At 43.6% G+C, this 58,142-nt stretch overlaps 2 protein-coding genes across 3 annotated transcripts; both read left to right on the forward strand.

Annotated features, from left to right (window-relative positions):
• Positions 1–4,670: 4,670 nt before the first annotated feature.
• LOC120050950 (guanine nucleotide-binding protein G(q) subunit alpha) lies at positions 4,671–20,902 on the forward strand. Of its 2 annotated transcripts, none has more exons than XM_038997532.1 (7): positions 4,671–5,529; positions 12,345–12,529; positions 13,716–13,885; positions 14,173–14,301; positions 17,368–17,497; positions 19,279–19,432; positions 19,574–20,902. In XM_038997532.1, the coding sequence occupies exons 1-7, from the start codon at positions 5,394–5,396 to the stop codon at positions 19,762–19,764; spliced, it is 1,095 nt and encodes a 364-aa protein (XP_038853460.1). In that variant the 5' UTR covers positions 4,671–5,393; the 3' UTR covers positions 19,765–20,902. The 2 variants fall into 2 exon arrangements, with proteins under 2 accessions (XP_038853460.1, XP_038853545.1); XM_038997617.1 differs by having other exon boundaries at positions 13,731–13,885.
• Positions 20,903–29,578: 8,676 nt separating this feature from the next.
• LOC120054078 (guanine nucleotide-binding protein subunit alpha-14-like) lies at positions 29,579–50,519 on the forward strand. The gene is made up of 7 exons (XM_039001455.1): positions 29,579–29,705; positions 48,096–48,280; positions 48,460–48,614; positions 49,088–49,216; positions 49,333–49,459; positions 49,909–50,062; positions 50,332–50,519. Exons 1-7 carry the CDS (start codon positions 29,582–29,584, stop codon positions 50,517–50,519), a joined length of 1,062 nt encoding a protein of 353 aa, XP_038857383.1. The 5' UTR covers positions 29,579–29,581.
• Positions 50,520–58,142: the final 7,623 nt, after the last annotated feature.

Here is a 58,142-nt window from a genome sequence, read left to right on the forward strand (position 1 = left end):
GAGGAAATAATGTTTTTAATTCATTTTAGAATAAGGCTGTAAATTAACAAAACGTGGAAAAAGTCAAGGTGTCTGAATTATTTCCGAATGCTCTGTATATACAAAAGTATGTGGACATACTTTTTCCCTTCAAGTTAGTGGATTCAGCTATTTCAGCCACACCCATTGCTGACAGGTGTATAAAATCAAGCACACAGCCATGCAATCTCTATAGACAAATATTGGCAGTAGAATGGCCTTATTGAAGAGCTCAGTTACTTTCAATGTGTCACCGTCATATGGTGCCACCATTCCAATAAGTCAGTTCGTCATATTTCTGCACTGTTAGAGCTACCCCGGTCAACTGTAACTGCTGTTATTGTGAAGTGGAAATGTCTAGCAGCAACAACGGCTCAGCCGCGAAGTGTTCAGCACGTTACAGTCGTCTGTCCTCGGTTGCAACACTCACGACCAAATTCCAAACTGCCTCTGGAAGCAACGTCAGCACAAGAACTGTTCGTTGGGAGCTTCATGAAATTGTTTTCCATGGCAGAGCAGCTGCACACAAGCCGCTATTGGACTCTGGAGCAGTGGAAACAAGTTCTCTGGAATGATGAATCACGCTTCAAATCAACCTTCTTCACCACACTGTTTGTGTGGGTGGACCATTTCAGTTTGTCAGTGATGTGTACGCCGACGAACTTGAAGCTTTACACCTTCTAACTGTGGTCACGTTGATGTGGATAGGGGGGTACTCCCTCTGCTGTTTCCTGAAGTCCACAATCATCTCCTTAGTTTTGTTGACGTTGAGTGAGAGGTTATTTTCCTGGCACCACACTCCCAGAGCCCTCACCTCCTCCCTGTAGACTGTTTCGTCCTGGTTGGTAATCAAGCCTACTACTGTTGTGTCGTCTGCAAACTTGATGATTGAGTTGGATGCGTGCGTGGCCACACAGTCATGGGTGAACAGGGAGTACAGGAGGGGGCTGAGCATGCACCCTTGTGGGGCCCCTGTGTTGAGGATCAGCAAAGTGGAGGTGTTGTTTCCTACCTTCACCACCTGGGGGCGGCCCGTCAGGAAGTCCAGGACCCAGTTGCACAGGGCGGGGTTCAGACTCAGGGCCTCAAGCTTAATGATGAGCTTAGAGGGTACTATGGTGTTGAATGCTGAGCTATCGTCAATGAACAGCATTCTTACATAGATATTCCTCTTGTGTAGATGGGATAGGGCAGTGTGCAGTGCGATGGCGATTGCATCGTCTGTGGATCTATTGGGGCGGTAAGCAAATTGAAGTAGGTCTAGGGTGTCAGGTAAGGTAGAGGTGATATGATCCTTGACTAGTCTCTCAAAGCACTTCAACATGACAGAAGTGAGTGCTACGGGGCGATAGTCATTTAGTTCAGTTACCTTTACTTATTGGGTACAGAAACAATGGTGGACATGTGGGGACAGCAGACTGGGATAGGGAGAGATTGAATATGTCCGTAAACACACCAGCCAGCTGGTCTGCGCATGCTCTGAGGACGAGGCTAGGGATGCCATCTGGCCTGGCAGCCTTGCGAGGGTTAACACACTTAAAAGTCTTACTCATGTTGGCTACGGAGAAGGAGAGCCCACAGTCCTTGGTAGCGGGCCTCATCGGTGGCACTGTGTTATCCTCAAAGCGGGCGAAGAAGGTTTTAGTTTGTCTGGAAGCAAGCCGTCAGTGTCCGTGAGGCTGGTTTTCCTTTTGTAGTCCGTGATTGTCTGTCGACCCTGCCACATACGTCTTGTTGAATTGCGACTACACTTTGTCTCTATACTGATGTTTTGCCTGTTTGATCGCCTTATGGAGGGAATAACTACACTGTTTGTATTCTGACATATTCCGTCACCTCGCCTCGGTTAAATGTGATGGTTTGCGCTTTCAGTTTTGCACGAATGCTGCCATCTATCCACGGTTTCTGGTTATCGTAGGTTATAATAGTCACAGTGGGTACAACATCTCCTATTCCTGATAAACTGTATTCCTATTCACCGTATCAGTATATTCATCAATGTTATTCTCAGAGGCTACATGGAATATATCCTAGCATGATCAAAACAATCTTGAAGCGTGGAATCCAATTGGTCAAACCAGTGTTGAATAGTCCTTAGCACGGGCACTTCCTGTTTGAGTTTCTGCCTATAGGAAGGGAGGAGAAAAATGGAGTCGTGATCAGATTTGCCAAAGGGAGGCCGGAGGAGGGCCTTGTAGGCATCCCGGAAGTTGGAGAAGCAGTGGTCGAGTGTTTTAGCAGAGCGAGTACTGCAGTCAATATGGAGAAGGTGTAAAGTTTTAAGTTCCTCAGCATTCACATCACGGACAAACTGAAATGGTCCACCCACACAGTGTGGTGAAGAAGGCGCAACAGCGCCTCTTCAACCTCAGAAGGCTGAAGAAATTTGGCTTGGCACCTAAAACCCTCACAAACTTTTACAGATGCACAACTGAGAATATCCTAACGGGCTGCTAGTTGCTTGTCGCAGTTGCTGGTACAGCACCGCCCACAACTGCAAGGCTCTCCAGAGGATGATGCGGTCTGCACAACGCATCACCGGAGGCAAACTACCTGCCCTCCAGGACACCTACAACACCCGATGTCACAGGAAGGCCAAAAGGATCATCAAGGACAACAACCACCCGAGCCACTGACTGTTCACCCCGCTACCATCCAAAAGGCGAGGTCAGTACAAGTGTATCAAAGCTGGGACCGAGAGACTGAAAAACAGTTCTATCTCAAGGCCATCAGACTGTTAAACAGCCATCACTAACACAGAGGCTGCTGCCTACATACAGACTTGAAATCATTGGCTACTTTAATAAATGGATCACTAGTCACTTTAATAATGCCACTTTAATAAGGTTTACATATCTTGCATTACTCATCTCATATGTATATACTGTATTTTATACCATCTATTGCATCTTGCCTATGCCGCTCTATGCCGCTCTGCCATATACATATATTTATATGTATATATTCTTATTCCATTCCTTTACTTATTTTTGTGTGTATTAGGTAGTGTTTGGGGAATTGTTAGATTACATGTTAGATATTGCTGCACTGTCGGAACTAGAAGCACAAGCATTTCACTACACTCGCAATAACATCTGCTAACCATGTGTATGTGACAAATAAAATTTTATTTTATTTGATATGTTGATAGAACTTCGGTAGCGTTTTCCTCAAATTTACATAAAATCCCAACCTACAATACATGCGGCCTCAGGATATGTGGTTTCCAGTTTGCATAAAGTCCAGTGAAGTTCTTTGAGGGCCGTCGTGGTATCGGCTTGATGGGGAATATACACGGCTGTGACTATAACCAAAGATAATTCTCTTGGGAGGTAATACGGTCGGCATGTGATTGTGAGGTATTCTAGGTTGGGTGAACAAAAGGACTTGAGTTCCTGTATGTTATCACAATCACACCATGAATAGTAATCAGATTGTCAACTTTATTATCCAGAGACTGAACTTTAGCGAGTAATATACTTGGAAGCGGTGGGTGGTGTGCATGCCTCCTGAGTTGGACTAGAAGTCCACTCCTTGTACCTCTTAAGCCGGCGAATCAGTTCAATTTCCCTGCGGGGTACGAACAAAGGTTCCGATTCGGGAAAGTCGTATTTCTGGTTGTAATGCTGGTAATGCCGGCTGTGTGTAATAACACCAAAACAATTCTGCCCTAATAAAGTAAGAAATAACACGTAAAAAAAACGAAATACTGCAAAGTTGCCTAGGGGCTAGAAACTCGGCTGCCCTCTCTATCGGCGCCATTTTGCCTAGTGGCTAGAAGCTCGGCTGCCCTCTCTATCGGCGCAATTTTGCCTAGGGGCTAGAACCTCGGCTGCCCTCTCGATCTGTGCCCCTTTTCACCATCTGGCAGTCTGAAGGACTAATCTGTATTTGGCGGATGCCAGGAGAATGCTACCTGCCTGAATGCATAGTGCCAACTGTAAAGTTTGGTGGAGGAGAAATAATGGTTTGGGGCTGTTTTTCATTGTTTGGGCTAGGCTCCTTAGTTCCAGTGAAGGGAAATCTTAACACTACAGCATACAATTACATTCTAGACGATTCTGTTTCCCTCTTTCTGACAACAGTTTGCAAAAGGCTCTTTCCTGTTTCAGCATGACAATTACCCCCGTGCACAAAGCGAGGTCCATACATTAATGGTTTGTCGAGATCTGTGTGGAAGAACTTGACTGACCTGCACAGAGCCCTGACCTCAACTCCATCGAACACCTTTGGGATGAATTGGAACGCCGACTGCGAGCCAGGCCTAATCGCCCAACATCAGTGTCCGACCTCACTAATGCTCTTGTGGCTGAATGGAAGCAAGTCCCCGCAGCAATGTTCTAACATCTAATGGAAAGCCTTCCCAGAAGAGTGGAGGCTGTTATAGCAGCAAAGTGGAGACAAACACCATATTAATGCCCATGATGTTGGAATGAGATGTTCGACGAGCAGGTGTCCACATACTTTTGGTCATGTAGTGTATGTATCATTCATTTAATAGCTTTTGGGTAATAAGAGCAGGTAGCGGTATCCCACCAACCGCTTGTCTATTCGGTTGGTGGCATACTTTGGAGTCGCTTTTCTTCTGAGGACACTCCCTGCTACCACTGTCCGACGTCACCGGCTAGGAGTGGATGTCTCTGTTATAAAAACACATGGAGAATTGAGGACAGGGGAAGGCTGAACGAAAAACGTATTTTTTTCAAACTTTATTATAGGCAAACGTATAGCAGAATAATTTAAATTTCCCTGTTTTTGAAAGCACACGGATGACGCGTTTTTCCGTTTTGGGAAGTAGGCTAACATGAGATTGGTGCGTTTTTTCTTGTGTTTTTCTTTCGTCGGAGGGAAATAACAGTATTCCTGCCTAGCGGATTGGAGTGTAAATCCGCCATATTCGGCCTTACCACGCCCGGGAGTCGTTTATTCATGTATTTTCTCATCGTAATGGATTATGTGACTATTAGGATACGAAGACATGCTTTAAAAAAATATTTGAAGAGGATGACTGGGCAAGAATGAGAATGCTTATCACATAGAACATTACGTATGATTGTTTTAAACGGTTCTGATGATCATATTTAGGAGGAAAATCAGACTACCCAATTAGAATTTCTGACATTTAGTTAACTCCCCGAGCCACTGTTTGCTGACTGACAGTCCATCAGAAAGCGAAACGAAACGGGGGAGGGGGGGCAACAATTTCTCAAATAGCCTATACGTTTTCCTCTCTCCCCAGGCTATGCCACATTATAACACGTCCATGTTTTTTTTGCAGCTGTAATGGCGTGATTTGATATCCGTTAATTGTTATCATTTATCGCAACTGGAATCTGCGTAGTGCATAAAGAAGAAGGAAAGGTGATTTTAAAAGAATGACCCTAGACGCCATAATGGCGTGTTGCCTAAGCGAGGAGGCGAAAGAATCCAGGCGGATCAACGACGAGATCGAAAGACAGCTCCGCCGGGATAAGAGGGATGCTCGCCGGGAATTGAAGCTGTTGCTTCTCGGTAAGCTAGTGGTGATGATGAGTGATGCAAATAAAGGCGAAAATTCATTTTGGGTGGTGCTGCGCGAGCTACTCCTGAAAACCAGACTAACTTTGTAGCCAGCCACACATGCCAAATTGTAGCAGTTCTATCAATCTCAAGTGTTCCAAAGCAATTTTATTTGAATATTGCTACCATTTATCATTTTTTTTTAAATCGCACGAACCATCCAACTATTAATTTCAATACGTAGTAACTAGGATGGTAGACTTGTGGTTTCTGTCTGTTTACGGACGAGGCCAAAGTCTAGGCGTTTTATTGGTAGCAATTACAGGGTCGAGAAATCCTGAGCTAAACGAGTTCTTGAATGTTTCGAGTCGGAAAGTTTGGCCCAACAATCTGTGCACGCGACTCTCCCACGTCTCCGAATAAGACAGCCTTTTTTTTAAAGGTACACTGGGATACGGCTTTCTGTTCAATGGTCATTTCAATTCCTGACATTTAACCTACCCATTGACTCATGAAGAATATAATTTATGAATGCCTAATGCTTAGCACAACTGTCCTTTTCTATCACACCCCCAAAATATAAAGGTTTATTCGTGTTTACAAACATGAAGACCTTAAGCAAGAAATAGGCTAATAGCTTTAAACATATTTTGAAGGTATCATGTGGATGTCATGGATTGTCAGTTCTTGCATCTAGAGCTATGTCTATGAATTTGAGAGGGGTTACATTTCCCCAGCTCCATCCCTCAGCTTCTGTATAGGCCTATATCAGGAAAAGTGGCAGGGAAAACGTTTTGTTAATTTTTTTATCCTAGAATGTAGGTTTAATGGACCATCTTTTACTAAGTTACTATTCATTATTCAAGTCTGTCTGTTATGATCAGTTTTGGATATAGGCCTGGCATACTGTATGATGAAAGTTACTTATGTAAAAAGGCTGGGTTGTAAATGGACTTGGTTTGAAAGGGGCAGATGTAATCAAATCAACTCCTAGCTGCCTGAACTGAAAGCCAGCTCATAGGACATGGATCAGTAAACTGGATTTTCCTCACACTTTCTGCACGGCAGCAGCCGCAACAATTCTTTGAAATGCAGTATTGGTAATTCACAGAAGAAACGGGTCATTACTAACTAGAGGTCGACCGATTATGATTTTTCAACACCGATACCGATTATTGGAGGACCAAAAAAAGCCGATACCGATTAATCGGCCGATTTAAAAAATATATTTTTTTATTTGTAATAATGACAATTACAACAATACTGAATGAACACTTATTTTAACTTAATATAATACATCAATAAAATCAATTTAGGCGCAAATAAATAATGAAACATGTTCAATTTGGTTTAAATAATGCAAAAACAAAGTGTTGGAGAAGAAAGCAAAAGTGCAATATGTGCCATGTAAGAAAGCTACGTTTAACTTCCTTGCTCAGAACATGAGAACATATGAAAGCTGGTGGTTCCTTTTAACATGAGTCTTCAATATTCCCAGGTAAGAAGTTTTAGATTGTAGTTATTATAGGAATTATAGGACTATTTCTCTCTATACGATTTGTATTTCATATACCTTTGACTATTGGATGTTCTTATAGGCACTTTAGTATTGCCAGTGTAACAGTCTAGCTTCCATCCCTCTCCTCGCCGCTACCTGGGCTCGAACCAGGAACACATCGACAACAGCCACCCTCGAAGCAGCGTTACCCATGCAGAGCAAGGGGAACAACTACTCCAAGTCTCAGAGCGAGTGACGTTTGAAACGCTATTAGCGCGCACCCCGCTAACTAGCTAACCATTTCACATCGGTTACACCAGCCTAATCTCGGGAGTTGATAGGCTTGAAGTCATAAACAGCTCAATGCTTGAAGCATTGCGAAGAGCTGCTGGAAAAACACACGAAAGTGCTGTTTGAATGAATGCTTACGAGCCTGCAGGTGCCTTCCATCGCTCAGTCAGACTGCTCTATCAAATCATAGACTTAATTATAACATAATAACACACAGAAATACGAGCCGTAGGTCATTAATATGGTCGAATCCGGAAACTATCATCTCGAAAACAAAAGCGTTTATTCTTTCAGTGAAATACGGAACCGTTCCGTATTTTATCTAACGGGTGGCATCCATAAGTCTAAATATTCCTGTTACATTGCACAACCTTCAATGTTATGTCATAATTACGTAAAATTCTGGCAAATTAGTTCACATTGATGTTTATGGTTAGGTACATGTTGGAGCAACGACAGTCCTTTTTCACGAATGCGCACTGCATCGATTATATGCAACGCAGGACACGCTAGATAAACTAGTAATATCATCAACCATGTGTAGTTATAACTAGTGATTATGATTGATTGATTGTTTTTTATAAGATAAGTTTAATGCTAGCTAGCAACTTACCTTGGCTTCTTACAGCATTCGCGTAACAGGCGGGCTCCTCGTGAGGCAGGTGGTTAGAGCGTTGGACTAGTTAACCGTAAGGTTGAAAGATTGAATCCCTGAGCTGACAAGGTAAAAATCTGTTGTTCTGCCCCTGAACAAGGCAGTTAACCCACCGTTCCTTGGCTGTCATTGAAAATAAGAATGTGTTCTTAACTGACTTGCCTAGTTAAATAAAGGTGTTAAAAAAAAAAAAAATTAAACGGCAAAATCGGTGTCCAAAATTACCGATTTCCGATTGTTACGAAAACTTGAAATCGGCCCTAATTAATCGGCCATTCCGATTAATCGGTCGACCTCTATTACTAACACGCTAACAGTGATCGTTCACTTTAGTTTTATGGGTGTATTGAAGAAGTCCAACAGTTGTTAAACGACTGTCCCCAAATGAGTTTGGGGAGTGCATATACAGTGAACTTTAGCATTGTTGACCTTTTTGCTTCATTGACATTCTTTAAGAAGAATGTAGCTCAGTTAGCCAGGATAGCAATAGTGTGCAATTGCAGCTCACAATTCAGGGCGTTCCTGCATGTGGGCATTCCTTGCTAGCTAGCGGGAGCGACACCGGTAGACAGTGTCCTTTGCTCCTGCCTGCCAAACACCTGGCCTCACCGTAGTTAACAGAATTGCAGGAAAACAGTGCTCGATTGGCGGGAGCGAAGGACACTGTCTATCGGTCGCCTCCCACTTGCACAGCACGGGGAGGCTGGGGCGACACTGTGTGTTAGCTAGCTTGATAGTTAGCGACACCGTGTGCTTGCTAGTTAACTAGCAGACGGTGTTGCCCTCGCCTCCTGCTTGCTGTTTGCCAGAGTCCTCCTTAGGACTAGCTGGCTAAGCTAGCACATAGTGTCCTTCGCTCCCGCCTGTCGAAAACTTGCCTTCACAGTCGATAACAGAACTGCATGAAGGACACTGGCTACCCATGTACGGCTAGCTAGCTACCGTTGTCGGTCCCGCCCCTTCTTCTGGCATCCAACATTATTGTGCAATAACACCACCTACCGTACTGGAGAGCTTCCACCTGTCCAAACTTAACATGTACCAATAGAAGTATAAAAAGGGGTTCCTGCAGATGCAGGAATGCCCACATGCAGGAACGCCCTGAATTGTGGAACACAATTGCATCCTTCTCCAGAATAGTGGGTTCCTAAGTCGCTGTAAGTCGCTTTGGATAAACCCGTCTGCTAAATGGCGTAATTGTATTATTATTATATTGTAACTATACTAGAGCATTGGCCATGTGTCAGTTTCCTTACTTGAATGCAACCCCTCATACACCACTCAGAATACAGGGGGTCTCTAGAACCAGGCAAACCCTATAGAGTTCTGACACTCCACGTTGAGTGCAAACAGGTGGAGCCTCAGTCTGCTCATTGGCTCTTTGTCATCACAGAAGAAGTTTAAAAACGTAATTTGTGTAAAAATGTAATTTGTGTTAACTTCCTGAATTGACTGCCTTTAATTGGAATTGAGCCAAACCTTGCCTTAAAAGCGTCCACATGCTTCCCAGCCAAAACAGTTCAGAAGAGTTTGTGCATATACTATGAGGACGTTTTGGACTTTGGTGAGGGTTTTTTCGGCTGACCAGGCACACCATTTTTTTTCTAGAGGCAAGCCGAAGTTCGGCGTTGAAGTCTACGCCCGTTCGTTGGTGATTGGTTAACAGTATGGATTCTTCAATAAAGTCGTTGTGGTCATTCAACGAGAGACTACTCCTTTTTATGCACGTTTTCATTGGGAAATACTGCACCAAACATCTTAGTTAGATGTAAAATTGCATGACTAAGATCTCCTCTGCAAAATGATGACAGATTAATGACCGATTCTTAAATTATCTTAGATTAATTCAGACTATTTTGAGGAACTGTATACTGGCTACGGCATCTCAAAATGGACAAACAATACTATTGTGTTTTTTATGGTTTTCAAGCGAAGGTCTTTTAAGAGAGTATGCCAGCACACTTGTTCGGTTCACCTAGCCGACTTTGACTAACCGCCAGCCGAACTGAAGAATGCTGACGCCTTACCTAAAGTATCTTGATGGGACCACCCCTAAAGCAGTCTGTTTGTGAATTCAGGTGGGATCCTGGGTAACATGTATTCTATCACATACCATTGGACTGTCTGGTGCAAGTGTATAGGATACTTCAGATGCATAATATAAGAACATCAATATTATAATAGAAAGCACTATAAATTAAATGTATTATGTTAGGCTACTTTATTATTGTATTTATCCTTGACCATCATTTTTGTTGTCTACAGCTACACGTCCTCATAGAAAGTAGATGCACAATTCACAGTAAAAAAAAAATACAAGCAGTCTGTCTATGATGTAATATTTCCAAAATTGCGTTAGTTCCCTAAAAAATGACTTGTGTCAATGTTATGATGTAATCCATGTGAAAGAAGCTGGTAGAGTGATGGGGGAAGACTGCTGCCTTGATACAGGCCAGCCTTATTCTGTGTTCGTAACCAAGTGGGAATTTACCACATACGACTAGGAAAAATCCACTTGAACGACCCTCCAACTGGTAATTATTAGTGGGAAACTCGTCGATCATCCCTGAGCTCCGATTTCTCCCACATGCGGAAAAACGTCACCTGCTAAGGAAATGATCTCAAACAGCATTTTCGGCAGTTAAACGTAACAAAACAGTATTTATAAAAAGCAAACTATAAATGTGTTTTTTTAAACTCTTTAAATTGCTTACAAGCTTGATCGCTGTACATTTAGGTTATGGTTTACGCATCTTGTTGGCCATTAGTCAATCAGCATTTATCAACGACTTCAAAGCACGTGAATGCATCCAACTGGTATTTACAACTTCACAACTGGTAAATCCCACCTCCCACTTGTTTACAAACGGAGCATTAGAACACATTAGTACTGGTTTCTATGGTTTAGGCCTGATTTACCTGCTGCTCTGTTTGTAACAATCACATCAATGCTCTATAGACAGTGGTGTTAAGTACTTAAGTACTAAAAATATAAGTACTACTTAAGTTGTTTTTTGGGGTATCTGTACTTTAAATATTTATATTTTTGACAACTTATTTTTAACACTACATTCCTAAAGAAAATAATGTACTTATTATTCCATAAATTTTCCCTGACACTCAAAAGTACTCGTTATTTGAATGCTTAGCAGGACAGGGAAATGGTCCAATTCACACACGTATCAAGAGAACATCCCTGGTCATCCCAACTGATGATCTGGTGGACTCACTAAACACGCATGCTTTGTTTGTTAATTTTGTTTGGGTATTGGAGTGTGCCCCTATCTATCCGTAAATGTAAAAAAACAAGAAAATGGTTCCGTCTGGTTAGCTTAATATAAGGAATTTGAAATGATTTATACTTTTACGTTTGATGCTTAAGTATATTTGAGAATTTACTTTTGATAATTTAGTATATTTAAAACCAAATACTTTTACTCAAGTAGTATTTTACTGGGTGACTTTCACTTGAGTCATTTTCTATTAAGGTATCTTTACTTTTACTCAAGTATGACTACTGGTGTAACGGCTTTCTTCCTGGGATGAAGGAGAGGACCAAAATGCAGCGCGGTTATTGTTCAACATGTTTAATAAGACGATAAACGATGAACATTAACAAATACCAAAATAACAAACGTGAAAGCCGAGACAGTCCTATCTGGTGCAGAACACAAACACAGAGACAGGAAACAACCACCCACAATCCCCAACACAAAACAAGCCACCTATATATGATTCTCAATCAGGGACAACGATTGACAGCTGTCTCTGATTGAGAACCATATTAGGCTGGACACAGAAACAGACAAACTAGACACACAACATAGAATGCCCACCCCAACTCACGCCCTGACCATACTAAACAAATACAAAAACAAGGGAAAACAGGTCAGGAACGTGACAACTGGGTACTTTTTCCACCACTGTATAGACCAGTGGTTCCCAAACTGTGGGTCGGTACTCACTTGTGGGTCCCGGCAGGGCATTTCAAAAACAAATATATTTTGTTATTTAAAAATATATATACATTTACATTTAAGTGTGAACTTAAATGACTAAAATCAAATAAAGTATGTAGAAAAGATAAGGGACTTATATATTTTTCTATATTTTTGAGAACTTACATGATTTTGTTATAATGTTCGAGCATATGAACACAGCATTAGCCATATCAAAATGCATAGAATTTGCTTAAACTGCAAAATTCTCTCAGCTCCATGTGGAAACCAGTGGAATGTGAATAGGGCTGTAATAGGTGATTATGGATTTTGGTTTGTTTGTCCAGATGCTATCCTTGTCTGGATATAGTGCCTCGCACTTCTTCAATTACCCATGTATTCCTTCCTTCCCCATCCTCACCTCAACCCTCTCCCCTTTTACCAGGTACTGGAGAGAGTGGGAAGAGCACCTTCATTAAACAGATGAGAATCATCCATGGTGCCGGCTACTCAGACGAGGACAAGCGAGGCTTCACCAAGCTGGTGTACCAGAACATCTTCACTGCCATGCAGTCCATGATCCGCGCCACAGAGACCCTAAGGATCCCTTACAAATATGAGCACAACAAGGTAAGGAGGGAAAGAGGGAATGGAAGTGTGTGTGTGTGTGACAGTGAGAATGAGAGAGATGTGTTACTGAGAGTAATCTCCTCCTTTATGCTATCTTTCATGGAACAGTCGTCCACAATCACATCCTGTCTATTTTGGCACTTCCTGTGTCTTCCTGTCATGCTCATCCAACCCCCTCCATGTCATCCAGCCAAGGGTTTGTGTGTGAGTGAGAGGAAAGTCATCTGATGTACTAAACCTAATTCTGCTTATTCGTTTGACCAAATAGTGGTGCTATTCCCTTCCGGTTACAAAAAGTTGGGTCTGCAGAAAATAAAGTTCTCAAGTCACATTTAGAACTGCAAGTAATTCCACATGAAACTGGCCAATAGAGGAACTGAGACCTATCTGTTATCGACTGGCCATGTCTCATTTGAATCCCTAGGCCTGGTGTGACATCTGACCATGTAGTCTCATGTTGTTATTTGAGGATAGGATGGTTCCCTTATGTATGTTCAGTGGTTTATCTGTTGTTCGTTAGTGTTCATATAGTCTTATTGATTAAATCACAAGTGGCCTGTATTGTATATGAAGCCTGTGGTATTTTCCTGTTGTGCTGGCTTAATGATTGGATACCTTCAACAGGGGGCAGTAGCATGTCATTCCCAGGTTGTCACCAGGAAAAAACAATCACTTCCTTTTGGGGTTTTGGTAACAAGGTACAGTAGAAATAAGTCATGAGGTGAGGCCAGATAAGGAAGTGAAGACAGTCATGTGACATAGGGGAATTCATTTTCCTTTTTGTAAGTAACATTAGAACATGATACTTCTGGAGTTGGGCTGTGTGGTAGCTTCATATTAGGCCCTAAGAGTCATCTGTGGAACGGCATAGTGAAAGAAAAAGGTCGCGTTTTAGGTTATTTTTTTGCAGGCTGTGCATCTCAGAAGATTCCTATATGATATTATTGGACTTCCTGAGATGTTAATTAAACACCTCTCCAGGAGTCATGGGATCTGATCATCTGTGCACTACAAAACAGACCACCTGGAACGCGGCCATACTCATCAACCGTCAAGATTGCCTGCCTCTGCCTGGGTTATGCTTTAGTCCCATTTCAGACATATAGAACCTTGAATTGATGTCCTTTAATTGATATGTTTGTTTCTGTCGACTGAAAGTCTAACCTGGAGGTTAGACCTTAATCAGTTTTTTTCCTCTCAGGGCAACGCTAACGTGGTCCGAGAGGTGGATGTGGAGAAAGTCAGCACGTTGGCAAACCCCTACATAGACGCCATCAAGTGTTTATGGAACGATCCAGGCATCCAGGAAGCTTACGATAGGAGACGGGAGTACCAGCTGTCGGACTCTACCAAATAGTGAGTAAATGAGATCTCTAACTCTACTTATGAAGGCCATTCCTGCGAGTTGCTGACTTCAATCCCCACGATGTTATAAATACTGTACTTTATCTATGGTCAAATAGTTAGTAAATAGTTAGTAAATACTATATTTCATGGTCGAATGTTCCCTAGGCTGCCAACTTAAAATATCCAGCCATGTCTTTGGTCATTTTTTTCTATACTTTCATATATTATCATCACCTGTCAGTGGGCACTCACACTGTCAGTGAGCACCACTCACAATACTTTTTTTGTCTCCGTAGTTACATGAATGCGCTGGACCGGATCTCAGAGGCCTCTTACCTTCCCACTCAGCAGGATGTGCTGAGAGTTAGGGTCCCCACTACGGGCATCATCGAGTACCCCTTTGACCTCCAGAGTGTCATCTTCAGGTATGCCAACCATCAAGCTCACTGGGCTATTCTATTCTAACAAAGCAACAATGGAATAGAATGACACCCTGAGATGAAGGATTGTCTCAGTTCTCACACTAGCCACTGATTATATGTACTATTCCACTTCCATATTGATGTAGTGGGGAGAACAGACCAAATCAAATTTATTTATATAGCCCTTCTTACATCAGCTGATATATCAAAGTGCCGTACAGAAACCCAGCCTAAAACCCTAAACAGCAAGCACTGCAGGTGTAGAAGCACGGTGGCTAGGAAAATCTCCCTAGAAAGGCCAAAACCAAGGAAGAAACCTAGAGAGGAACCAGGCTATGAGGGGTGGCCAGTCCTCTTCTGGCTGTGCCGGGTGGAGATTATAACAGAACATGGCCAAGATGTTCAAATGTTCATAAATGACCAGCATGGTCAAATAATAATAATCACAGTAGTTGTGGAGGGTGCAACAAGTCAGCACCTCAGGAGTAAATGTCAGTTGGCTTTTCATAGCCGATCATTGAGAGTATCTCTACCACTCCTGCTGTCTCTAGAGAGTTGAAAACAGCAGGTCTGGGACAGGTAGCACGTCCAGTGAACAGGTCAGGGTTCCATAGCCGCAGGCAGAACAGTTGAAACTGGAGCAGCAGCACGGCCAGGTGGACTGGGGACAGCAAGGAGTCATCATGCCAGGTAGTCCTGAGGCATGGTCCTAGGGCTCAGGTCCTCCGAGAGAGAATTAGAGAGAACATCCTTAAATTCACACAGGACACTGGATAAACAGGAGAAATACTCCAGATATAACAGACTGACCCTAGCCCCCCGACACATAAACAACTGCAGCATAAATACTGGAGGCTGAGACAGGAGGGGTCAGGAGACACTGTGGCCCCATCTGATGATACCCCCGGACAGGGCCAAACAGGCAGGATATAGCTCTATCAATTGATGTTATATTCTTGGGGCATCTACACTCAGTGGCCAGTTTATTAGGTACACCCATCTAGTACCAGGTTGGACCCTACCTTTTCCTCCAGAACAGCCAGAGTTCTTCAGGGGATTGAAATGTTGCTCAATTGGTATGAAGGGACCTAATGTGTGCCAGGAAAACATTCCCTTCACCATTACACCAGGCAGGATGGGGCAATGGACCCATGCTGCTTATGCCAAATCCCGACTCTGCCATCAGCATGATGTAACAGGAACCGGGATTTGTCAGACCAGGTGATGTTTTTCCACTCCTCCATTGTCCAGTGTGGGTGATCACACGCCCACTGGAGCCGCTTCTTCTTGTTTCTAGCTGATAGGATTGGAACCCATCCGTGACAAGGACCGGCCAGTTGGTCATTCCGAGATACTGTTCTAGACACCACTGTTGTAGTGTGCTGTTATTTGCACAATTCTCGCCGTTCTCCTTCAACCTCTCATTAACGAGATGTTTTCGACCACAGGACTGCCGCTGACTGGACGTTTTTTTGTTTGTCGCAGCATTCTCTGTAAACTGTAGACACTGTTGTGCATGAAAAGCCCAGGAGACAGACCGTTTCTGAGATACTGGAACCAGCGTGCCTAGCACTGACGACCATTCCACGCTCAGTCGCTTAGGTCACTCGTTTTGCCCATTCTAATGTTCAATTGAACAGTAAGTGAATGCTTCGATGCCAGTCGGTCTGCTTTTATATAGCATCCCAAGGCCACGTGAACACTGTCTGTAGGAGTGAACCATTTTGGCAATGGGGTGGTGTACCTAATAAATAGTGTGTAGTACCAGCTTGGAAGTTCACGAAAACAATGATCATGTAGCGAACACGAATAGGACCTACAGTATATTTCCATGCCAACTCTAGTGGTACTCAAGTTTAGAGGTCGACCGATTAATCAGAATGGCCGATTAATTAGGGCCGATTTCAAGTTATCATAACAATCGGAAATCGGTATTTTTGGGCGCCGATTTAAAAAAACAAACATTTTTTTTTAAATATTTTTACACCTTTATTTAATCTTTATTTAACTAGGCGAGACAGTTAAGAACACATTCTTACTTTCAATGACGGCCTAGGAACGGGCAGAACGACAGATTTTTAACCTTGTCAGCTCGGGGGATCCAATCTTGCAACCTTACAGTTAACTAGTCCAATGCTCTAACACCTGATTACATTGCACTCCACGAGGAGCCTGCCTGTTACGCGAATGCAGTAAGCTAAGGTAAGCTGCTAGCTAGCATTAAACTTATAAAAAACAATCAATCAATGACTGTCATTGCTCCAATGTGTACTTAACCATAAGTTATATTTAGCTAAAAGAAATCCAGGTTAGCAGGCAATATTAACCAGGTGAAATTGTGTCATTTCTCTTGCGTTCATTGCACGCAGAGTCAGGGTATATGCAACAGTTTGGGCCGCCTGGCTCTTTGCGAACTAATTTGCCAGAATTTTACGTAATTATGACATAACATTGAAGGTTGTGCAATGTAACAGGAATATTTAGACTCATGGATGCCACCCGTTAGATAAAATACAGAACGGAATAAAGTCAAAGGTATATGGTTTAGAGAGAAATAGTCGACGCGTTATAATTCCTGTAATAACTTGCGGCTGAACTTCATTATTTTACCGTTCATGTCTTCCATAGAGAATGTGTTGATCTACTTCAAATAAGGTCTGTGTTTCGCGGAGGAGCAGACTGACAGGGGACCATGCAGACAAGCTCTGCGTTCTGCACTACAACCTAAAACTTCTTAACTGGGAATATTGAAGACCCATGAAAGCTGGTGGTTCGTTTTAACATATGTTCTCATGTTATTTGAGACTAAATTGATTTTATTTATGTATTATATTAAGTTAAAATAAAAGTGTTCATTGTTCATTCAGTATTGTTGCAATTGTCATTATTACAAAAGTGTGTGTATGATATATATATATAAATACATTTTTTATATAATTTTTTTTTTTTTTTAATCGGCATCGGCTTTTTTTGTCCTCCAATAATCGGTATCGGCGTTGAAAAATCATAATCGGTCGACCTCTACTCAAGTCATCTGCACTTAACGTTGCTCCTCTGTTCCAATGACAGGATGGTGGACGTGGGGGGTCAGAGGTCAGAGAGGAGGAAGTGGATACACTGCTTTGAGAACGTCACATCCATCATGTTTCTGGTGGCACTAAGCGAGTATGACCAGGTGCTCGTAGAATCTGATAATGAGGTGAGAGTTGTTGTTAACTGTTTTGTATGTCTATTTAACACACACACACTCAACAGGGCCGGCGTTATGGGTGGGGCTTAGGGGTTCTGCCCTACCGTACTTCCTTGCCTGTCCAAATAAAATATTTAAATATTTATCATTTTTTACTGAGACGAGCAATGACAGACTCAATCTCAGAGAAAGCATTAAAGCGAGCTAAACAGCGCCCCTCTGTCTCAGTATGTGTAGCCCATGTATCTGATTCTGTCTGGCCAAAAAGGGTTATGGCATGTCATACTCTTTTTGGCCATAAAGCATCAGGTACATGGGATATTTTATTTTTATTTAACTAGGCAAGTCAGTTAAGAACAAATTCTTATTTTCAATTACAGCCTAGGGTTAACTGCCATGATCAGGGGCAGAATGACAGGTTTTTACCTTGTCAGCTCGGGGATTCGATCTAGAAACCGTTCGGTTACTGGCCCAACGCTCTTACCACTAGGCTACCTGCCACCCCGGATATATATAGTAAGACAGAGGGGCGCTGTATCGCTCGCTCAGATGCTTTCTCCAGTGAGTTTCAGCTCCTTGCGAATTAAAGGAAAGTTGGCGGGTGCACAGTATGCTGTTCAGATGCTGGAATGATTTTGGACGAACGTGCGAAAGTAACCTACTTTTTGAAGTGATTTGTTTGACAATCAGATGAAAAAAATGTACTGGTTGTGTTAATGCCACATTTGAAAAGGTAATACATTTTTACAGTTAAATGACATGTCTTTTACTCTTAAACCCATTAAAAAAACAGGCGGTCCCGTGAAGAAATAAAAACAAAAAAAAACCTTACCCACCTATGGAAATCAAATGCCCGTCCAAATGATTAGTTCTGGCGCCGGCCCTGACACACCAACAAAGTACACCTATTTGACTATTTAGTTAGCAGCACTTTGCATGAAGTTACATCATTTGACAATAGGACTCCCAATAATATCCAACAAAGCAAGTTAAATACAGGTCTCTGAAACGTTGTACAACTCTGTCACTCAAATTACATTATTACAATGGACAACAATGTGAATATCTGTGGCTATGGTCTTCTCTCTCAACTATGGTGTACAATAGACACGTGTATTAGAGGCACACCTCTGCGCTTTTGAAGGTGAAAGGCTTTTCCTTATTTAAAATAATGAAGATAAGACTGCTTTTTTCAGCTAGACTTCCCTTCCACTTGGAAAGCAGTTGTAAATTACTCCTACAGCTGTTTTGAATACAGCCTCGGGGCGACAGAACTTTCTCGAAGGCACACCATCTGTTTGTTCCCAGCAGTTTCCAGCATGCTCTTGGCTTTTTCACTGTCTGTGTCCTTGGGGGAAAAAACAATGTTTATGGTGACGATACAATAGAAACAGCATAAGACCAGTTGGTTGGATGTAAAGCTGTGAAATTTGATCGTTTTGTCACCTGTACTTCAAACCTCCATGCAAATCTGAGAATAATGAGACCTGAAAGATTGCTTGTGGAGCACCGCACACAAATGAGCAGAGATTTGTGACAACACTCTTGTCTAAATGGATATGGCATCATAGAATGGACTTTGTGGATCACTTGAGGTGCGGTGTGTGTCTAGCAGTGAATGTAAAGATTAAAAGTAAATAGCAGCCCAGTGATGAAATGAAAAGGCATCTGGAGGCCATCTCTCTCTCCGATGTTAAAACCTGTACTTAACGGGATAGTGTAGCTGAACTATCCCTTTTAATGAAAGCAGCTGTACTTAAACTGTTCTTCTACTCTCGTTTCTCTCTCAGAACCGAATGGAGGAGAGTAAAGCCTTGTTCAGGACCATCATCACATATCCCTGGTTCCAGAACTCTTCCGTTATCCTCTTCCTCAACAAGAAAGACCTCTTGGAGGAGAAGATCATGTACTCCCACCTGGTCGACTACTTCCCAGAGTTTGACGGTGAGTGGCCTCTGGGGAAAAATATATTTCCCTTTTACTTAAAGCCCACGGGTATAATGGTTTATGATTTGTTAAAAGCATTCATGAGCCTTTTTATAATGTGTAATAACAAGGCTTATAATATGTTTGTCTCTAACATAGGTCCCCAGAGAGATGCCCAGGCTGGCCGCGAGTTCATCCTGAAGATGTTTGTGGACCTGAACCCAGACAGCGACAAGATCATCTACTCCCACTTCACCTGCGCCACAGACACGGAGAACATCCGCTTTGTGTTCGCCGCCGTCAAAGACACCATCCTGCAGCTCAACCTGAAGGAGTACAACCTGGTGTGAAACCATAGAGTTCGAATATTAGAAGGAACTTCAGCATGAGCACAGCAAGGCTGGGGCCCAGAGACCCTTCAACTTATTCACTGTCAAATCTGTGAAGAAAAAAAATAATGGTTGCATAATATTAATTTATTGCCTTTGGTGACCCTTTTATTTTTTTCTATTTAAAAGAGAACATGATTGAAGGGTTTAGGGCGTTTGAAGGTCAATGTTGGATATGTAAAGCACAATTCCTCCAATTATTCTAATTGTTTTTAGCGTTATTTTTTTTAAAGACACTCAATGTGGCTGCTGGGTTCTGTCCAATGCCTCTGAACTTGATTCCAAGGTGCTCCCGCCATTTAGTTTTTGATTCGATCTAATCGGTCCATTCCAGTGCCAGTCTGTGGCGTCCACTCTCCTGCTTGTCAACTAAGACCTCTGGAGTTCTAATTCATGAATGAACACATTTTTTCCCCCTGAAAGGGTGAGAAGTGTTGACACTGATTTCTTGAAATTATTGTTTTGATTATTGCATCCACTTTAGTACCGTTTGACGTGTACAATCAGCCACACAGTAGGGTCAGAGGTCAGTCATTTAACTGGGCTGTATAGTGAGGGGGCATCATGATGCTCATCACCCATCGCAGTCCCTAGGGTCAGGAGTCAGTTATTTTGGAATCAAGTTGTGCTGTACCAGGCTTTTTAAGGTCCTATTTATCGGCGATGCCAAAAGGATGTAGCGTTAACTCGAGGCTCCCTTTCACGCTGTTAACTAGAAAGAGTATTGGAGGCAAGACAGGACACAGCCTTTTGAAGGATCCAAGAGTTTACCGTGCGCACGTGTGACCTTTTTAAAGTGTTTCACCACGTTTTTGGTTAGACTTTTCTCCCCCATCTTGTATTAATTGTTGAATGCCAAAACCACTTGTTTGAGTCAGAAAGCCAAGCCTGACAAAACACTCATTCACTGGAGTCCATAGGGTCGTTGTTGTTAATGCCAATCGTAGTGGCCAATTGTTTTGCGGCCATTGTGAGGATATGATAATACTATTGACAGTAGAAGCTGAACTCCGCTAGTGACCGGTTGTGAGTATGTGGACGGTTGTAACCATAAGCCCCTTTTTTATTAATTAAAGGCTTGAGTTTGGTAATCCTTAAAGTATGAAATGGTTATTTTCTTTTGCCCAGACAGAGGCAGGGACTGGCGGATGGAGGACCTTGCTCTACTGATGGGTGACAGTCAGATGTGAGAATCTGCCTTTGAAAGAGGTTATTCTCTCATAGAGGGGCTGCTAGTCTTCTCTCACTGCCTGGACTGAGCTGGGCCACCGCAAATGCAGCTATGGTAGCCAGTCATAGCTCCGAGGTCTCACGTAGACTGAGCGAACACAATGCAGCTGTGTCCTTTTGATTGTCCAATCACAGCACAGCTGTCCGACTGTTTTAGTTTGTTAGCAGTGGAGATGATTAGTTGTTTCCCACGTTAAAGGGGGCGGAGCATTGAGCACAATTTGTACCAAAGTAATCCCTCACTTCTGATTGGCTCCAGTGGCTCTGACCCCCAGTTATTTATCCGAGTATATCCGTTTTTTGTAACAATGCCCTAAACATAAGCCTGTAATTGACATTGAGGCATAGTGCAATTATGAATGCTATAATCATTGTACATCTCTCAATTATTTATATATACAGTTGAAGTTGGAAGTTTACATACACTTAGGTTGGAGTCATTAAAACTCGTTTTTCAGCCACTCCACAAACTTCTTGTTAACGAACTATGGTTTTGGCAAGTCAGTTAGGACATCTACTTTGTGCATGACACAAGTAATTTTTCCAACAATTGCTTACAGATAGATTATGTCACTTATAATTCACTGTATCACAATTCCAGTGGGTCAGAAGTTTAAATACACTAAGTTGACTGTGGTTTTAAACAGCTTGGAAAATTCCAGAAAATGTTATGGCTTTAGAAGCTTCTGATAGGCTAATTGACATAATTTCAGTCAATTGGAGGTCTACCTGTGGATGTATTTTAAGGCCTACCTTCAAACTCTGTGCCTCTTTGCTTGACATCATGGGAAAATCAGCCAAGACCTCAGAAAAAAAAATTGTAGACCTCCACAAGTCTGGTTCATCCGTGGGAGCAATTTCTAAACACCTGAAGGTACCACATTCATCTGTACAAACAATAGTACACAAGTATAAACACCATGGGACCACGCATCCGTCATACCGCTCAAAGGACACGCGCTCTGTCTCCTAGAGATGAACGTACTTTGGTGCGAAAAGTGCAAATCAATCCCAGAACAACAGCAAAGGACCTTGTGAAGATGCTGGAGGAAACAGGTACAAAAGTATCTATATCCACAGTAAAACAAGTCCTATATCGACATAACCTGAAAGGCCACTCAGCAAGAAGGAAGCCACTGCTCCAAAACTGCCATAAAAAATCTAGACTACGGTTTGCAACTGCACATGGGGACAAAGATTGTACTTTTTGGAGAAATGTCCTCTGGTTTGATTAAACAAAAATAGAACTGTTTGGCCATAATGACCATCGTTATGTTTGCAAGCCGAAGAACTCCATTCCAACCGTGAAGCACAGGGGTGGCAGCATCATGTTGTGGGGGTGCTTTGCTGCAGGAGGTACTGGTGCACTTCACAAAATAGATGACATGAGGGAAGAAAATTATGTGGATATATTGAAGCAACATTTCAAGACATCAGTCAGGAAGTTAAAGCTTGGTCGCAAATGGGTCTTCCAAATGGACAATGACCCCAAGCATACTTCCAAAGTTGTGGCAAAATGGCTTGAGGACAACAAAGTCAGGGTATTGGGAGTGGCCATCAGAAAGCCCTGACCTCAATCAACCCTATAGAAAATTTGTGGACAGAACTGAAAATGCGTGTGCGAGCAAGGAGGCCTACAAACCTGACTCAGTTACACCAGCTCTGTCAGGAGGAATGGGCCAAAATTCACCCATTTTATTGTGGGAAGCTTGTGGAAGGATACCCAAAACATTTGACCCAAGTTAAACAATTTAAAAGCAATGCTACCAAGTACTAATGGAGTGTATGTAAACTTCTGACCCACTGGGAATGTGATGAAAAATAAAAGCTGAAATAAATCATTCTCTATTATTCTGACATTTCACATTCTTAAAATAAAGTGGTGATCCTAACCGACCTAAGACAGGGAATTTTTACTATGATTAAATGTCAGGAATTGTGAAAAACTGAGTTTAAATGTATTTGGCCAAGGTGTATGTAAACTTCCTACTTCAACTGTATGGCAGCATCCATGTTGGCTTTGTAATCATTACTTTTTTGCCAGATTGAATGTGCAGTATTGAAAATATGTATGTCTAATATATGGCTAATTCATTTGGGAAAAAACATGTTTTTAAGAGGATAATGTATACATTTTTTTGCCAGTTAATTTTTCAACAAGAAACCAAGTGAAGTTTTAGATCTGCATAATGAGCAATCAATATGATCTAACGGAACGGTATGCCAGAAGCTGCAAAAGACTGCAGACTCCAATTACAGGGCTAATTCCATTGGTTTAGACCGAAATACTGGCTTCAGGAAATGAGCACTTGTCCTAAGTATTACTAGATGAGGGCCCTTTTTAAAAACACTTAATTTCTTCCTTTCCTCATTGGAGTAGTCACTGATCTAGCATGATTGGATATGTTAAAGCAAGAATCCCACTAGTCACAGGATGTCAGTTCAACGTCTAGTTTAGATTTTTCATTTGTTTGAATGTGAAATCAACAAAAAACATGTCATTGGATTTAGGTTAAAAGTTAGTGAAAAAAATACATTCTCTTACGATGACTTTTTTTTCAAGTCCAATCAGTTTTCCAAGTAGATTTTCCAAGTTTTAGTTGAAATGACTAAAACAACATTGATTTAATCAGTTTTTGTCCACTGGGATCCTACTGCCAGATTAGTGATTTCTCCAAGGAAGGGAGGCAGGAAGGATGTATGAAAGTATTCAAACAGGGCTTTGGTTTCCCCTAGTCCTCCCCACACTGGGACTACTGTGTTCCGTTGGGGCTTATTGTTCAGGGGCCATTTAACGTAATGCTGCACCCCCTGATGTTTCTTATGTTCACGTTTAAGACTGAGCTGTGACCAAGCAACGGTTCCGTTGCCCAGTAAGAGCAAGCTGTTAGCCTCTCAAAAACACCTTCCAGTGTCTTTTTGCTGTCGAGGGTCCACGAAAACAACCCTAGATTAGAACCATCCCGAGTTCCTACATACTTGAACCTATCCTGGGTTGTATTCATTAGGCATGCAACGGAAAATGTTTTCGAAAAATAGAGTTTTTTTATTGGACAAGGCCAGGTTTCAGTCAGTTTTATTCTATTTGGTGCCTAATGAGCACGACCCAGTTCCTTCAGATCTGTAACATTGAAGGAGTAGGGGGCAGGGGCTAGGGAATGGGACGTGGGGGTGTCTTTTTACAGGCACCTGATTACCAGAGTGGGTCATGGGTTAGAATGCAGGTAGGGGATCAAATGTGGAACTTTCCATAATGGCATGTGCACCACGCTCACAATATGCTAGGCACACACATTTGTTTGAATAGATTTCAAATCCAGTTGAGGAATGTACATTAATAGAAGCTTTTGCACTTAAGTGCATAGATATAATGTTGTAGAATCACAACTAAAGTGGCCAAATAACTTCTTAAAATTAAGCACATTAATCTGCTTTACAACTGGTGTAGAGCCTAACTGGCATACATAATCAGTGTGTGAATTTCAAGTCTGGGGAAGATAACTTCAACATAAAAATGCACCTTTATAAAAAAAAGCATTACATGTATAATCGCATTTGTGGTGACTTTTGAGAATGGTGTTTTCCCATTAATGCAACATTTGCGCTTATAGCCTACTGCCATGTGGGCATTGCTGCGCTTATAATGTGAAGAAATAGCCTAATAGTTTATCAACATTTTGACGTTCTGATCTGTTGCGTCTGCCTCATTGCTTAATTTTTTTGTTGTTGATGCTAGTGGTTGTATTAATTTGGGATCTATCGCATCCAACATCTGTCCCAGACTAGGTTTGGAATATTTCTTTCTCGCACAGAATAGGTCAACTTTTGCACCATGGGGGATAGTAGATTGACATAGGCTAGTGCTTTTGCTGTTTGTTAGGCCTACTCATCTTGTTGGCTGACGAAAAGTAAATGTGGAAAGTTCTTCCAATATCTTCAATATGCGCCTCGGAATTGGATAAGAACACGCGTTGCGTCCAGTTGCGTCCCGAATGTGTTTGTCTTCACTGGTCACATGACGGAGAGCCATGTGAGTGAGAGGGCCTTCGGAGCATGCACCCGGGAGAAGGGAATTATAATTATTATATTCAGTCCAAGGGCACAACGGACCACTGGCCGTAAAAGGCATGGATTTTTTTTTAGGAGGCATTATGATCACACAAAGGGGATGCCACCGGGAAACTCGAGGCATTATCAAGTGCTTGTCGAATTGTGAATGAGAGACTGATGAAGTGCATATAGCCTGCGCAAAAAACTAAGCAGAGCTCATGCCTCGTGACTTTTTTCAAATCAACATTAGAGTCGCATCATGCAGACTTAGAATGTATTAAAAATCAAACCATATAGCCCAACGTTGGTATCATTTATTAATGTAACTTAAGTTCTCTAAATTAAGCATATAGGAGTATGTTTCTTTGTTAACTGCTCAACACAGAATAGCCGCATGTGCGTACTACCTCAAATTGTTTTGAGAAAATATTGTTTCTATTTTCAATTGTATTCTTTATACTATAAAATAATGCCACCGAATTCTTAAGCAAATATTGTCTGCTAAATGAACTAATGTAACCCACAGCCATATGGCATAGCCAGATCACGGCCTCACATAACGACAACTCTGTCACGGTTGTCGTAAGAACGGGACCAAGGCGCAGCGGATGTTGAGTTCCACATATTTAAGAGAAACTTAAACAAAATATATCAATAAACGAACAACTAACCGTGACTACGTGGTGCACAAATGTAACAGTATAACTTTAGTACAGTGGTGGGCCGTCAGGGCCTGCAAGGCCTTCTCTGCTGGCCTAAACATCATCAGAATATAATTTTTTTTAAAATATATTTTCCCACAAATATTTATTAAATTATTCCCCAGAGTAAGAGTTATACTCTTCATTTCATAGCTTTCCTCTTGGTTGCACTGCTTCCAGTCCCCGGTTGAGATTTTGAGGGCTGGTCTTTATGTTAGATCTTTTATCCAATCATATTCAGCCATCATGTGTTGCCAGGGGTCTAAAATCTGCCCTCAGGCCTTCAGAATCAACAGTGCGGGCGCTTGTAGCTTATAGTGAATGGAAATGAAAATTTAGTGTCAACCAATCAGCTTTAGAGTTGGCTATTGTACGCCTTCTGGCTGGCTCCAGTGTTACACAGGAGCCAGCTAGCAGGTGTAGTGCGTGCAAGTCTTTTGATTGGATTACCAAAATTGAGAAGCAGGTCCTATGGAGATCTAGGAAACTGAATTTGATAAACGAATTAATTCGCGTACTAAGCTGTTTTTCCAACCCACAATGGCGGAAGGAGGAGAAGATATCGATTTGGTCGAGGATATAATTATAACGCCATTCTCAAGACGAACTTTTCAAGAAAAGTTAGACATTGTAAGGAGAGGTCGCCCGACGCCACAAAGCCTGTCACAGGCGGGAAAGTGCTTCGTTCGCTCGCCACTTTCAAAGTTTCAACTACGAGCGCTGTCAATGGCTCACAGGCTCCTTGGCTCCGAGAAGCACTGCAAACTGTACTGCTGGGAATGCCTATTATTTGCAAGTGATCGATTTGTTTGGAGCCACACTGGCTTTGCAAACTTGAGTTGTCTAACCAAGGCAGCAACGAGACACCAAAGTACGGCTGGGCACTAACAAGCAATGGTGCTTTTGAAAACTTTTGGGGACACCGGAGTGGATCGACAGCTCAAAGAACAAACGCGCAGGGCAACGGAGCTGCACAATGAAAAGGTGAAGGGAAATATTGAAAAGACTCATTGATTGTGTCATGTTTTTGGGTAAACACTGTTTACCCAAAAATGTCAATTTGTCAATTTCAAGGTGACGCAACGCCTGGTTATACTGCGTTTCTGTCTAAATGTATAGTTTCTAGAGCCATGGCATCATAATGAGGTGGATTAATTCGGGTGGGACTGTGTAGTACCTCACTGAAGGCCCAGGCCCACGGCACGCCACTGCTTTAGTACGTCCCCTCGCACCGACCTCGGGCGCGAACCAGGGACCCTCTGCACACATCAACAACAGTCACCCACGAAGCGTCGTTACCCATCGCTCCACAAAAGCCACGGCCCTTGCAGAGCAAGGGGCAACACTACTAATAGGTTTCAGAGCAAGTGACGTAACTGATTGAAACGCTACTAGCGCGTACCCGCTAACTAGCTAGCCATTTCACATCCGTTACACAAACACAAAACAATATCCCACAAACACAGGTGGGAAAAATAGCTACTTAAATATGATCCCCAATTAGAGACAACTATTACCAGCTGCCTCTAATTGGGAATCATACAAAACACCAACCTAGAAAATATAAACTAGAACACAACATAGAAATTATAAACTAGAATACCCCCTAGTCACACCCTGACCTACTACACCATAGAGAAACAAGGGCTCTCTATGTTTAGGGCGTGACAAACTCAAAGTATGCTATTCTGTTCTTATGAAATAGACTACATTTTCTTAATATCATGTTTCTTTAAACCTGTCTAAAATAATATTGGAATTATTGTGATGGTACATTTATTAAATGTAGATGTTCCAAAGGTCTGCCTCAGTGGCTTGTAGGCTATGCCTGGAAGGCAGCAGAAGCTAAATGTGTTCATGTTAATTAACGGTCAATTACTATGAGACTGGCAGTTATTTGCTTTACAATCACAGGCTGACAAAATTTCATGACCATCATAGCCCTACTCACAACCGCAGACCACGTGTACCCACGCCATCCCAGGATTTCCACATCTGGCTTATTCACCTGTGAGATCATCTGAGAACGGCCACCTGGACAGCTGATGAAATTGAGGAGTATTTCTGTCTGTAATAAAGCCCTTTTGTGGGGAAAAACTCATTCTGATTGGCTGGGCCTGTCTCCCCAGTGGGTGGGCCTGTCTCCCAAGTGGGTGGGCCTGTCTCCCAAGTGGGTATGCCTATTCCCTCCCAGGCACACCCATGGCCATGCCCCTTCCCAGTCGTGAAATCCATTGATTAGGGACTAATTTATTTATTTCAGTTGACTGATTTCCTCGTGTAACTCAGTAAAATCAATGAAATTGTTGCATGTTGCATTTATATTTTTTGTTCAGTATTATTAGCCAAAATAGATAATTAAACTAATCTATTTCTAAAGCAGGAAGACTCTAAATTGGAAGTCTTGATTTAGTGTTACTTTTGTCATATGAGCCTAGGTATTATAGAAACATAGCAGTGCCTTAATCTCCTTGTAACTACAGGTAACTGCCAAAATATTGGAAACACCAACATAAAGTGTCTTAATAGGGCGTTGGGCCACCACGAGCCGCCGAAACAGCTTCAATGCGCCTTGGCATAGTGTCTGGAACTCTACTGGAGGGATGTGACATCATTCTTCCATGACAAATTCAATCTTTAAAAAAAAATGTTTTAATGGTGGTGGATAACAGTGTCTGAGGCGCAGCTCCAGAATCTGTTAAATTGGGTTAAGATCTGGTGACACACACACACATACCCTTTAAACCCCCTATGCTCCTCTGAGATCTCTTCTAGACATGGTAGCCAAAATAATGGGCAACTGGGCATTTTTATACATGACCCTAAGCATGATGGGATGTTTTAATTGCTTAAATAACTCAGGAACCACACCTGTGTGAAAGCACCTGCTTTCAATTTACTCAACCTGGTCTCAGGGATAGACATAACATATTGTAGAAAATGTAAATCCTGGACACTCCAATTAGTATGATATGTTATGTTTCATATGGTATGTATTAATTTGTGGATGTCCATCATCCATATCGTATGATACGTTACGAATTACAATTCGTATGATATGTTATGAATTGCAATTCATGCAATATGTTACGAATTTTCAGAACACATGATATTAAACAAATTCCAATTTGTTGTGGCTAACATTAGCTAGGTGGCTAACATTAGCGAGGCTTGGAGTCAGGGGTAAGGTAAGGGTTAGTAGTTAGGTTACTAAGTAGTTGCAAAGTTGCTAATTAGCTAAAATGCTAAAGTTTTCCTTGATGAGATTTGAAAACACAACCTTTGGGTTACTAGATGTTCGCTAGGAGTTAGGGTAAGGGGTTATTAAGGTTAGGAGTTAGGGGAAGGGTTAGCTAACATGCTAAGTAGCTAAAATGGTCCATGATAGGATTTGAACATGCAACCTTTGGGTTGCTAGATGTTGGCAGTATACTCCCAACCATCCACCCCACTTTCACTTTAGTTTTTGCCATAAGTAACCTTCTGTCTTATGTAACCATACCAAAAATAACATAACATACTAATTTGAGTGTCCTGGATTTACCTTTACTATATTAGGTCTAGTCTATGAGACCAGGCTGATACACTTTGTATCCCTCATTTACTCAAGTGTTACCTGTATGTAACTATTCAGTCGGGCATCTACTGTGTGTAAGGCGCGTCCGTCCCCGCCACGCCCCCGTGGAGATGCGTCCTCCTACGACCGTGGAGTTCAGGATGTACCAGAGCGCCATGTAATAGTGACTGCTTCAATGATAATCATTGCTCGTTAATTTTACGCCTGCAAAGTTTGGTTAATGATGGCTGGATGTTGTATGTCAGCGGAGGAGAAGGATAATCACAGAATCAATCAGGAGATTGACAGGCAGCTGCGACAGGACAAGAAAGACTCGGGCAGTGAACTCAAACTGCTGCTATTAGGTGAGAGCTGTCACATCTGTCAAGAATTGCACACTGCTTAGTGCATAGCCTAGGGTCCTAGGCTACTTAGGTAAAGCCTGGACCACACCTGTAAAATCAGGTGAAGAAGGGAGCAGTAGGCTATCAGAGTGTTGTAGACGTACCAATTTAAAGTTATAATAATAGTAATATATGTAGTAATATAATGTCAATAGTGTGCAGACATGGGAGCGCATTAGTTTTAATATTATTTTACTTTAATTTGGTGTGTCGTCATAGCGGTCTCTGATTTTATGCTCAGATTAGCTCAGGTGCAACAAATTTGCGCCTTTTTTCAATGTTGAATTTAAAGAAATTGATGGCCTCACTTTCACTGTCGACAAAGACTAATACTATCTGGGAAGCTTTTAATTACGAGATTCTGGTGGCTTGCGTTGGGCCTTGGCCACAACGAAGTGTTTGTAGTCGCAGGTAACTGGTGTACCCGAGTTATGCTCTCATGCAAAACCATGCAAATACAGCCGCGAGTCTCATCAGTTTTGCCTGATCAACTCTCCTCGAAAGTGTGCTCTAAACTCAAACACAAAAGGCAAGCATGAAAAAAGAAGGCTTGCAATGCACATGCCCATGATAACTCGTATTAAAATGTCATAAACACTGGATATTTTATGTTTCTATTCCCATAAGGGGATTCCTATGTCTTCACCAGTTAAACACAAAAAACGTTATAAAGCCATATATTATCGTTAAGAATACATCCGAATCGATCATGTTTATAACTTTAATATCTTTGTTTGCCATATAGCCAACAAGCATAGGCCTAGTTATGCTTTAAGTGAATACCTTGTTCTGTGCTCTCCTGTCCTGTGTGTGCGTGAGAGGCATCGAAGTGTGAGTCACTACAGTTGAAGTCAGAAGTTTACATACACCTTAGCCAAATATTTTTAGTCAGTTAACAATTCCTGACATTTAGTCCTAGTAAAAATTCCCTGTCATAGGTCAGTTAGGATCACCACTTTATTTTAAGAATGTGAAATGTCAGAATAATAGTAGAGAATGATTTATTTCAGCTTCTGCCCACACATTTTCTATAGGATTGAGGTCAGGGCTTTGTGATGGTCACTCCAATACCTTGACTTTGTTGTCCTGAAGCCATTTGGCCACAACTTTGGAAGTCTGCTTGGGGTCATTGTCTATTTGGAAGACCCATTTGCGACCAAGATTTAACTTCCTGACCAATGTCTTGAAATGTTGCTTCAATATATCCACAGAATTTTCTTCCCTCATGATGCCATCTATTTTGTGAAGTGCACCAGTCCCTCCTGCAGCAAAGCACAGCTACAACGTGATGCTGCCACCCCTGTGTTTCACAGTCGGGATCGTGTTCTTCAGCTTGCAAGCCTCCCCCTTTTTCTCCAAACATAACGATGGTCATTATGGCCAAACAGTTCTATTTTTGTTTCATCAGACCAGAGGACATTTCTCCAAAAAGTACAATCTTTGTCCCCATGTGCAGTTGCAAACCATAGTCTGGCTTTTTTATGGCGGTTCTGGAGCAGTGGCTTCTTCCTTGCTGAGCGTGTCTATATAGGACTCATTTTACTGTGGATATAGATACTTTTGTACCCGTTTCCTCCAGCATCTTCACAAGGTCCTTTGCTGTTGTTCTGGGATTGATTTGCACTTTTCGCACCAAAGTACGTTCATCTCTAGGAGACAGAATGCGTCTCCTTCCTGAGCGGTATGACGGCTGCGGGGTCCCATGGTGTTTTGCTCCCACGGATGAACCAGACTTATTGAGGTCTACAATTTTTTTTCTGAGGTCTTGGCTGATTTCTTTTGATTTTCCCATGATGTCAAGAAAAGAGGCACTGAGTTTGAAGGTAGGCCTTGAAATACATCTGTCACGTTCGTCATAAGGAGTAGACCAAGATACAGCGTGGTATGTTTCCATCCTTTATTTTGGAATAGAAAACTTCAAAGAACAAAACAAACAAACGAAACGTGACGCTAGAATAATGCTCACAGGCAACTATACATAGACAAGATCCCACAAAGCACAATGGGAAAATGGCTACCTAAATATGATCCCCAATCAGAGACAACGATAAACAGCTGACTCTGATTGGGAACCATACTAGGCCAACATAGAAATATAATTCACCTAGATAACCCACCCTTAATCACACCCGACCTACCCAACATAGAGTATAAAAGCTCTCTATGGTCAGGGCGTGACAGTACCCCCCCCCCCCCAAAGGTGCGGACTCCGGCCGCAAAACCCGACACAATAGGGGAGGGTCCGGGGGGGCATCTACCGTCGAGGGCGGCTCCGGTGCGGGGCGAAGTACCCACTCCGCTCGTGGACACGTCATCGGAGGAACCGGACCGTGAATCATCGCCGGATGCTCCGGACCGTGGATCGTCGCCGGAGGAACCGGACCGTGGATTGTCGCCGGAGACTCCGGACCGTGGATTGTCGCTGGAGGAACCGGACCGTAGATCGTCGCCGGGGACTCCGGACCGTAGATCGTCGCCGGGAACTCCGGACCGTAGATCGTCGCCGGAGGCTCCGGACTGGGAACCCTCGCAGGAGGCTCCGGACTGAGAACCCCCGCTGGAGGCTTCGGACCGCAGACCGTCGCTGGAGGCTCCGGACCGCGGACCGTCGCTGGAGGCTCCGGACCGCGGACCGTCGCTGGAGGCTCCGGACCGCGGATCGTCTCAGGAGGCTCCGGACCGCGGACCGTCTCAGGAGGTTCCGGACCGCGGACCGTCTCAGGAGGTTCCGGACCGCGGACCGTCTCAGGAGGTTCCGGACCGCGGACCGTCGTAGGAGGTTCCGGACCGCGGACCGTCGTAGGAGGTTCCGGACCGCGGACCGTCGTAGGAGGTTCCGGACCGCGGACCGTCGTAGGAGGTTCCGGACCGCGGACCGTCGTAGGAGGTTCCGGACTGGGACCTGTTGCCGGAAGCTCTGGACTGGGAACTGTAGCCGGAAGCTCTGGACTGGGAACTGTCGCCGGAGGCTCTGGATTGGGAACTGTCGCCGGAAGCTCTGGACTGGGAACTGTCGCCAGAAGTTCTGGACTGCACTACTCTGAGCTTCACGTTTCGTTTGTTCGCTTTATTGTTTTTTTTGTTCTTTTAGTTTCTCTTCCAAATAAAAGGATGGAAACATACCACGCTGCATCTTGGTCCACTCCTTATGACGAACGTGACAGAAGATCCCACCACAAACAGACCAAGCAGCGTGGCCAGGAGGAGAAGACATCCTGGACTTGGGAGAAGATAATGGCAGGAGACGAAAGCCTTCCATGGAAGCAGACGCAGGAGGATCAACGGCGACTCCGAAGTTCACGACCACGACGGAAGCCTGAGAGGCAGCCCCCAAAACATTTTTTGGGGGGAGGCACACGGGGTGGTTGGCGAAGCCGAGGGGCGAGTCTGAGAGCAAAGAGGAATATTGGTATAGACTGAGCGAGGAGTATTGTGAGATAGTTGAGGGGAGTGATGAGGTAGAGTGGATGTTTTGGTGTCTGGAGCAAGACAGTCGCCGTGAGGAGGTTACCCTATGAGCTGAACATAACAGTATGCCAGTGGTAGCAGGTGACCCAACTGTGGTTTGTCTATTATGATTTCCCATTTTAGCCAATTCAATTTCACTAATTCCATTACAGATTTTGGGGTAATTGGTAATGGGTTTTAATCACTTAGTAATTTATAAACAAAGGTCTACCATTACTTGTTACTTCTGTGAACGTTCATTATCCTCCCTCCTCATGTATTTGATTTGATGAGGGAGAGAAATTAGAACATACACTACATGACCAAAAGCATGTGCCCGTTGACACCTGCCCGTTGAACATTCCAAAATCATTTCCATTAATATGGAGTTGGTCCCCCCTTTGCTGCTATAACAGCCTCCACTCTTCTCGGAAAGATTTGCACTAGATTGTTGGAACATTGCTGTGAGGTCAGGCACTCGCAGTCGGCGTTCCAATTCATCCCAAAGGTGTTCGATGGGGTTGAAGTCAGGGCTCTGTGCAGGCCAGTCAAGTTCTTCCACACTGATCTCAACAAACCATTTCTGTATGGACCTTGCTTTGTGCATGGGGTCATTGTTATGCGGAAACAGGAAAGGGTCTTCCCCAAACTGTTGCCACAAAGTCGGAAGCATAGAATCGCCTAGAATGTCATTGTATGCTGTAGCGTTAAGATTTCCCTTTGTGGGGGCCTAGACCGAACCATGAAAAACAGCCCCAGACCATTAGTGTTCTCCTGGTGTCCGCCAAACCCAGATTTGTCCGTCGGACTGCCAGATGGTGAAGTGTGATTCATCACTCCAGAGAATGTTTCCACTGCCCCAAAGTACAATGGCGGCGAGCTTTACACCACTCCAACCGACGCTTGGCATTGTGCATGGGGATCTTAGGCTTGTGTGCAGCTCCTCGGCCATGGAAACCAATTTCATGAAGCTCCCGACAAACAGTTATTGTGCTGACATTGCTTCCAGAGGTAGTTTGGAACTCGGTAGTGAGTGTTGCAACCGAAGACAGACGATTTTTACGCGCAACGCGCTTCAGCACTCTCTGATCCCGTTCTGTGAGCTTGTGTGGCCGACCACTTTGCGGCTGAGCCGTTGTTGCTCCTAGACATTTCCACTTCACAATAATAGCACTTACAATTGACTAGGGCACCTCTAACAGGGCAGAAATTTGACAAACTGACAAACTGGAAAGGTGGCATCCTATGATGGTGCCACGTTGAAAGCCACTGAGCTCATCAGTAAGGCCATTCTACTGCTAGTGTTTGTCTATGGAGATTGCATGGCGGTGTTCTCAATTTTATACACTTGTCAACAACGGGTGTGGCTGAAATAGCCGAATCCACTATTTTGAAAGGGTGTCCATAGGGTTGCACATTTTGGGGAATATTCAGAGGTTGAAACTTTCTGTGGGAATTGACAGGAATATATGGGAATTAACATAAATATGTAAATTAATATTAATACCATTTAAATGTAGATGTTTTTTGCATTGGATATATTTACCATATCATATGGAGACAGAAACATAAACATCTTATCATAAGTAGAAATCATTGCAAATGATTAAATCCTTCTAATATATATATTTTTATTTTTTTATTTAACTTTAATTAAATTAGTTGACTTCACATGGGATGATTTCACTGAACAACAAAAGAAAGGGAATACTGAATGATCCATCGCATCTCCCCAAAAACATTTTCAACATACATCTGTAAAATGAGTCTAGAAACTAAAGCTTTGGTTGTCTTCCTCTCAGCCTTCCATGTCTTCTCCCTGGACCTCCTCAATGTCTACCTTTTTGAACATCAGACTCTGAGGCGTAATCTTCACTGTCACTTTCCAACCTTGTTGAGGATGGCTCGTTGTCAGGCTCAAAAAGCCTCAAATTTGCCCAGACGGACACCAATTTTTCAACCCTTGTATTGGTCAGCCTGTTGCGTGCTTTGGTGTGTGTGTTCCCAAACAAGGACCAGTTGTGCTCTGAGGCGGCTGATGTTGGTGGGATTTGGAGGATGATGGAGGCAACAGGGGAAAGAGCCTCAGATCCACAAAGTCCCTTCCACCAGGTGGCTGATGAGATACGATGGCGCGACTGCCATATGGCATCTCCATCCCAAAGCCCTTGTTTGGAAGTGTACTACGCCAGACTGCCAAGAACATTGCCCTCATCCAGGCCAAGGTGGCGAGACACGGTAGTGATGACACCATAGGCCCTGTTGATCTCTGCACCAGACAGGATGCTCTTGCCAGCATACTTAGGGTTCAACATGTACGCTGCGGCGTGTATGGGCTTCAAGCAGAAGTCTTCACGCTTTTTGATGTATTTCAGAACTGCAGTTTCCTCTGCTTGGAGCAACAGTGAAGCTGGCAGGGCAGTACGGATTTGTCTTACATTTGCAAGCAGAGTCTGAACATCAGACAGGATGGCATTGTCTCCCTCAATCCATGCAACGGCTGCTGCTATAGGTTTCAGGCTGCTTACCACTTTCTCCCAAAATATATCATCCAGGAGGATCCTCTTGATGGGGCTGTCGATATCGGCAGACTGTGATATGGCCATTTCTTGGACACTCCTTCCCCTCCAGGAGAGTGTCAAACATGATGACTACACCACCCCAACAGGTGTTGCTGGGCAGCTTCAATGTGGTCCTCTTATTCTTCTCACTTTGCTTGGTGAGGTAGATTATTGCTATAACTTGATGACTTGATAACCATTTCCTTGGCTCTCTTGTAGAGTGTGTCCTTGAGGAGCAGATTCAATGCATGAGCAGCACAGCCAATGGGTGTTATGTGAGGGTAGGACTCCTCCACTTTAGACCAAGCAGCCTTCATGTTCACAGCATTGTCTGTCACCAGTGCAAATACCTTTTGTGGTCCAAGGTCATTGATGACTGCCTTCAGCTCATCTGTAATGTAGAGACCGGTGTGTCTGTTGTCCCTTGTGTCTGTGCTCTTGTAGAATACTGTTTGAGGGGTGGAGATGATGTAGTTAATTATTCTTTGCCCACTAACATTCGACCACCCATCAGAGATGATTGCAATACAGTCTGCTTTTTCTATGATTTGCTTGACCTTCACCTGAACTCTGCATCCAGCAAATGAGTGGATAAAGCATGTCTGGTTGGAGGGGTGTATGCTGGGTGAAGAACATTCGGAAATCTCTTCCAATACACACTGCCTGTGAGCATCAAAGGTGAACCAGTTGCATACACAGCTCGAGCAAGACATTCATCAGCATTTCTCTGACTACGTTCCTCCATTGAGTCAAACAAACTTCGGATTTCAGGAGGACAATGAGCTCTTGCTATCAATAAGGTGTCTGATTCATCATTTTCACCTCGAATAGAACTAGAGGGACTTTTGTCAGAGGTTGCTTGTTGTGAGCGCTGAGGGAACTTTATGCACTTGGCCAGATGATTCTGCATCTTTGTTGCATTCTTCACATATGATTTGGCACAGTACTTGCAAATGTACACAACTTTTCCTTTTACATTAGCTGCAGTGAAACGTCTCCACACATCAGATAGTGCCCGTGGCATTTTCCCGTAAAGATTAGAAAAACATTAACATACAATTCCATGTACAGATAAATAGTTAAGCAGTTAGATTAACTCCTTTGTAAGATAAATGTTTTAAAATGCAACATATATGGAAACAGGTGAATTAACACTCCTAAGTTAGACTCAAGCAAGCTAAAACCCAAATGGTAGCAAAAACTAACTAGCAGAAATTGTTAACAAGTTAGAAATTATTTAAACACACTTTGCTGTAGGCCACTATTTACTAGTTAACAGAAAAATGATGTATGTCATATAAAATATATTCACCCCACCCAGTATTTTAATCAAAACTTACCAGAAAGCATGTAGTCCTTGGCTCAGACAGTGTAGTAGTGTGGGCTCAATAGCATCTCATTAGTGTGCAAGATCTTGAAAATCAGCTGTACATGTGATGGAAGAACGCACTGTGCATGCAGAGGGTTGCAATTCCATTGAATTGTGACATATTTTGGTTAAACTATCCCCAAGACCTAGAATTGCCTTATGTGTATCCAACAAAAAAGGTTCACTGTTAAAAACAAACTTTTTTTGATTAATTTAAGCAAAATTCCTAAAACCATGGAAATTTCCCGTAAAGTTTCCAACCCTTTGCAACCCTAGGTGTCCACATACTTTAGTATATATAATATACCTTAAAGATGTGTGGGTTTCTGGTAATGGAAATACAAGGCACAAGGTAATATTTCTTAAACTTACAGAAGGTGAACCTTTTCTCCAAAATAAAATATATGTTTTGATATTATTTGGCAGGGGTCTTTACATCAACATTATTGTGTATTTCTGATACCTTTTAAGACTTTTTCCTGGTATGATGTTTTCTAAGAGCCCTTTTCTATCTGTTTTATCTAGAAATCAAAACCTTTACTTTTTGGGAAAATGGTTGGAAAATGTATCTATGCCTTCATTTCCCAAAAATATAGTCTTAACTGTCATTTGACACCCAATTTAATATTCTCCTATGAACTTGTTGGTGCTCAATGGAAATTCCCCAAGGTAAGTGAACCTCCACTGTTTTACACCAGCATCAGCTACAGCCTCCTCATGCTTCAGTGACAGACTATACAGACTCTGTGGCAGGGCTTTGTGTAGGCTACTGTCCTCACATCTCCTAAGAAAGAGGAAGTGTAGGTGTGTGTGTGTCTGTTCCTGTGGTCAATGGGGCAGGCTGGGTGGTTATGGTAATGTCTAATGCCTACAGCTAAATACTCCTCAGAGTGGGAGAAAGGCCAGCTGGGCAGACAGTCAGAGAGACAGGCAGAGAAACTGACTGGTGGTGGTAACCACATGGGTAATGGTATGGTAAATCAAATCAAATTGTATTGGTCACATACACATGTTTAGCATATGTTATTGCGGGTGTAGTGAAATGCTTGTGTTTCTAGCTCCTACTGTGCAGTAATATCTAACAATTTCACATACCCCAACCAGAAGGCATGGATTACAGGCAACATTTCTATGTCACATAATGGCGCCGGAGAAGAAGGCAGATGTTTTATGTGTCCCCAACCAATTGTGTTTTTTTGTTCGCTTATGTGTTTTTTGTAACTTTTATTTTTTAAACTTATTTTGTACATAATGTTTCCACTACCATCTCTTCTGACCGAAAATAACTTCTGGACTGTCACGACTTCCGCCGAAGTTGGTCCCTCTCCTTGTTCGGGCGGCGTTCGGCGCTCCATGTTTAATTTTCGTTTTGTCTTCATTGTACACACCTGGTTTCCATTCCATAATCATGTTCCTTATTTAACCCTCTGGCTTCCCCTTTTGTTTTGTGCGTGATTGTTTTTGTCAAGTGGTTCCGTGTACGTGATCTGGATTGTTTATGTTTATCCTTGTTGGATTATTGCTGATTTTGAGTAAATATCGTGGCTTTACTCATACCTGTGTCCTGCGCCTGACTCCGTCTTATTCCATTCACCTAGAACACTGACAGAATCACGCACCCCAAGAATGGAGTCAGCAGGTGCACCCAGCCATCCTCTACCTGTGGAGGAGCGCGTCCAGCAGCACGCGACTATGTTGCAGAGTCTCGGTACTGCCATGGATCGTGTGCTGCAAACTATGGAGAGATGGGAGAGAGGGGTTTTTCCGGCAACCCCATCATCCTCACCCCAGCTCCCACAACAACCTCCCTCGATGTCCACCCCTCCTTCACCAGCATCCAGTGGAATTCGGCTATCGCTCCCGGGGGTATATGACGGAACGGCTGCCGGGTGCCAGGGGTTCCTTCTCCAGCTGGAGCTCTACCTGGCAGCCGTTCGGCCGGCTCCTTCGGGGCGCGAGAGTGTGAACGCCCTCATCTCCTGTCTGACTGGTAAAGCACTTGAATGGGCCAACGCCATCTGGGGAAGGGAAGGACCGGCGTTGGACGATTATGAAGATTTCCCCCGCCGCTTCTGGGCGGTTTTCGATCATCCACCTGAAGGGAGAGCGGCGGGGGAACGACTATATCATCTCAGACAGGGGATGAGGAGCGCACAAGATTTCGCGCTGGACTTTCGTACTCTGGGCCCTCATGATGGAATGAGCGGGCCCTGATCAACCACTACAGGTGTAGTTTACGCGAGGACGTTCGTAGGGATCTAGCCTGCAGGGACATCACCCTTAACCTTGACCAGCTGGTGGACCTATCCATCCGGCTGGATAACTTGTTGGCCTCCCGCGGACGTCCGGATCGGGGTCTGTCAGTTCCATCCCCCAGCACTTCCGATCCAACGCCGATGGAGCTGGGAGATGCTGCTATGAGGGGGACCGGAGGGGGAACCATTCCCTGCACCACCTGTGGCCGCAGAGGGCACACTGCTGGTCGGTGCTGGGGAGGTTCCCCAGGGAGTCGAGGTAGCAGGCGGAGCGCTGGTGGATCATCCCAGGTGAGTAGGCACCCGACTCACCCAGAGCTCCCTGTTGCGCACATGTGGTTGTATATAGAATTTCCTGAGTTTTTCCCGCATTCTCAGCATAAGGCGCTAGTCGATTCAGGCGCAGCTGGGAACTTTATTGACCTTTCCTTTGCACGTAGATTAGGGATCCCTATTGTTCCTGTTGATGTTCCCTTTCCTGTACATGCCTTAGATAGTCGTCCTTTGGGGTCGAGGCTAATTAGGGAGGTCACAGCTCCACTTTGTATGATAACGCAGGAGGGTCATGAGGAGAGAATTAGTCTCTTTCTGATCGACTCTCCTGCGTTTCCTGTTGTGTTGGACCTTCCCTGGTTGGCCTCACATGACCCCACTATTTCGTGGCAACAGAGGGCTCTCACGGGATGGTCCCGTCAGTGCTCAGGGAGATGTGTAGGTGTTTCCTTAGGTGCAACTACGGTGGAGAGTCCAAACCAGGTCTCCACCATGCACATTCCCCCCGAATATGCCAATTTGGCACTCACCTTCTGTAAAAAGAAGGCGACTCAATTACCACCCCATCGACGGGGGGATTGTGCGATAAATCTCTTGGTAGACGCAGCACCTCCCAGGAGTCACGTGTATCCTCTTTCACAGGAGGAGACGGCGGCTATGGAAACATATGTCACCGAATCTCTGGGACAGGGATACATTCGGCCTTCCATTTCACCTGCCTCCTCGAGTTTCTTTTTCGTGAAGAAGAAGGCTATGAGAGCTCTACCTCTCATAGCCAGTGTGACAGAGTCATTGCACGGGGCGCACTTCTTCAAAAAATTGGATCTCAGGAGCGCTTACAACCTGGTGCGTATCTGGGCAGGGGATGAGTGGAAGACGGCATTTAGTACCACTTCTGGGCACTATGAGTACCTCGTCATGCCGTATGGGTTGATGAATGCTCCATCAGTCTTCCAATCCTTTGTAGATGAGATTTTCAGGGACCTGGACGGGCAGGGTGTGGTGGTGTATATAGATGACATTCTAATATACTCCGCCACACGCGCCGAGCATGTGTCCCTGGTACGCAGGGTGCTTGGTCGACTGTTGGAGCATGACCTGTACGTCAAGGCTGAGAAATGTCTGTTCTTCCAACAGTCCGTCTCCTTCCTAGGATACCGCCTTTCCACGCCAGGGGTGGGGATGGAGAATGACTGCATTTCAGCCGTGCGTAATTGGCCGACTCCAACCACGGTTAAGGAGGTGCAGCGGTTCTTAGGGTTTGCCAACTACTACCGGAGGTTTATCCGGGGCTTTGGTCAGGTAGGGGCTCCCATTACCTCCTTGCTGAAGGGGGGACCGGTGCGACTGCAGTGGTCAGCTGGGGCGGACAGGGCTTTTATTCACCTGAAGGCTCTGTTTACCTCGGCTCCCGTGCTGGCTCATTCTGATCCCTCCTTGGCATTCATAGTAGAGGTGGACGCGTCCGAGGCTGGGATAGGAGCTGTGCTGTCTCAGCGCTCGGGTACGCCACTAAAGCTCCGCCACTGTGCTTTCTTTTCGAAGAAGCTCAGCCCGGCGGAGCAAAACTATGATGTGGGGGACCGGGAGCTGTTGGCTGTTGTCGGGGCTCTGAAGGCGTGGAGCCATTGGCTTGAGGGGGCTAGACACCCTTTCCTCATTTGGACTGACCACCGCAATCTGGAGTACATCCGGGCGGCGAGGAGACTGAACCCTCGCCAGGCGAGGTGGGCCATGTTTTTCACCCGCTTTGTTTTCACCCTATCATACAGACCAGGTTCCCAGAACGTGAAGGCAGACGCGCTGTCCCGGATGGATGACACAGAGGAGCGGTCCGCGGATCCCACTCCCATAATTCCGGCTTCTTGCCTGGTGGCACCGGTGGTATGGGAGGTGGACGCGGACATCGAGCGGGCATCACGTACAGAGCCCACTCCCGCACAGTGTCCAGTTGGGCGTTTGTACGTTCCGTCTGATGTCCGCGATCGTTTGATCTGTTGGGCCCACAAGTCACACTCCTCTGGTCATCCTGGCATCGGTCGGACAGTGCGCTGTTTTACTGGGAAGTACTGGTGGCCCACGTTAGCTAAGGACGTGAGGGTTTATGTTTCCTCCTGCTCGGTGTGCGCCCAGTGCAAGGCACCCAGACACCTGCCCAGAGGGAAATTACAACCTCTTCCCGTTCCACAATGGCCGTGGTCACACCTATCTGTGGATTCCCGTCACGGGGTAACACCACGATCCTGGTCATTGTGGATCGGTTTTCTAAGACCTGCCGTCTCCTTCCTTTGCCTGGTCTCCCTACGGCTCTACAGACTGCGTAGGCCCTGTTCACCCACGTATTCCGGCACTACGGGGTGCCTGAGGATATAGTTTCTGATCGGGGTCCCCAATTCACGTCTAAAGTCTGGAGGGCGTTTATGGAACGCCTGGGGGTCTCGGTCAGCCTCACCTGAGGTTTTCACCCCGAGAGTAACGGGCAGGTGGAGAGAGTTAACCAGGATGTGGGTAGGTTTCTGCGGTCCTATTGCCAGGACCGGCCGGGGGAGTGGGCGGTGTTCATCCCCTGGGCGGAGATGGCCCAAAACTCCCTCCGCCACTCTTCCACTAACCTATCACCTTTTCAGTGTGTGCTAGGTTATCAGCCAGTCCTGGCACCGTGGCATCAGAGCCAGATCGAGGCTCCTGGGGTGGATGAATGGTTTTGGCACTCGGAGGAGACATGGGACGCTGTCCATGTGCGTCTACAACGGGCCATCAGGCGGCAGAAGGCGAGTGCCGACCGCCACCGCAGTGAGGCCCCGGTGTATGCACCGGGGGACCGGGTCTGGCTCTCGACCCGAAACCTACCCCTACGCCTGCCCTGCCGGAAGCTGGGTCCGCGATTTGTGGGGCCATTTAAAGTCCTGAGGAGACTGAACGAGGTTTGTTATAGGTTACAACTCCCCCTGATTACCGTATTAACCCCTCGTTCCATGTGTCTCTCCTCAGGCCGGTGGTGGCTGGTCCGCTCCAGCAGTCTGAGGTGCGGGAGGTTCCTCCGCCCCCTCTGGACATCGAGGGGGCCCCAGCGTATACTGTGCGAGCCATCATGGATGCAAGGCGTCGGGCGAGAGGCCTTCAGTACCTCGTGGAGTGGGAGGGGTACGGTCCGGAGGAGAGATGCTGGGTGCCGGTGGAGGACATCCTGGATCCGTCCTTACTGCAGGAATTTCACCGTCTCCATCCGGATCGCCCTGCGTCTCGTCCTCCGGGTCGTCCCCGTGGCCGGTGTCGACGCGCTGCTGGAGCCGCGCGTCAAGGGGGGTGTACTGTCACGACTTCCGCCGAAGTTGGTCCCTCTCCTTGTTCAGGCGGTGTTCGGTGGTCGACGTCACCGGCTTTCTAGTCACCACCGATCCATGTTTCATTTTCGTTTTGTTTTGTCTTCATTGTACACACCTGGTTTCCATTCCATAATCATGTTCCTTATTTAACCCTCTGGCTTCCCCTTTTGTTTTGTGCGTGATTGTTTTTGTCAAGTGGTTCCGTGTACGTGATCTGGATTGTTTATGTTTATCCTTGTTGGATTATTGTTGATTTTGAGTAAATATCGTGGCTTTACTCATACCTGTGTCCTGCGCCTGACTCAGCCTTATTCCATTCACATAGAACACTGACATGGACATCAGGACTGCGATAACTCACCACGGACTGGCAGAATCCTTTTTTTCCTTTAACGAATCTGACGAGCCCGACGCGAACGATATACTGCTTTCTCGGGAACAGGCCTAGATCCCCGTGATTTGCGTGAAGAGGAGGCGGAGAAAAAGGGGCCAAAGGGCGGGCTGAGAATTTGTAGGTGATCTAATAAACCCCCACTTCCTTCCATTCTGTGATCAAACGTGCAATCTTTCGAGAATAAAATAGATGACCTACGCGCAAGAATAAACTACCAACGGGACATTCAGAACTGTAATATGTTATGCTTCACCGAATCGTGGCTGAACAGCTGGCTGGTTATACTCTGTACCGGCAGGATAGAACAGCAGCGTCTGGTAAGACAAAGGGCGGGCAGGCTATGTATTTTTATAAATAACAGCTGGTGCATGACATCTAAGGAAGTCTCGAGCTATTGCTCGCCTTAGGTAGAGTATCTCATGATAAGCTGTAGACCACACTATCTACCTATAGAGTTTTCATCTGTATTTCTTTTTCGTAGCTGTTTACATACCACCACAGTCAGAGGCTGGCACTAAGACAGCATTGATAGTATAGCTGTATTCCGCCATAAACAAACAAGAAAACGCTCACCCAGAGGCGGCTATCCAAGTAGCCGGGGACTTTAATGCAGGGAAACTTAAATCCGTTTTACCAAATTTCTATCAGCATGTTAAATGTGGAACCAGAGGAAAAAAAACTCTGGACCACCTTTACTCCACACACAGACGCATACACAGCTCTCCCTCGCCCTCCATTTGGCAAATCTGACCATAATTCTATCCTCCTGATTCTTGCTTACAAGCATAGATCAAAGCAGGAAACACCAGTAAAGAGATCAATAAAAAAGTGGTCAGATGAAGACGATGCTAAGCTACAGGACTGTTTTTCTATCACAGACATCACAGTATGTTCTGGGACTCTTCCGATGGCATTGAGGAGTACACCACATCAGTCATTGGCTTCATCTATAAGTGCATCGATGACGTGGTCCCCACAGTGACCATTCGTACATACCCCAACCAAAAGCCATGGATTACAGGCAACATCCGCACTGAGCTAAAGGCTAGAGCTGCCGCTTTCAAGGAGTGGGACTCTAACCGGGACGCTTATAAGAAATTCCGCTATGCCCTCCGACGAACCATCAAACAGGCAAAGTGTCAATACAGGACTAAGATTGAATCGTACTACACCGGCTCTGGCGCTCGTCGGATGTGGCAGGTCTTGTAAACCATTACAGACTACAAAGGGAAGCACAGCCGAGAGCTGCCCATTTGACATGAGCCTACCAGACGAGCTAAACTACTTCTATGCTCGTTTCGAGGCAAATGGCCCATGAAACCTGCATGAGAGCATCAGCTGTTCCTGAAGACTGTGTGATCACGCTCTCCGCAGCCAATGTGAGTAAGGCCTTTAAACAGGTCAACATTCACAAGGACGCAGGGCCAGACGGATTACTGACATTTTCAACCTCTCCCTGTCCAAGTCTGTAATACCAACATGTTTTAAGCAGACCACCATAGTGCCTGTGCCCAAGATCAGGCCTTGATAATGGAGTTCTAGCCGTGTGTGACCACGCAGTCATGGGTGAACAGGGAGTACAGGAGGGGGCTGAGCATGCATCCTTGTGGGGCCCCAGTGTTGAGGATCAGCGAAGTGGAGGTGATGTTTCCTACCTTCACCACCTGGGGGCGGCCCGTCAGGAAGTCCAGGACCCAGTTGCGCAGGGCAGGGTTCAGACCCAGGGCCTCGAGCTTGATGATGAGCTTGGAGGGTACTATGGTGTTGAATGCTGAGCTATAGTCAATGAACATCATTCTTACACAGGTATTCCTCTTGTGAGGCCCATTAAGGTATTTGTGACCTGTGATCTGTATTCCCAGTCGTGAAATCTACAGATTAGGGCCTAATTAATTAATTTAAATTGACTGATTTCCTTATATGACCTGTAACTCAGTAAAATATTTGAAATTGTTGCATGTTGTGTTTATATGTTTTGTTCAGTGTGTGTGTGTGTGTGTGTATATATAGGTAATTCATATTATCTTTCAGGTGTGAAGGTCCTAATGAATGGATTTAAGTTTGAATATTACAAAAAATGTATAGAACTAATTGTATTTATTTGGAAAACTACATGCACATTCTAATCTCAATTGCAAATGGATGGATCAACCCATCTTCAGTAAAGCGTTTAAAACATAAATAAATACAATATAAATGTTCTATCTCTATGGCTTATTAGGTCATGAGGGTAAGTGCAAACTCCAGCTCCCTCTCTGACTGCTTTGGTCAGTTATACATGCTAACTCTCTCTGTGATTGGTCAACTTAATATTCACAAGTGCCTATGGCCTCTGATTGGTCATTGTTAGGCACAAATCTCTGCCCATTATGTCTAGTGGATGGATCTGTGTGGGGTGGTGGCTTACTGAGTACACACTTTCATGTTGTTCTCATTAGAATATTGACTGGCTAGTTTTTTAAAGTAAAATTCATTCAAAATGTTTTAAAGCCTATGTACGGATGTCTGTAAATAGTTTCCTTAGCAACAACTAATTTATTTGGGTCTGGTGTTTGTTGGCAACAATTATCCATGCTGACATGTTTAAATCCTGAGTGGCTCCAGGAATTGTGAATAAATGGTGGCCAGGAATGAGCCTGTCTGTCTTCCTCTCAGAAACAACGCAAAAAAGATTGCTGACCAACCTGGTCTCGGAGCATTTCGTATCATGTACGTAAATCCGAGACAGTCCATTTAGTGTGATATGTTACTATATTACGTCTAGTATATGAGACCAGGCTGAGCTTGACCCCCTTTTTAAACAGCACACTTCTTAGGAACAGCCTCACTCTTCATCTATTTTTCACCTCGCCTATCCCGGTGATTTCCTCTGAACTAACAATCTGGTGGGTCATTTGATTTAAAAAAAAATGTAACCTTCATTTAACTAGGCAAGTCAGTTAAGAAATTCTTATTTACAATGAAGGCCTACCCTGGCCAAACCCTCCCCTAACAACTCTGGGCCAATAGTGTGCCGCCCTACTAAGCAAAAAGGCAGTAACTGCTCATAGCGTGGAACTGAGAAAAATGGCTTGCAGAGCAGGGACTCTGCTCTGCAGGAGAGCAGAGTCCCTGTCCATATTCCAAAAATATCTGAAACCCTACCTTCAAACAGTATCTTAAATAATCCCCCCCATAAAAACCCTTTTGTGAACTAACTCACACTTTCTTTCCACGTTTGCTGATAGCTACTATTTTGAGTAAAAATGTACTTACTGTGATATGTGGTTGTCCCACTTAGCTGTAAGTCGCTCTGGATAAGAACGTCTGCTAAATGACTAAAATGAAAAATATATAAAAAATCCCAAACACACACTGTATAGTGTTTTGTAATGGTATTGGGTTGGGTTGGGTTTTAATGGTAAATGTCACTAATCAAACTACAGAGATATTTTCTGATCATGTTTTTGTCAAATGTTATCAAATGATTTATTATGGTTGTCACAACATTTTAGGCATAGCCTGATTCTCCCAATTTTTGGGCATGTAGGAAAATGAGAATTGTACCATAGAGCTGCCAGTTGTTGGACTATTCAAAGAGTGGGGTTGAAGTATTAGGTTTCTAAGAGAAGGACAAATGTAATTGCTTTCATGGAGGACTGTCTTGACCACACAATTTATTTTCATCATGAGCAAAAGCTGTTGGTTTTGTACCCAAAGCTGCAAAGAAAATGTTGTGATCAATTTAATAAATGCAAGCGACCAGAAAAATGTATTAAAGGGTGTGGCAGTAGCAGGAACAGTGGCATCTAGTGGACAAAACCTAGTATTTTCACACTAATTTATGCTAAATAATGCTAACTACTTCAATTGCTAATTTTTCTAAACAGGGGGAAAAAACATGACCAGATTCACAGATAATACATTACAAAGGATGAAGAAGCAAAACTCCAAGCCGCACCTCAATACTACTTGTCAGACAGAGAACTGATACTGGTTGTTGGGTGGTGTGTGGGGGGTCCGTGGGTGGCTTTTAACTATTTTATTGGATTCCTCATGTACTCAATGGAACGAAGACGTTTGGTCCAAATCAGATGTTGGGTCCTATATTTGCTTATATTTGGGCTCCCGAGTAGCGCAGTGGTCTAAGGCACTGCATTCTCAGTGCTAGAGGTGTCTCTACAGACCCCCTGGTTCAAATCCAGGCTGTATCACAACCAGCAGTAATTGGGAGTCCCATAGGACAGAGCACAATTGGCCCAGCGTCGTCCGGGTTTGGCCGGTATAGGCCGTTATTGTAAATAAGAATTTGTTCTTAACTGACTTGCCTAATTAAAAAAAAAAAAAATTCTGGTAGTCACTCCCTGTTTCAGTAAAAAAATGTAATAAATTGTACCCATAACAGACATGTTCTGTTATGGTGGTAGAGGTACATTTAGGTTCTGTTAAGGATCTCTCCAGGATCCAGATCTAGAGCGCACATCACAATAGTTATTGTATCCATAGAGATGTTGTTCTTGGTCACTGACCAGGTCAAGAAATCGAAGGAGCTGGCAGGAGCAGCCGGGAAAGGAGATTGAGAATGTGTGTGTGTCTGAATGTGAATAGGGCTGTAATAGGTGATTATGGATTTTGGTTTGTTTGTCCAGATGCTATCCTTGTCTGGATATAGTGCCTCGCACTTCTTCAATTACCCATGTATTCCTTCCTTCCCCATCCTCACCTACACCCTCTCCCCTTTTACCAGGTACTGGAGAGAGTGGGAAGAGCACCTTCATTAAACAGATGAGAATCATCCATGGTGCCGGCTACTCAGACGAGGACAAGCGAGGCTTCACCAAGCTGGTGTACCAGAACATCTTCACTGCCATGCAGTCCATGATCCGCGCCATGGAGACCCTCAATATCCCTTTCTTGGAGGCCCAGAATAAGGCAAGAATCCCAGCCACATCACACCTCAGGTCTGCTTCCGTACCAGCTGATCACAGAGCCAAGGACTTTTCCCAAAATAAACTCAATTTTAGTTTTAATTTGTGAAGTGTTTTAAAGCATTTTGCCTTGCGTGCCCTAATGAACACCCCAACCATCTTGTTGTTTGCTCCCTCTCCCAGGGCTATGCCAGCATGTTGAGTGAGGTGGAGGTGGACATGGTGAATGATCTGGAGAGAGGCCATGTGGACACCATCAAGAGCCTGTGGAGGGACGGTGGAGTGCAGGAGTGTTATGCCCGCCGCAGGGAGTACCAGCTATGTGACGCCACCAAATAGTGAGTAGACATAAGTAATGGGCAGGAGTTGCTCTTAACCTGATAATGATCAGTAAAAACCACAGGCCCTGGTTATGGGCTATAACTAGGGCCTGGAGTTTTCCTGGTCAGGTAACAAAGACCACATCTCTATTGACAAAAGTAATTACACTATAACGTAAGACTGCAAAGCCGTTCAAAGAACCTTAATTAAAGATGAAATCTGTGCTGCTGCAATTGTTTCCCTCTGCATGTCCTGGTAGAGAACAAAATCAATCTTCACACTGGAATGTAAATTTGCTGCCAGCATGCTGTTATTACATGGACAATGTTAAGACTCTAGCTGAGTCTTTCTCAGGACTCTCTTTTGGGGGGCATATACTGTACCAGTCTGAAGTTTTTAATTCGTTGTTTGTAGTATTGTTGTTCATTTTTTTTCTCTGGGTGATCACACAATTTCCATAAACATATTCTCTTTGTGCTGTGTTGTTCAGTTATCTGAGTGACCTGGACCGGATCGCAAAGGCCTCCTACCTTCCCACTGAGCAGGACATCCTGAGGGTCCGAGTGCCGACCACGGGAATCATCGAGTACCACTTTGACATGGAAGAAGTAATCTTCAGGTGAGGGGAAACTTTGGTTCTGTCAATGATGCACCTTCTCCAATCTCAACTGAGCACGTTTTGAGGAAACACTATTACCAACAAGCAACGCTCCTAACATTGGTTTGATGTGACAGGATGGTGGATGTGGGGGGTCAGAGGTCAGAGAGGAGGAAGTGGATCCACTGCTTTGAGAACATCACGTCCATCATCTTTTTGGCCGCGCTCAGCGAATACGACCAGGTGCTGGGTGAATGTGACGAGGTGAGCTCCCCGTCAGTCAGAGCAGTGTTGAGGCACTGGACATATTGTACTGATACACCTGTGGGCCGCATCCATGAGCAAACATGCTGTTGTGTAAAATTGGTAAGTAAAAGTCAATTGTATCTCACACATTATGTGAGATTATAAACTGGGTGATTTGAGTCTTGAGTTCTGATTGGCTGAAAGCCATGGTATATCAGCCCGAATACCACAGGTATGACAAAACATGTAGTTATACTGCTCTAATTACATTGGTAAACAGTTTAAAATAGCAATAAGGCTCCTCGGGGGTTTGTGATATATGGCCAATATACCACGGCTAAGGTCTATATATGGCCAATATACTCTCAGCCGTGGTGTATTGGCCATATACCATGCCTCCTCTGGCCTTATGGCTTAAGTATGGGCTTTCATATCCGCTTACTATACATGCATTGTCTCTCCCCTAGAACTGTATGGAGGAGAGCAAAGCACTCTTTAAGACCATCATCACATACCCCTGGTTCCAGCAATGTTCTGTCATCCTATTCCTTAACAAGACCGACATCCTAGAGGAGAAGATCACGCGCTCCCACCTTGTCAACTACTTCCCAGAATACACTGGTAAGCTCTAGTAGTGTTTGTGTGACCGCTATTCTTATCAGTATAGTAAGAGAACCCATTAGTTAACACACACGACCAACCAGGTATCAAACCCAGATGGCCACATGACTCAATGCCATGTTAGCCCACTGAGCTAAAGCCTAGGCATTCATTCTGTGAGCTAACACAGGTTTTCAGGTCTCAAGCAAGGTTACTCATCACATGAGGGTAGTTCACCGAAAAACCTCCGCTACGCAAGCACATGCCATAACTAAAGCTGTTGTTTCCAGGGCCGCAGAATGATCCTAAAGCAGCCAGGGAGTTCATCCTGAAGATGTACCAGGAGCAGAACCTAGACAGAAAGACTGTTTACTCCCACTTCACCTGTGCCACTGACACAGAGAACATCCGCTTTGTGTTTGCTGCTATCAGAGAGACCATCGTCAAAAATCACCTCAAGGACTTCGCCATTATTTAGAGGAGAGCTAAGGCTCCTGTGAGGTTAGGAGACATCTAGCCTGGTCCCAGATCTGTAGCATGTGCTCTAGAGACAACTCCTCTAACTGTCATTGACATGAGTTGGTTAAAGCACATACAGATCTAGGATCAGGCTAAGAGACTTGAGAGTATATGTATAGGGTTAGGTTGGAACGTTAGATTGATGCGGTAGAAGAAAATGCTTTGACTGCAAGATTTGTAGCATGGGTTGGAACCGGTTCAGGGAACAGAACCGAAAACCGGAAAATAAAATTTTTCAAGGAACAGAAACAGAACTGGGAATGAAAGTGATCCATACTGTTCCGGAACAGAACCGTTATTTGAAAAGCATGGAAACCAGTTAATAACGTTATTTTACGTTCCAGGCATTTTTGTTCTAGTCTCACAAAAAAAACGCAACAATGCGCCTATGCAAAGCCCTCACTCTGTCACTCAGAAACGTTTTCCAGTGTCTGCCTGCAAGCTGAGAATCTTTGACAGTGTGGGTGCGTGTTTAGGCTACCTGCCCCTCTCCCATCAGAAGCATAGGATTCTGTACTGATGTTACAAACATGATTCAGAAGATGGGGAGAGACATTTTTAATTAGCTAGAGAAGAATGGATTAACTTTTTATATGCTAGTTAAGGATGCTATGTGCATTGTTGTAACGTTTCACGTAGGATTTATTAACTACAAAAAGTGTTTAATTCTGGTGCCGCTCTGCACACTCAAGCTTGTTCGCTAGCTCAAAGGACATTCAAAGTTCCTGCATAGAAGCCGCTCCTCCTAGGTATAATTCTGTGGACCTAATTCAGATAATGCATGTCCTAACAAGATACCCAGTGCTTCAAACCTCCTCGTCAACACTCTCTCTTCCCAGAGACCCTCAGTTGCACCTTGGTCCATAGGCTACACCTATTTGTCAATCACGCATGTAAACAACTAGCTTGCCTGCTCTGTCTGCACTGTTTGTTGAAGTAATTTAATGAGACTTGTACATACACAACTGTTGATTTCACAGATTAAAAAAAAGAACAGAAAGGAATGATATAAACGGGAACTTTTTGGGGATTCGAACCGGTTCATAACTTTATTTTGCTGTTCGGAACAGTAGAATGGAACAAAAAAAAGTGTGGTTCTGTTCAGAACAAAACGATTGGAAAATAATTTTGGTTCCAACATGATTTGTAATGCTGTTTTTCTGTCCAGGGTGCTTTTGTTAGGTTGAGCATCTATACCATCTGGAAATAGTATCTGAATAAAAACCATCAGATCACTAAAGAGAAAATCTCCTGTACATATATTTTTGAAAGAAAGAAAAGTCTACTCACTGTGACGAGGATGCCAAAGTATTTTTTTAACGTAAAATATATTTTTCTTGTATCGTCTTTGAAATGGATGACTTGAATTGATTTATCTTGTGTGGTTAGTATAGAGGAAGGAGTTAAGTATAGCACCTTTTGATTTATAAAAAAATAACTGTAAAACTATGATCTATCTACAGGTTTGGGGAGTAACTGATTACAATTTTGGACAGGTAACTACAAAAACTAAATGTAATCAGTTACGTTAACAGCTAAAATAATGTAATCAGATTAGATACTTTTGAAAAACTAGAAGACTACTTCTTAGATTACTTAAACATTTAAGAGGCGCAAGATTAAGTTTGTTCCACCTGAGCGAGCCTGACCACAAGTCAGAGACCACTATGACACACCAAATGCATTTGATGGATACTTTTTGTATTCTTCTAATGCCTTTTAAGGGGATAATAATTCAAAAGTATCTGAAAGTAATCAGATTATGTTACTGAGTTTGGGTAGTCCATAACTTAAACTGATTACAATTTTGGACAGGTAACTAATAACTGTAATGGATAACATCTAGAAAGTAACCTACCTAACCCTGTCTAACACTCCTCAGTGAGCACTAGTGTGATGAGAGTGCAAGTGGAATTGTGAATTCATTATTTGGCCAAGTCTTTTACTTGTTTAAATGTGAGAAAAGCAACACTTGGCTGAAAAAAATGCAATTTGTTTTGTGTTTTCATACAGATACTGTATTTATATATTATTTCACTACATCACCATATATCTAAACAGTGAAGCAAGCGTGCATGTTTTAGCCAGGTAATCTGTCCAAAGTGCCTTGCGAGAGGAATAACATAGGGACATTTACCTGAGACTTTAATTCATTTAGGAGGAAATCATTCCACTTAATTACATTTTTCAGCTGTGAGGATTCACCCCTAAGTGTATATGTATTCTAACAATAACAGATTTTTGGTCATGAAAGAATTCTGTTCATAAATTGTTGTGACTGTTTTCTTATTCATTATGTGCATCTGTCATTTTCTACATTTCAAAAATAAATTCAAGATACATTTGCTACGTTTCAATAAATTGTTACAGTAGTTAAATGTAGACTTTTATTGATTAATGTACTGCATTCTTGAGGGAGCTAGCACATAAACATTTCATATCTGCCTTAAACTGTGCCAAATAAAATTTTATTCGATGTAAAATCTTTATTGGTGCGTGTCAGTAGAAAAAATGTCAAGCAGAACTGGGGGATAGACATATACAGTGCCTATAGATCTACACCACCTTGAACGTTTCTTTCACATTTTGTTGAGTTAGTGTGTCAGATAAAGATTTAATTGTAAAAAAAGTAATTGATCTACACAAAATACTCCATAATGGCAAAGTTAATTATTTTATATATATTTAAAAAAAATATTAATAGGACATTTTTTCCCCCCCACATTTTGTGACAGCTTTATTCTATAATGGATAAAATAATTATTTTCCCTCAATCTACACACAATACCCCATAATGACAAAAAACAACAACATGTTTTTATAAATGTTTGCATAAGGTTCCACAGTTGACAGTGCATGTCAGAGCAAAAACCAAGCCACGAGGTGGAAGGAATTGTCCGTAGTGCTCAGAGACAGAATAGTGTCGAGGCACAGAACTGGGGAAGGGTACCAAAACATTTCTGCAGCATTGAAGATCACCAAGAACACAGTGGCCTCCATTCTTAAATGGAACAAGTTTGGAACCACCAAGACTCTTCCTAGAGCTGGCCGCCCGGCCAAAATGAGCAATCGGGGTTAGAAGGGCCTTGGTCAGGTAGGTGACCAAGAACCCGATGGTCACTCTGACAGAGCTCCAGAGTTCCTCTGTGGCGATGGGAGAACCTTCCAGAAGGACAACCATCTCTGCAGCACTGCACCAATCAGGCCTTTATGGTAAAGCGGCCAGATGGAAGCCACTCCTCAGTAAAAAGGCACATGACAGCCCGCTTGGAGTTTGCCAAAAGGCACCTAAAGACTCTCAGACTGTGAGAAACAAGATTCTCTGGTCTGATGAAACCAAGATCGAACTCTTTGGCCTCAATGCTAAGCGTCATGTCTGGAGGAAACCTGGCACCATCCCTACGGTGAAGCGTGGTGGTGGCAGCATCATGCTGTGTGGCTGTGAGACTTGTCAGGATTGAGGGAAAGATGAACGGAGCAAAGTACTGAGAGATCCTTGATGAAAACCTTCTCCAGAGCACCCATGACCTCAGACTGAGGCAAAGGTTCACCTTCCAACAGGACAATGACCCTAAGCACACAGCCTCTGAATGTCCTTGAGTGGCCCAGCCAGAGCCCGGACTTAAACCTGATCGAACATCTCTGGAGAGACCTGATAATATCTGTGCAGCAACAATTTAACAACAATTTAATCAATTTTAGAATAAGGCTGTAACGTAACAAAATGTAGAAAAAGTCAATGGGTCTGAATGCGCTGTAGTTCTTGCATAAGTATTCACCCCCTTTGTTTAGGCAAGCCTAAATTAGTTCAGAAGTTACATTTGGCTTAACAAATCACATACGTTATATGACTTCACTCTGTGTGAAATAACAGGGGTTGACATGATTTTTGAAGACTACCCACTCCTCTGTCCCCCATACATATAACATGTGTAAGGTCCCTCAGTGAAATACAGAATTTCAAGCACAGATTTAACTAAAGGGAGCTTTTCGAAAGCCTAAAAGGGCAGTGATTGGTAGATGGGTAAGAATAACAAATCAGACACCGAATATCTCTTCAAGCATAGTCAAGTTAATAATGATGCTGTTGATGATGTATTAAATCAGACACATCACAGATGCATCCTTGTGAACTGAGCTGCAGGGCAGGAAACTGCTTAGGGATGTCACCATGAGGCCATTGGTGATTTTAAAACAGCTACAGAGTTCAATGGCTGTGATGGGAGAACTGAGGATGGATCAACAACATTGTTGTGAGTGACTCCACAATAATGACCTTAATGACAGTGAAACAAATAAAAAAACAAGGCAAAGGAATACACTTTTTGGCCTAAATGCAAAGCTTTATGTTTGGGGCAAATCCAACACAACACATCACTTAGTAACTTCCTCCGTCATGGTATGGGTCTGCAAAGATGGGGAGCTTTTCAGCATGAAAATAAATGGGATGGAGCTAAGCACAGGCAAAATCCTAGAAGAAAACCTGAATCAGTCAATGGGAAATTAATTCACCTTTCAGCAGAATCTACACTGGAGTTGCTTACCAAGATGGTGAATGTTCCTGAATGGCCAAGTTAATTTTGACTTAAATCTGCTTGAAAATTGGTGTAAAAATAAAGTTTCTTTGTCACATACACTGGATAGGTGCTGGTGTTGTTTTACAGGGTCATAGTATTACAGCACCCCCAGAGCAAATGAGGGTTTAGTGCCTTGCTCAAGGGCACAGACAGATCTTTCACCTTGGATATTTGAACCAGTGACCTTTCAGTTACTAGCCCAACACTCTAACCACTAGGCTACCTGCCACCCTAGCCATCTAACCCATCTAACCCTGGCAGGTATATCTCACTGGTCACCCCCAAAGCCAATTCCTACTTTGGCTGCCTTTCCTTCTAGTTCTCTGCTGCCAATGACTGGAACGAACTGCAAAAATTACTGAGGCTGGAGACCCATATCTCCCTCACTAGCTTTAAGCACCAGCTGTCAGAGCAGCTCACAGATCACTGCACCTGTACATAGCCCATCTGTAAACAGCCCATCCAACTACCTCATCCCCATACTGTATGTATTTATCTTGCTCCTTTGCACCTCAGTATCTGTACTTGCACATTCATCTTCTGCACATCTACCATTCCAGTATCTAATTGCGATATTGTAATTACTTTGCCACCATGGCCTATTTATTGCCTTACCTCCCTTATCTTACCTCATTTGCACTCACTGTATATAGATTTTAATTGTTTCTACTGTATTATTGACTATGTTTGTTTATTCCATGTGTAACTGTGTTGTATGTGTCGAATTGCTGTGCTTTATCTTGGTCAGGTCGCAGTTGTAAATGAGAACTTGTTCTCAACTAGCTTACCTGGTTAAATAAAGGCGAAAAATAAAAAAAATAGAATAATAGTGAAGCCATCAAAACTATGAAATAACACATATGTATCATGTAGTAACCAAAAAAGTGTTAAATAAATCCAAATATATTTTATTCTAAATAAATCAGTGTCACCAGCACAGTACCCCCACACCATCACACCTCCTCCATGCTTCACATTGGGAAACACATGCGGAGATCATCCGTTCACCTTGTCTGCGTCTCACTAAGGCATGGCGGTTGTAACCAAAAATGTCACATTTTCCACCGGTCTAACGTCCATTGCTCGTGTTTCTTGGCCCAAGCAAGTCTCTTCTTATTGGTGTCCTTTAGTAGTGGTTTCTTTGCAGCAATTTGACCATGAAGGCCTGATTCACACAGTCTTCTCTGAACAGTTGATGTTGAGATGTGTCTGCTACTTGAACTCTGTGAAGCATTTATTTGGGATGCAATTTCTGGAGGCTGGTAACTCTAATAAACGTATCCTCTGCAGCAGAGGTAACTCTGGGTCTTCCTTTCCTGTGGCGGTCCTCATGAGAGCCAGTTTAATCATAGTGCTTTTTTTTAGCGACTGCACTTGAAGAACTGTTCAAAGTTCTTGAAATGTTCCGCAATGACTGGCATTCATGTCTTAAAGTAATGATGGACTGTGGTTCCTCTCTGCTTATTTGCGCTGTTCTTGCCATAAAGACTTGATCTTTTACCAAATAGGGTTATCTTCTGTATACCACCCCTACCTTGTCACAACACAACTGATTGGCTCAAACGCATTAATTCCACAAATTAAAAAGACACATCTGTTAATTTAAATGCATTTCAGGTGATTACCTCATGAAGCTGGTTGAGAGAATGCCAAGTGTGTGCAAAGATTGGCTACTTTGAAGAATATGAAATATAAAATATATTTTGATTTGTTTAACAATTTAGTGTTTACTACATGATTACATATGTATTATTTCAAAGTTTTGATGTCTTCACTATTATCACTAGAAAATAGTAAAAAAGTTTGTGTCCAAACTTTTGACTGGTACTGTATATATATTTTAAAATCTCTCCGTCGTTAATGGCATTGCATACCTGCTGCATAAAAACATGAAAATTGCCAATGAGGAGACACAAGCCCACCCATAGATTTTAAAGGACCTGGCTGCGAATCCAGAGTTTCTGCCCCCACCCCTCTGGAAACCTATTTCTCAAAAGCTACAGATCACATTCTGTGCATGTGTTATTTTACGCACACATTTTTTCTACGTAGCTGCTGCTCACACTCCACCTCCCTCACTTTACACACCGTCTTCTGAACCATGATGTAGCCGGATATTCCTGAACAGCTGCAATGAAAACCCTTCAGCGATTTGAACAAACATTCAAGGCCATTATGAAGGCTACAACCTTCTCCATCTGTTGTAATGGATAATGCAGTCACACAAGCAGGACGCAGTCCCTACACATTGAATTGGAGCAAAAACGATCTGCGTTTTGGTGGTGTGGTTGCTGCCATATCGTAGCCACTAGCGCCAGCACCTTCCAAACTCAGTCCTCAGGACTACAGAGCTGATTCAAATTATTAAAGCTTGATGATTAGTTGATTATTTGAATCAGCTGTGTAGTGTTAGTGTAACAGTTTAACTTTACGTCCGTCAACTCGCCCCGACCCGACCCGGGCGCGAACCAGGGACCCTCTGCACACATCAACAACTGACACCCACGAAGCATCGTTACCCATCTCTCCACATTTCACATCCGTTACATTAGGGCAAAAACCAAAACGTGCACCGAGTATGGAAAACCCTGCACAGCAAACCCAGTTGCTGACAAATAACTACTACTTTGACTGCCTGTCTGACTCCTGCTTAGCCAATGTTTGCAATTCTGATTTAAAAAATAACATTAAATCGCCAATAAGACTGAGTGTCTTGCTTGTGTTTGATATGGCGCTGATACACATGGCAGCTCTGCTTCTAGCTCCTAAGCATTTTTGCGTTGGAGCTAGGAACACAAGCCTTTCGCTACACCCGCAATATGTGTATATGTGTAGGTGACCAATAACATTTTATTTTATTTGCCTAGATAGCTGCATGTAAACTCCCCACTTAATTTGTCAATTGGTGCAAAAAAATAAATGCGAAGGGGCCTCTCGAGTAGCGCAGCGGTCTTACATGCTGACCAGACCGGACACGTCGTGTGCGCGAGCATCGCAAAATATAT

Source organism: Salvelinus namaycush, chromosome 1 (assembly GCF_016432855.1).
Source record: "Salvelinus namaycush isolate Seneca chromosome 1, SaNama_1.0, whole genome shotgun sequence".
Classification (NCBI taxonomy): Eukaryota; Metazoa; Chordata; class Actinopteri; order Salmoniformes; family Salmonidae; genus Salvelinus; species Salvelinus namaycush.

Bases quoted from the DNA above. Each gene is read 5' to 3' on its own strand.
- LOC120050950 (XM_038997532.1), top strand. From the start codon at position 5,394: ATGACCCTAGACGCCATAATGGCGTGTTGCCTAAGCGAGGAGGCGAAA. The intron at 12,530-13,715 runs GTAAGGAGGGAA...GACCTTAATCAG, and splicing joins ACAAATATGAGCACAACAAG to TTTTTTTCCTCTCAGGGCAA. The intron at 14,302-17,367 runs GTATGCCAACCA...TTCCAATGACAG, and splicing joins CTCCAGAGTGTCATCTTCAG to GATGGTGGACGTGGGGGGTC.
- LOC120054078 (XM_039001455.1), top strand. From the start codon at position 29,582: ATGATGGCTGGATGTTGTATGTCAGCGGAGGAGAAGGATAATCACAGA. The intron at 49,217-49,332 runs GTGAGGGGAAAC...TTGATGTGACAG, and splicing joins ATGGAAGAAGTAATCTTCAG to GATGGTGGATGTGGGGGGTC. The intron at 50,063-50,331 runs GTAAGCTCTAGT...TGTTGTTTCCAG, and splicing joins CTACTTCCCAGAATACACTG to GGCCGCAGAATGATCCTAAA.